The sequence below is a fragment of the Amphiura filiformis genome, chromosome 6 (assembly GCF_039555335.1).
Source record: "Amphiura filiformis chromosome 6, Afil_fr2py, whole genome shotgun sequence".
Lineage (NCBI taxonomy): Eukaryota > Metazoa > Echinodermata > Ophiuroidea > Amphilepidida > Amphiuridae > Amphiura > Amphiura filiformis.
This window is the reverse complement of record NC_092633.1, coordinates 45,234,065-45,302,639: the sequence shown is the minus strand read 5'-3', so window position 1 is coordinate 45,302,639 and position 68,575 is coordinate 45,234,065. Positions and strand designations below refer to the sequence as shown.

Genomic DNA, 68,575 nt, shown 5'->3' with positions numbered 1-68,575 from the left:
GCGCAGGGTGTGCTTGTACAAGAGTCTGCATGCTGTGTGATTTAATTTCAATGCTTTGAGGTGAATGTTTTGTATGAGTTGCAACACAGTGAATATTTCTAATTGAAAACACATTTGTGGATATACATTCTTGCAATTCACAAAATTGAACATTAAAGTAAAGCGAGTAACTGAAATGAGACGTTTGTCGCTAAAATCTATGGTCAATAGAAGTGGTTAAAATCTTTTTCATTTCATTGTAATCAGCAACGCAGAAATTATCATATCTGCAGGATTCGTAATTTAGTTTTTATGGTATTATTACAATTGATTGGATAAGATTGTCAGCTGCATTGAAAGAAACACAGTGCAAAATGATTTTGTGCGATAAACTATTCATTTTCCATAATCGCGTAATTTGTCAATTTTTCATGAACTTGATTTACTACAAGATAAGAACGAGCCATTTCACAATACAAGGTAAGCTTTATACGTTTTGACGGCAATCGTTTTCAACCAAAAGTCAGACAAATATAATTTGCTTTCAACATGTGTGACTATATACAAGGTTCTCTCAATGTTTGATTTAAAAGAACAACCCCCTTAGGGAGTCATTGTGGAACTGTTCCCTTTCGTTTGCATGAAATATTTGATGTGCACCGTCGCAACTGTCTATCGTTCAGCTTCCTGATAATGAAGCTGTCTTCCCGTACCAGGATTTCCAAATTAACTCAAGGCATGAAGCAAGTTTGATTTCTCTTTGGTAACAGTGAATAATTTAATCGCGAATGCTATAGCACAAAATGTACCGTACAATGTGACTGTGGTTTGATTTATGTAATAGCATGACTCGATTTATGTAATAGCATGACTGAAGTGTGATTGGGCATGGATTAATTTTAAGGTGATGCTGACCTCATTTATATAGATTTATTAAATCGTTATGTCTTATAAAAGTTACTGCGAAAAGTAAATACAAAGCTGTGGGATGGATCTGTGAATAGCCATAACGCAAAACCGCGAGGATATGACGTGACGTACTGTTATGGTTCGACAAAACTATTCACTTCCCGATTGCTATATAATATTGGAGCTGCTCAGTGAATGAAGTGGGTAAGTGCAATAGCTGCCATGTGTATACGTATATAGTGAGTACTGTGTGTAAATTGCCAAATGTTCACAGGGCAGCTATTGCACTTACCCACTTCTGGCACTGAGCATTCGATTTGCTGTTTCAAATAGAAACAAAAACCATCCTCTTGTATGGCAGCGGGTAACATATTATTGTAAGTTTGCGTGAATAAATTGAAATCCTAATTGGACCCGGTAGCAGAACAAGTGGCTGTAAATTGAAGGGCAAATAGGCACACCAAAGTATCAATATAAAAAGAAACAAACGAACATAAAAAACCATAACAAACAAACGTAAAAATAAATAAACAACATAATTTGTTTAATTGTTTAAACGGTCGCTCCATGTGGAGACACACTTGGGTCCTGATGGGACCAGGCTCAAACAAAAGTTGAAATGCAGCTTTGGCATGGACGCGTACAGCATTAGTTCGTTCCTTAATATTTAATCAAACTGGGCAGTTTAATTATTTAACTTTTAAATCAGCTAAATAGAGATTTACTGAAAGAGATGCTCGGTCATTATATTGAATACCATCAAACATTCTGGAATAACGTGTACGTGATTGCACATTAGGACCACAGTGAGTGAATAATGCATGATCACAGCTTCCATGAATAGGTTAGACAGGACCCATTAACAAGGTTGAAAATCAATTCAACGTCTATTTTAAACTATACAACTTTCAACATAGACCAATACAAACTCTTCAGCTACACAAATAATGGTCGTAATTGAAAAAATACAAAATGTTGAAAGAAAATGAAATAGAAATAAAGATAAACTCAAACACAAACAAAATTTACAGGTATTAGCAGAGGCATGCATACAGACTTATATAAGGTACTAGTAATACTATGCATAGAGTATTGACAATCACACCGTCAACTCTCCTTGTTTGTCACCTGTGTCGTTTGAATACCTGAAGGGGATAAGATGATAAGTATTCCTATAATAGCAAAAGGCGGTTTATAGGTAACCCAATACGTGTACATTACGTATACTGTGTTTGCAGCAGATGCTTCTGATAGAAAGTTTAGTGGCAACAGTTTGAGTCAATGATACCGACAGACTGGATGTACCAAATAAAGTATTGTCTATATTGAATACGCTTTCCGGGCCTATGGTGTGCTTGTACAAGAGTCTGCATGCTGTATGCCGGTGATTTAATTAAATGCTTTGAGATGAATGCATTGCAAAACACGGTGGATGATTCTAACTGTAAACACATATGCTGACATACATTCTTGCAATTCACATAAAGTTAAAAGCGAGTAACTGAAATGAGACGTTTGTCGCTCAAATCTATGGTCAACAGAAATGGTTAAAATCTTTTTCATTTCATTGTAATCAGCAACGTAGAAATTATCATTTCAGAAGGAACCATAATTAGTTTTGATGGCATTTTAGCAAAATATCACAATTGATTGGATAAGATTGTCAGCTGTATTGAAAGAAGCACAAATGCAAAATGATTTTATGCGATAAACTACTCATTTTACATAATCGCGTAAAGACACAATTTTTCATGAACTTGATTTACTACAAGATAAGAAAAAAGTTCATTTTTATACTTAAATACTAGCCACTTCACAATACAAGGTAAGCTTTACGTTTTAACTTTGACGGCAATCATTTTCAACCAAAAGTCAGACAAATATAATTTGCTTTAAACATGTGTGACTATATACAAGGTTCTCTCACTGTTTGATTTAAAAGAACAATCCCCTTATGCTGGTTTCATATTACCCTGCCGCTTGCCGCTGAGCGGCTAGGCGCACGCGTATTGCAGACAAACGGACACAATCAAGGCTTGTCATTGGTTGAAACGCCCTGCCGCTTGCCGCAGCGGCAAGCGGCAGGAAAGTATGCTGGAGGCTTTAGGGAGTCATTTTGGAACTGTTCCCTTTCGTTTGCATGAAATATTTGATGTGCACCGTAACAGCTGTCTATCGTTCAGCTTCCTGATAATGAAACAGTCTTCCCGTACCAGGATTTCCAAATTAACTCAAGGTATGAAGCAAGTTCGATTTCTCTTTGGTAAAAGTGAATAATTTAAGCGCGAATGCTAGCACAAAATGTACTATACAATGTGACTGTGGTTTGATTTATGTAATAGCATGACTCGATTTATGTAATAGCATGACTGAAGTGTGATTGGGCATGGATTAATTTTAAGGTGATGCCGACCTCATCTATATAGATTTATTACAGAGGATGTTTAAAGACATTCCCACAACCCAATGGGGTTTCTGACCTTGTATGTCTGGCTTTTGTACACATGTGGTACAGTTGACCATACCTTGCATTGGGATTTTGTGCAAATATCTGGTGTTTTCATCCTATTATTTAACATTCAAAACATCGAGACTTAGGAATAAAATTCATGCAGTGGGAAAATATGAATGTTTTCTGTAAGAAAATCAAATATCGGTCATAAGTCTCAACTATTAACTCGTTGGCTGCAGTTTTAAAATTGCCATTTTGTGTGTGTGGCAATGGGGACTTTGCCTTTAAAATTAGGTTATATTGATCAAATTTATCATAGTGCATTGTAGGAATGCCTTTAAGCCTCCTCTGGATTTATTACATCGTTAATGCAGTGTCTTATAAAAATAACTGCGAAAAGTAACCTTTTTGGAAAGCTGTGCGACGGATCTGTGAACAACCATAACGCAAAACCGCGAGGATATGACGTGGCGTGCTGTTATGATTCGAGAAAACTATGAACAAAGTGGGTAAGTGCAATAACTGCCATGTGTATACGTGTGGGTACTGTGTGTAAGTTGCCAAATGTTCACAGGGCAGCTATTGCACTTACCCACGTAAAGTGGCTGTAAATTAAAGGGCAAATATGCCAACCAAAGTATAAATATAAAAAGAAACAAAGGAACATAAAAAACATAACAAACAAACGTAAAAACAAATAAACAACATAATTTGTGTAATTGTTTAACGGTCGCTCCATGTGGAGACACACTTGGGTCCTGATGGGACCAGGCTTAAACAAAAGTTGAAATACAGCTTTGGCCTGGACGCGTGCAGGATTAGTTCGTTCCTTAATATTTAATCAAACTGGACAGTTTATTTATTTAACTTTTAAATCAGCAATATAGAGATTTACCGAAAGAGATGCTCTGTCATTATATTGAATACTATCAAACATTCTGGAATAACTTGTACGTGATTGCACATTAGGACCATAGTGAGTGAATAATGCATGATCACAGCTTCCATGAATAGGTTAGACAGGACCCATTGACAAGGTTGAAAATCAATTCAACGTCTATTTTAAACTATACAACTTTCAACATAGACCAATACAAACTCTTCAGCTACACAAATAATGGTCGTAATTGAAAAAATACAAAATGTTTAAAGAAAATGAAATAGAAATAAAGTTAAACTCAAACACAAACAAAAATTACAAGTATGAGCAGAGGCATGCATACAGACTTAGATAAGGTACTAGTAATACTATGCATAGAGTATTGACAATCACACCGTTAACGCTCCTTGTTTGTCACCTGTGTCGTTTGAATACCCGAAGGGGATAAGATGATAAGTATTCCTATAATAGCAAAAGGCGGTTTACAGGTAACCCAATACTTGTACATTACGTATACTGTGTTTGCAGCAGATGATTTTGATAGAAAGTTAGTGGCAACAGTTTGAGTCAATGATACCGACATATTACTGGATGTTCCAAATAAAGTATTGTCTATATTGCTGCCATTATAGAAATCCGGGTATAGAATACCGTACGCTTTCCGGGCCTATGGTGTGCTTGTACAAGAGTCTGCATGCTGTATATAATGCCGGTGATTTAATTAAATGCTTTGAGATGAATGCATTGCAAAACACGGTGAATGTTTCTAACTGTAAACACATATGCTGACATACATTCTTGCAATTCACATAAAGTTAAAAGCGAGTAACTGAAATGAGACGTTTGTCGCTAAAATCTATGGTCAACAGAAGTGGTTAAAATCTTTTTCATTTCATTGTAATCAGCAACGTAGAAATGATCATTTCAGCAGGAATTAGTTTTGATGGCATTTTAGCAAAATATTACAATTGATTGGATAAGATTGTCAGCTGTATTGAAAGAAACACAAATGCAAAATGATTTTGGGCGATAAAATTAAAAATAATAATTTTCCATAATCGCGTAAAGACACAATTTTTCAATTTTTCATGAACTACAAGATAAGAAAAAAGTTCATTTTTAATTTTATACTTAAATACTAGCCACTTCACAATACAAGGTAAGCTTTACTATTACGTTTTAACTTTGACTGCAATTATTTTCAACCAAAAGTCAGACAAATATAATTTGCTTTCAACATGTGTGAATAGATGCAAGGTTCTCTCAATGTTTGATTTAAAAGAACAACCCCCTTAGGGAGCGATCGTTATTTATGGCAGGGAGGAATGGGTAAATTTAGGGGGGAACACGAAATTTTGTTGTGGTCTTGAGGGGGGAACCTGAAATTTTTATTTGAACCAGGAGGGGGAGTGTTAAATTTTAAATGGAGAAAATTGGGAAAACAAGGGGGAACGCGAAAATTTTGAGCGGACGCGAGGGCGCAACGCGAAATTTTGTGTCGATATTTTTGCCAAAACACCCATTCCCCCCTGCCGTAAATAACGATCGGTCCCTTAGGGAGCACGGTCATTGTGGAACTGTTCCCTTTCGTTTGCATGAAATATTTGATGTGCACCGTCGCAGCTGTCTATCGTTCAGCTTCCTGATAATGAAGCAGTCTTCCCGTAGCAGGATTTCCAAATTAACTCAAGGCTGGTGGCTCAGCATAGTATTTTATTAACAGAAGGTTTTCTCCAAATTCGTTTCCTAATGCTTTCAACATAGACCAATACAAACTCTTCAGCTCCACAAATAATGGTCGTAATTGAAAATGTTTAAAGAATATGAAATAGAAATAAAGTTAAACTCAAACACAAACAAAAATTACAAGTATGAGCAGAGGCATGCATACAGACGTAGATAAGGTACTAGTAATACTATGCATAGAGTATTGACAATCACACCGCCAACTCTCCTTGTTTGTCACCTGTGTCGTTTGAATACCTGAAGGGGGTAAGATGATAAGTATTCCTATAATAGCAAAAGGCGGTTTATAGGTAACCCAATACTTGTACATTACGTATACTGTGTTAGCAGCAGATGCTTCTGATAGAAAGTTTAGTGGCAACAGTTTGAGTCAATGATACCGACAGACTGGATGTTCCAAATAAAGTATTGTCTATCCCTTATGTATAGAATACGCTTTCCGGGCGTATGGTGTACTTGTACAAGAGTCTGCATGCTGTATGCCGGTGATTTAATTAAATGCTTTGAGATGAATGCATTGCAAAACACGGTGAATGTTTCTAATTGTAAACACATATGCTGACATACATTCTTGCGATTCACATAAAGTTAAAGCGAGTAACTGAAATGAGACGTTTGTCGCTAAAATCTATGGTCAACAGAAGTGGTTAAAATCTTTTTCATTTCATTGTAATCAGCAACGTAGAAATGATCATTTCAGCATGGACCATAATTAGTTTTGATGGCATTTTAGCAAAATATTACAATTGATTGGATAAGACTGTCAGCTGTATTGAAAGAAACACACATTTTCCATAATCGCGTAAAGACACAATAATTGTTCAATTTTCCATGAACTTAATTTATTACAGGATAAGAAAAAAGTTCATTTTTGTGCTTAAATACGAGCCATTTCACAATACAAGGTAAGCTTTATACGTTTTAACTTTGACGGCAATCGTTTTCAACCAAAAGTCAGACAAATATAATTTGCTTTCAACATGTGTGACTATATGGAAGGTTCTCTCAATGTTTGATTTAAAAGAACAATCCCCTTAGGGAGTCATTGTGGAACTGTTCCCTTTCGTTTACATGAAATATTTGATGTGCCCCGTCGCAGCTGTCTATCGTACAGCTTCCTGATAATGAAGCAGTCTTCCCGTACCAGGATTTCCAAATTAACTCAAGGCATGAAGCAAGTTCGATTTCTCTTTGGTAACAGTGAATAATTTAATCGCGAATGCTGCCACAAAATGTACTATACAATGTGATTGTGGTTTGATTTATGTAATAGCATGACTCGATTTATGTAATAGCATGACTGAAGTGTGATTGGGCATGGATTAATTTTAAGGTGATGCTGACCTTTTATTAAATCGTTAATGCAGTGTCTTATAAAAGTAATTGCGAAAAGTAAATACAACTTTTTTGGAAAGCTGTAGGATGGATCTGTGAACAGCTATAACGCAAAACCGCGAGGATATGATGTGGCGTGCTGTTATGGTTTGACAAAACTATTCACTTCCCGATTGCTATATAATATTGGAGCATTTTGTTTTATTTGTTTGTTTTATTTCTTCTTTTGCCTGGGTTACTCATTCAGTGGATGTTTTAAGGTATCCTCTGTTCTTCCATGAGGCCCAGGGGTCACATAAAAATAAACATTAAAATACATCAAAATAATGAAACAAAATATTTAAATACATAGGATACATAAATATATAAGCATACACAATCATAAATTTAAAATGGGGAAACTAACCCATATTTTACATATTATAAAATACATAATTATAAAATACATAACCAACACAGCGCATCAAATTTAACAACAAATTGTTTTTATCAAATATAGAATTCAGAATTCATAATTTTTCAAGAAAGAAATTTAAGATTTCAGATTTCCATTATACTTGCCAAAATACAGCATAAAAGACATGTTTTGGAAACTAAATAATTTACACGGTTTCAGATTTGTGACACAATAGAATTTACATAACAAGAAAATTTAGTATTTGAATTAAATAAACATATTTCTCAAATTATAAAACAATCGAAGATTTTAACACACTAAAATTGATACAGTAAGAAATTTTATCAGCATTTCAATTATATATACACATTTGAAAACTAAAAATTTTGATTGCAACATTGGCCAAATACAAGCCTAAGGCCATGTTCACAAAAATTTTTAAAAAGGTTTGCTACTTAATTACAATGGTCATTATTATTACACACTTAAATACCTGTTTTTGAAAATGGAAGTATTGGTTGGTATTGGATATTTCAGATCAGATTTCAGATTATTCCATGCTTTGGCCCCCCTGAACAGGAAAGAACGTCTTCCAGCTTCAGTTCTGGGTTTAAAATTGAGAGCTATATTACCGTGAGAGCTACCTCTTGTATTATGGCCATGATTGTCTCTAATAAGAGTAAAAACATCATTTAGGCCTTCAGGAACAAGCCCGGCTAGGCATTTAAAGACAGTGATACATAAGTTATCATGTCTACGATCACTTAGGAGCTTCCAGCCAAGCCTGTCCCTAATAAATGAAGAAGGTGTGCGAACAGGGACCCTGAGTATAGCTCTCCCAGCCCGATTCTGAAGACGTTCTATCCTGTTCTGGAGAGTATAAAAGCATATTTCGACTGCTCAGTGAACGAAGTGGGTAAGTGCTATATCTGCCATGTGTAAACGTATATAAATAAGTACTATGTGTAAATTGCCAGATGTTCACAGGGCAGCTATTGTACTTACCCACTTTTAGCACTGAGCAGTCGATTTGCTGTTTCAAATAGAAAGAAAAAATACCCGCTTGTCTGACAGCGGATAACACTATTATTGTAAGTTTGCGTGAATAAATTGAAATCCTAATTGGACCGGTAGCAGGACAAGTGGCTGTAAATTAAAGGGCAAATAGGCCAACCAAAGTATAAATATAAAGAAAAACAAAGGATTATAAAAAAAAACCCACAACAAACAAACGTAAAAACAAATAAACAACATAATTTGTTTAATTGTTTAAACGGTCGCTCCATGTGGAGACACACTTGGGTCCTGATGCGACCAGGCTTAAACAAAAGCTGAAATACAGCTTTGGCCTGGACACGTGCAGCATCAATGCCTTAATCAAACTAGACAGTATATTTTATTAGTATATTTTAACCATTAAAGGAGCTATACATGTAGAGGTATTCGAAAGAGATGCCCTGTCCATGCTCTGTCATACGGGGTCATATTGATCATCATGATCATGTCATGAAGCTAATAGTACTTTTATAATCATATATCATACATTCTTGAGTAACGTGTACGTGATTGCACATTACGACCACAGTGAACAGCAATTTGCACTGAATAATCATGATAATGCATGATCACTGCATCCATAAATAGGTTAGAAAGAACGCGCTAACTATTTACTTGTTCAGGGGACACGTTAACCAAATTGAGAATCAATTCAACGTCTAATTTAAAACTATATACACCTTTTAACATAAACCCTTAAACTCTTCACTTCCACATATTGTCGTAGTTGAAAAATAAAACAGGTATAGAGAAAATTAAATGTACATGTAGTTAAACTAAGTCATGTAAGTAACGCACACACATACAAAAAATGCAAATATGAGGCAAAGGCATGCATAAACTGACCACGATATTAAAAAGGTACATAGATTCTGGATAGCCACATCATCAACACTCCTTGTTTGTCACCTGTGTCGTTTGAATACCTGAAGGGGATAAGATGATAAGTATTCCTATCATAGCAAAAGGCGGTTTATAGGTAACCCAATACTTGTACATTACGTATACTGTGTTTGCAGCAGATGATTCTGATAGAAAATTTAGTGGCAACAATTTGAGTGAATAATACCGACAGACTGGAATCATAGTCAATGTTTCATTCTAACAATAAAAGTATTTGACTATTATTGCTGCTATTCTAGAGCACGCTTTCCGGGCGCAGGGTGTGCTTGTACAAGAGTCTGCATGCTGTGTGATTTAATTTCAATGCTTTCAGGTGAATGTATTGTATGAGTTGCAACGCAGAGAATGTTTCTAATGCGTCTGTCACACTACACCGAATAGGTCTTCCGTACAAGAAACGGATGGTATTTTAGTAAATCCGTTGTTGTTCGTCAATGATCGTTTTATGTTCTTTTTATGTCCTGCTATCATCCGCCAAATGCGTTTCGTGTTAGGTGATGTTCGTTAAGTCCGTCGGCAAGTTTTGTGCATGCACAAAACTTGAAACGGAGTGTACCGAATACACATGTTCGGTATTTATCCGATGTGTGTTCGTATGGTGCTGCATATTGCCGGAGTTTGTTCGCTCTCCTTTCGTTCATGTTCGTTCTTTGTTCGTTGCACTCGGCCCGTGTTCGTTGCAAATACGTTCCTGTGAGGCCTTTACCACCGGATAGCATATTTTTGCATTCGGTGATGTACGTTGACCCAGACCGTGTTAGTGTCACACTACACCGGATCGGTCTTCCGTATAAGAAACGGATGGTATTTTAGCAAATCCGTTAGTGTTCGTCAATGTTCGTTTTATGTTTTCATATGTCCTGCTATTATCCGCCAAATGCGTTTCGTGTTAGGTGGTGTTTGTTTAGTCCGTCGACAACACGTTTCAAGTTTTGTGCATGCACAAAACTTGAAACGGAGTGTGCCGAATAGTACACATGTTCGGAAGTTGTCCGATGTGTGTTCGTACTGTTCTGTATATATACCCTGAGTTTGTTCGTTATTCTTTCGTTTATATACCGCGGGTGTTTGCAAGGTTTCGCAGGCGCTTGTGGCGGATGTAGGCCTATGGCGAACATGTGCATCGATCATGGGGGGGGGGACTTTCTGAAGGGTGTGTGACGCAATATCATATTTCCCCCAGTACTTTAGTGACTGACAAGTAGAAAAAAGGGGAAAGGAGAGAAAAAGAAAAGAAAGTGAGAAAAATTGAAGAGAGAAGAGAAGAGAAAAGTTAAATTGCACGTAATTTAGTAGGCCTATGCATGTAAGTAGTATTGAGGAGGGCACTTTCTGAAGGGTAGAGGACGCAATATCAAATTCAAACCAGTTTTAGTGATTGACAAAAAAGAAAAAAGAAGAGAAAACATGGAAAAGGTTAAATTGTACGTTATTGAGTAGGCCCAGGATAGTAGCCTATATAGTAAGCCTAAGTATAGGCATGTGATTATTATAGGCAGTGCTTAAATGTGGTTCCTTGGCCCAAAAGCCTGTGAAAATTACTGCCGGCCCGTCGATATGTAGGGCCCGTGACATTTTGTCACCCACCAAAGTCAGTATTTAAGACGGACTTAGGTCTATTACTGACTTTAACATATCAATCCATGCATGCTTTACCTGAAATTACGAGTCTGAAGTCTTATATCTAAGTGTCAGCGGATCAGTGTAACATTTTAAATTTTGCAAATTTAGCTCGGGCCTTTCTTTGTTTTTTGTTTAAGGCAATAATAGTGTAAAAATGATGCACCAAAAACAATTTTCCAAATTTTCCATTTTTAAAACTAATTTTTTACACAATAGGCCTAGGTCTAATAATGTAAATAGGCCCTACAGTCCCCATGCAAATGGCTTCAATTGGACCTTCATTTTGAAAAATGGACAAGTCTTCCTTTTTACTTCTGCTATGGACATCCACGTGTTATTTTTAAACAACTGTTTATATTATACAATAATGGTGAACACTTTTTAATGGCTTCAATTAGGCTTTCGTTTCACCAATTTGCGGTTGTTTCAAACTAAAATAGTACCCAATAATAGTGCTAAAATTGATCCAAAAATGACAAATGGCTTCAATTGGGCCTTCATTGTCCAAAGGTTTCTCACCTCTATTGCCCCCGGACGCTGGTTGCCCTGATATATCAGATTTGTAGCCCTTTTGTACTTATTAGCCAATATTTGACCATTTTCGTCACAGTTTTCCCCCTTAAAAGTTGTCTTTCCCCACTTTGTTCACCCTCTGAAAAAGTGCTTGCTACGTCACTGCCTCTAAGGGGTCAAAAACCCTCTCAAACACCCTCTCCTCTCCCACTTTTTTCTGATAGGGTGGACGTCCCTGTTGGTGCCGGTCATTTGTCGGACGTTGAACGATTGAATATAAAACGCCTGCAGGATTATTAGCGGCCACAACGCATAGAGAGACGAACGGGAATCGGACCCCCAAATCCGGACATTTGTCGGACGTTGACCCCCAAATCCGGTCATTTGTCGGACGTTGAACGATCGAATATAAGACGCCTGCAGGATTATTAGCGGCCACAACGCATAGAGAAACGAACGGGAATCGGACCCCAAATCCGGTCATTTGTCGGACGTTGAACGATCGGATATAAGACGCCTGCAGGATTATTAGCGGCCACAACGCATAGAGAGACGAACGGGAATCGGACCCAAAATCCCACCGAATCTTCTGCCGGACTGGTGATTTTTCCACCGAATAAAATATTTTTGTATTCGGTGATGTACGTTGATCCAGTCCGTCGTAGTGTGACAGACCTATAATTGAAAACACATTTGTGGATATACATTCTTGCAATTCACACAATTGAACATGAAAGTAAAGCGAGTAACTGAAATGAGACGTTTGTCGCTAAAATCTATGGTCAACAGAAGTGGTTAAAATCTTTTTCATTTCATTGTAATCAGCAACGTAGAAATGATCATATCTGCAGGATTCGTAATTTAGTTTTGATGGTATTTTAGCAAAATATTACAATTGGATAAGATTGTCAGCTGTATTGAAAGAAACACAAATGCAAAATGATTTTGTGCGATAAACTACTCACTTTCCATAATCGCGTAAAGACACAATTTTTCAATTTTTCATGAACTAGATTTACTACAAGATAAGAACGAGCCATTTCACAATACAAGGTAAGCTTTATACGTTTTAACTTTGACGGCAATCGTTTTCAACCAAAAGTCGGACAAATATAATTTGCTTTCAACATGTGTGACTATATGCAAGGTTCTCTCAATGTTTGATTTAAAAGAACAATCCCCTTGTCATTGTGGAACTGTTTCCTTTCGTTTGCATGAAATATTTGATGTGCACCGTCGCAACTGTCTATCGTACAGCTTCCTGATAATGAAGCTGTCTTCCCGTACCAGGATTTCCAAATTAACTCAAGGCATGAAGCAAGTTCGATTTCTCTTTGGTAAAAGTGAATAATTTAATCGCGAATGCTATAGCACAAAATGTACCGTACAATGTGACTGTGGTTTGATTTATGTAATAGCATGACTCGATATATGTAATAGCATGACTGAAGTGTGATTGGGCATGGATTAATTTTAAGGTGATGCTGACCTCATTTATATAGATTTATTAAATCGTTATGTCTTATAAAAGTTACTGCGAAAAGTAAATACAAAGCTGTGGGATGGATCTGTGAATAGCCATAACGCAAAACCGCGAGGATATGACGTGACGTACTGTTATGGTTCGACAAAACTATTCACTTCCCGATTGCTATATAATATTGGAGCTGCTCAGTGAATGAAGTGGGTAAGTACAATAGCTGCCATATGTATACGTATATAGTGAGTAATGTGTGTAAATTGCCAGATGTTCACAGGGCAGCTATTGCACTTACCCACTTCTGGCACTGAGCATTCGATTTGCTGTTTCAAATAGAAACAAAAACCATCCTCTTGTCTGGCAGCGGGTAACATATTATTGTAAGTTTGCGTGAATAAATTGAAATCCTTGTGGCTGTAAATTGAAGGGCAAATAGGCACACCAAAGTATAAATATAAAAAGAAACAAACGAACATAAAAAACCATAACAAACAAACGTAAAAATAAATAAACAACATAATTTGTTTAATTGTTTAAACGGTCGCTCCATTTGGAGACACACTTGGGTCCTGATGGGACCAGGTTCAAACAAAAGTTGAAATACAGCTTTGGCCTGGACGATTGCCGCATTAGTTCGTTCCTTAATATTTAATCAAACTGGACAGTTTATTTATTTAACTTTTAAATCAGCTAAATAGAGATTTACCGAAAGAGATGCTCTGTCATTATATTGAATACTATCAAACATTCTGGAATAACGTGTACGTGATTGCACATTAGGACCACAGTGAGTGAATAATGCATGATCACTGCTTCCATGCATAGGTTAGACAGGACCCATTAACAAGGTTGAAAATCAATTCAACGTCTATTTTAAACTATACAACTTTCAACATAGACCAATACAAACTCTTCAGCTCCACAAATAATGGTCGTAATTGAAAAAAATACAAACTGTTTAAAGAAAATGAAATAGAAATAAAGATAAACTCAAACACAAACAAAATTTACAGGTATTAGCAGAGGCATGCATACAGACTTAGATAAGGTACTAGTAATACTATGCATAGAGTATTGACAATCACACCGTCAACTCTCCTTGTTTGTCACCTGTGTCGTTTGAATACCCGAAGGGGATAAGATGATAAGTATTGCTATAATAGCAAAAGGCGGTTTATAGGTAACCCAATACTTGTACATTACGTATACTGTGTTTGCAGCAGATGCTTCTGATAGAAAGTTTAGTGGCAACAGTTTGAGTCAATGATACCGACAGACTGGATGTTCCAAATAAAGTATTGTCTATATTGCTGCCATTATAGAATACGCTTTCCGGGCGTATGGTGTGCTAGTGTACAAGAGTCTGCATGCTGTATGCCGGTGATTTAATTAAATGCTTTGAGATGAATGCATTGCAAAACACGGTGAATGTTTCTAATTGTAAACACATATGCTGACATACATTCTTGCAATTTAACATAAAGTTAAAGCGAGTAACTGAAATGAGACGTTTGTCGCTAAAATCTATGGTCAACAGAAGTGGTTAAAATCTTTTAAATTTCATTGTAATCAGCAACGTAGAAATGATCATATCTGCAGGAACCATGATTTAGTTTTGATGGCATTTTGGCAACATATTACAATTGATTGGATAAAATTGTCAGCTGTATTGAAAGAAACACAAATGCAAAATGATTTTGTGCGATAAACTACTCATTTTCCATAATCTCGTAAAGACACAAATTGTCAATTTTTCATGAACTTGATTTACTACAAGATAAGAACGAGCCATTTCACAATACAAGGTATTTTTGTATACGTTTTAACTTTGACTGCAATCATTTTCAACCAAAAGTCAGACAAATATAATTTGCTTTCAACATGTGTGACTATATGTAAGGTTCTCTCAATGTTTGATATAAAAAACAATCCCCTTAGGGAGTCATTGTGGAACTGTTCCTTTCGTTTGCATGAAATATTTGATGTGCACCGTCACCGCTGTCTATCGTTCAGCTTCCTGATAATGAAGCAGTCTTCCCGTACCAGGATTTCCAAGTTAACTCAAGGCATGAAGCAAGTTCGATTTCTCTTTGGTATTAAACAGTGAATAATTTAATCGCGAATGCTGGCATAAAATGTAGTATACAATGTGACTGTGGTTTGATTTATGTAATAGCATGACTCGATTTATGTAATAGCATGACTGAAGTGTGATTGGGCATGGATTAATTTTAATGTGATGCTGACCTCATCTATATAGATTTATTAAATCGTTAATGCAGTGTCTTATAAAAATAACTGCGAAAAGTAACCTTTTTGGAAAGCTGTGCGATGGATCTGTGAACAACCATAACGCAAAACCGCAAGGATATGACGTGGCGTGCTGTTATGGTTCGAGAAAACAATTCACTTCCCGATTGCTATATAATAGTGGAGAAGTGCAATAGCTGCCATGTGTATACGTATAAAAATGAGTAATGAGTACCTTTATGGCTATAGAGCAAATGATAGACAAAGTTACTGCAGCAGTTGAAAGAACCGAAACGACTATTGGAATATTTCTGGACTTATCAAAAGCCTTTGATACAATCGATCATAACATACTCTTACATAAATTAGAACACTATGGCTTTCGTGGTATTGGGTAGAATGGTTCAGATATTATCTAAGTAAATTAACAGAAAACAATACGTTTATTATAATTCTTATGAATCAGAATCACACGATATTATATGCGGTGTTCCACAAGGATCCATACTGGGGCCACTTCTATTTATACTTAATGTCAATGATATAACTAGTGCATCTAAAGTACTCGAATTCGTCCTTTTTGCAGACGATACCACCATTTTATACTCCCATAAAAACGTAGAACGCCAGACAAACCTTGTTAATGAAGAGTTAAATGAAGTAAGCAATTTGTTTAAAGCTAATAAATTGTCAATTAATGCTACCAAAACAAAGTACATGATACTTGGCACACCCAAAATGACATCGATGAATCAAGACCTGCAAATCACACTTGATCACACGACTTTAGAAAGAGTACATCAAACTAAATTGCTTGGTGTACTAATAGACGAATGTCTCACTTGGAAATGTCACATAGATTGCGTATCTAGAACAATTTCAAGAAATGTTGGTGTCATGAATAAATTGAAACATTTTGTTCCAAGTCGTATTTTATTTACACTTTATTGTACGTTAATATTGCCTTATTTAAATTATGGAGTACTTTTATGGGGAAATACATGTAAAACTTACTTAAATAAAATTGTAACAATTCAAAAATGGGCTATTAGAACGGTGGCAAACGTTCACTATAGAGACCACACAGCGCCATTGTTTGCTAATTATAACATATTCAAAGTTGAAGATATGTACACATTGGAATTAGGTACATTCATGTACAGGCATTCTATAAATGAGCTGCCCTGTTCATTTGATAATTATTTTACCAAACGTTCTGACATACATAACTACAAGACACGATATGTAAATGACCTAAATCTAACCAAAAATAAGAAAGTCTTTTCTGATCATGCCATACGTACAAGAGGTCCCATTCTTTGGAATTCTTTAGATAAAAATCTGAAAGCTTCAAAATCTGTTAAACATTTCCGCAATCAATTCAAAACAAAACTGATCTCTATATATAATTAATCTTTTCCGTGAGCACCCCCCCTTCCCTTGTCTTTTGGTTATGTTATGTGATGTTGATTTATTTTGTTAATTTCATTTGATTTCAGGAAAGGCTAACTTTCAGACCTTTTTGGTCTTCCAGCCTTTTCCTCCATATGTACCGTGTTTATATATTATTTTTTATGTAATGTCTTTGATTTTTATGGAAATAAAATATGAATGAATGAATGTATGTAAATTGGCAAATGTGCACAGGGCAGCTATTGCACTTACCCACTTTTAGCACTGAGCAGTCGATTTGCTGTTTCAAATAGAAAGAAAAAATATCCGCTTGTCTGACAGCGGGTAACACTATTATTGTAAGTTTGCGTGAATAAATTGAAATCCTAATTGGACCGGTAGCAGGACAAGTGGCTGTAAATTAAAGGGCAAATAGGCCAACCAAAGTATAAATATAAAGAAAAACAAAGGATTATAAAAAAAAACACAACAAACAAACGTAAAAACAAATAAACAACATAATGTGTGTAATTGTTTAAACGGTCGCTCCATGTGGAGACACACTTGGGTCCTGACAGTTTAATTATTTAACTTTTAAATCAGCTAAATAGAGATTTACCGAAAGAGATGCTCTGTCATTATATTGAATACTATCAAACATTCTGGAATAATGTGTACGTGATTGCACATTAGGACCACAGTGAGTGAATAATGCATGATCACTGCTTCCATGCATAGGTTAGACAGGACCCATTAACAAGGTTGAAAATCAATTCAACGTCTATTTTAAACTATACAACTTTCAACATAGACCAATACAAACTCTTCAGCTCCACAAATAATGGTCGTAATTGAAAAAAATACAAACTGTTTAAAGAAAATGAAATAGAAATAAAGATAAACTCAAACACAAACAAAAAAATTACAAGTATGAGCAGAGGCATGCATACAGACTTAGATAAGGTACTAGTAATACTATGCATAGAGTATTGACAATCACACCGTCAACTCTCCTTGTTTGTCACCTGTGTCGTTTGAATACCTGAAGGGGATAAGATGATAAGTATTCCTATAATAGCAAAAGGCGGTTTATAGGTAACCCAATACTTGTATATTACGTATACTGTGTTTGCAGCAGATGCTTCTGATAGAAAGTTTAGTGGCAACAGTTTGAGTCAATGATACCGACAGACTGGATGTTCCAAATAAAGTATTGTCTATATTGCTGCCATTATAGAATACGCTTTCCGGGCGTATGGTGTACTTGTACAAGAGTCTGCATGCTGTATGCCGGTGATTTAATTAAATGCTTTGGGATGAATGCATTGCAAAACACGGTGAATGTTTCTAATTGTAAACACATATGCTGACATACATTCTTGCAATTCACATAAAGTTAAAGCGAGTAACTGAAATGAGACGTTGTAATCAGCAACGTAGAAATTTCTTGTTCTTACTTCCTTTTCCATGTAAAATATATCGTTCCCATCTGCAATATAACTTGTGGGGAAAACTGTTAATTGATCCGATCGGAAATCTTACCATTTTATATATGCCAAGAAAAACCAAACTGGCACGTCTGTCCTGCTCTGGCTGAATACGGTCAATGGGGTACCACACCCCTCCACTGTGTCCAAAAAACCCGCGCTACTTATTAGCATAATCAATACGCAAATGAGCCTTAGCATCAATAGGAAAATCTCATTTCAGCAGGAACCATAATTAGTTTTGATGGCATTTTAGCAAAATATTACAATTGATTGGATAAGATTGAAAGACTGTATTGAAAGAAACACAAATGCAAAATGATTTTGTGCGATGATAAACTACTCATTTTATATAATCGCGTAAAGACACAATTCGTCAATTTTCATGAAGGTGATTTTACTACAAGATTACAAGATAACAAAAGAAAGTTCATTTTTATACTTTAAGGGGTGGGGTATGAACGTTTGGACAGTATTTATTGTGTGACATTAGAGCACATCAGACATATCGAATTGCATTCTGAATACGAAGAATGTCCTTCTGATATCAAATAATTTTGATTTTTGAAATTCGCAATGTACAGGGTGTAACAATAAAATTTGTACAATTGCATTTTGACTTCTCAGGAAAACACGGCACAAATGTTACATGCAATAGAATCAGTAATATCTTTACGTTTAGTTGGTTTCTCTACTAGCTTGGCTTCAAAAGTTATGTCCGATTAATTAAATCGTCCAGAAAACGTGTTGGGCCACTTTTGCCATGTTAGCGTATATCAAGTTTGAACCGCGTAGATTGTGCTTATCATGATTAAACATCAAAGAACTGACAAAAAAAGAATTATAAGTGGAGTTTCTTCATATAATTAACATGAACTTAATAATAATATGATATTTCGTTCAAATCTATGAATGAAGTCATGATATTTCTTTCAAATTATCTTATAAATAAAGTAATTTCTCATATCCCTGAAATATCATTGGTAAAACTGAGAACAGTTTTGCACCCATAAGTACAAAACAATAAAATTTGAAATTAAGTTCAGCTGGGCTTCTAGCTGTTCTGGGGCGACCACTATTGTCAGCATTTCTATCAACAAATTTTACATACTTCTCATAGTTATATGTAATTGTATGCCTTGATGGGAGACTAGAGTTTGGAAAATGAGCTATAAACAATCTTATGGTTTCTGCTTGACTCCATGTGCTACCTAATGTAACAACCATAAAAATGCACTCTTCCAACGTAAATTGGGGTTGAAGTTGTTGAGCTGCAGCTACGATTTCTAGTAAATGAGGTTGTTATGTCAGTGCTTAGTTGTGACTTTCAAAAACTCAAGGAGATGTAATCCTTTCTACCACTTCGAATATACCCCCATTGTTTAAAACGACCTATCATAAGAGCACCGTCCAACTGGTCCATGGTTCAACTCTATTCAGTCACTTTTAGACGAAAAGTGACAAAAGTGGCCCAAGCGGTTTTAAGACTAGGTTACATAATTGGCTATATCTACACTTGTATACCTACGATTTTATTGGAACAAAGCTTATCTGGTGGCTAAAGAAATTATCTTGATAGACATATAAATATCAAACCAAAAATAAGCAGCATACTTGTATCATTCTATTTTCAAAATTGTACAAATTTTATTGTTACACCCTGTAATACACATTTTATGGCAAATGATTAAAAATTGATATTTTTGATATTTAACAGTACTCGAAGTTAACTTTGTAAATCTGATGAAAGTGTATGTAGGTGGGATGAAAAGCCGACGATCAATTGACAATTTTGACCTTTTGTATTGAAGATATGGATTTTTTTCCCCAAACACCAAAAACAATTAGGTCTTTTTGGGAAAAAAATCCATATCTTCAATATGAAAGATCAACATTTTCAATTGATCGTCGGCTTTTCCCCCCAGCTACATACACTTTAAGAATATAACATTAGATTTATAAAAATTTACTTCGAGAACTGTTTTATATCAAAAATGTGAAAAATATCAAATTTTAATAATTAGTCATAAAATTTGTTTTATATCGTGAATTTCAAAAAATGAAAATTATTTGAAATCAGAAAGACATTCTTCGTATTCAGAATGCAATTCGATATGTCTGATGTGCTCTCATGTCCCACAAAATACTGTCGAAACGCTCAAAACGCTCATTCCAGATCCCTTAATACGAGCCATTTCACAATACAAGGTAAGCTTTACGTTTTAACTTAACGGCAATCGTTTTCAACCAAAAGTCAGACAACATTTGCTTTCAACATGTGTGACTATATGCATGGTTCTCTCAATGTTTGATTTAAAAGAACAATCCCCTTAGGGTGTCATTGTGGAACTGTTTCCTTTCGTTTGCATGAAATATTTGATATGCACCGTCGCAGCTGTCTATCGTACAGCTTCCTGATAATGAAGCAGTCTTCCCGTACAAGGATTTCCAAATTAACTCAAGGCATGAAGCAAGTTCGATTTCTCTTTGGTAAAAGTGAATAATTTAATCGCAAATGCTGCCACAAAATGTAGTATACAATGTGACTGTGGTTTGATTTATGTAATAGCATGACTCGATTTATGTAATAGCATGACTGAAGTGTGATTGGGCATGGATTAATTTTAAGGTGATACTGACCTCATCATCATTGACTTGTTAAATCGTTAATGCAGTGTCTTATAAAACTGCGAAAAGTAAAGACAACTTCTCTTTTTGGTAAAGTCACCCTGCAATGGATTTGTGAACAGCTACAACGAAAGACCGTGATGATATGATGTGGCATGCATACTGAAGGTACAGTCTGGATAGTCACACCGTCAACTCTCCTTGTTTGTCACCTGTGTCGTTTGAATACCTGAAGGGGATAAGATGATAAGTATTCCTATAATAGCAAAAGGCGGTTTATAGGTAACCCAATACTTGTACATTACGTATACTGTGTTTGCAGCAGATGCTTCTGATAGAAAGTTTAGTGGCAACAGTTTGAGTCAATAATACCGACAGATTGAAATCATAGTCAATGTTATTCCGTTTTAACAAAGAAAGTATCATCTATTGTGATTTGCCCTGAGTAATTTAATTTAATTATTTAGCTTTGTTTACAAGCTGAAAGTATTTCACGAGATGAGAAACCCCTTGCACTTGCAAGAGTTGGTGTGGAAAGTCATTTTGGAATTCCCCCCAAATTATTGTAAACAAAGTCAGATCTATGTTTGGAACTTGGAAATCCCCAGTTCAGTGTATTGCACCATCAGGAAACCCCCCAAGTGATGTACATAATGTGAAAGGTTAATGCGTATAATTAATCTTGGGAAATCTCAAGATTGCAGCAATCTGTTGTGAAGATGTGAATGAAGTAATGGTTTATTAATAGATGATGGGTTTTGCATGAGTATACTGGTGGTATAAAAGCTGGAGGCTTGAGTTTGGACTTTACAGAATGTCCGGCAAGGCCTGCAGAGCTGGCATACCGGGTAGTATTTGCTCGCGGGCAACTCAACCCAAACCTCCACGTGGTGTCGGATGGGTAACGCAAACTTGGGATCTGGGGAACAGGCTTGGATGCGAGGAAGTCAAGCTAGCGGAGGATCATGTAAAGTTTTGACCCCGTTCTAGCCCTTCTTCGGCTGACTCAGCCTGGTGTGGCTCTGAAGAGATACCGTTTGGTTTTTTACCACGTCTACAAAGAAATAAATTTGGATTCATTGTACGAGCATATACAGCAAGGGCAAGGGTGAATTTGGGTAAAAGGTGATTTTGGCCTTGGTCAGCACGACTCGTAACACTATATTGCTGCCAGTGTAGAGTACGCTTTCCATGCGCAGGATGTACTTGTACAAGAGTCTTCATGCTGTATGCCGGTGATGCTTTGAGATGAATGTATTGCAAAACTCACTGAATGTTTCTAATTGTAAACACATAATGCTGACATACGTACTAGTACATTCTTGAAATATTCACAAAATTGAACATAAAGGTCAAACGAGCAATTTCAATGAGACGTTTGTCGCTATGGTCAACAGAACTGGTCAAAATCTTTATCATATCATTTCATTCACCGTCACCTTTTCAACCATAAACCCGATTAGTGAAGATTAAACCGAAATATGCAGTACTAAAACCATTATAGTAATCGATTACCCAATGCAAATTTCTTACCACGTGATAATATTAATCCAATGAGCGATCGAATTGTCCGCTACGGTCGACTAATCCAATCGATAATGACGCTATTGACATGTACGGGCGGAGCTCCACTGACTGAGTTTTGGGGTATTTTTCACTGGTTTGCTATCATTTACTTATCAAGGCGGTCCCCCGTTATTATAAGGACTATGCTAATAATTTAAAGATTGACATGTAGAAAATAAACCATACTTGATTGACAGAAAGTACTAAATTTGTACCTATTACGGTTTCGTGGCACCCCTGTTGCAAATGCGACAAAGTCAGGGCGGCTCGGTGAAGCAAAATGTGCATTGGATTAACACGGGAGTTTGGATAAGATGTAGATTTCCTTTCTCATACAAATGTATGGTCCCCCGTTATTAAAGCTTATACCGGGTTAAAAATTCAGATATTTTGAAAAGAATAAATAATTGAAACATAGAGCAAGTACTATAATAAAATCATAGCTTTTATACTTTTTGATATATGACGCTAACTAGTTCATCTCCTATATCTACAACACAGCGCTACCAGTACGGGTCAATTGCCTATTGTGAGTGCCCCTGTGTTGTGTGCTTATACATGTAGTTAATAATAACTGCATGATGATCTGCAAGTTAACTTTTAAGATGTATTTCAGTAAATTTTCAGTGTTCATGAGCTACTCAAGTCATATCTGGATCATTCTCCTTTCTCCTTTCCATTTCGGATAAGAATGGACCACCTATATTATAAAGTATGTTTAAATAAATCAAACACAATATATTTAGATGAATTGTGGCAACACTGTACTTTTATTTGAAGTTTATGGACTGAAGAACTGAATGTTTACGAACTTTCCTCTCCCTGGTTCTCTATCACTTTGTGGCAGCGATTCTTCCACCCCCGTTCTCCCTCGAGAAGATTTGGAAGAATCGTACGCGTATCATTCGTATGACCTCCCAATTTCACATAATCCCATGCATCCTTGATTGTTTTTACCAGCATGTTCTTGTTTGTGGCTAGTGGGGGACAGTAGACTTTCTCTTCCATTATGGACCACACATTTTCAACTGGACTGAGGCCAGGGCTGTTTAATGGCCAAATATCCATGTCCCAGTATGAGGGAAATATGGTACTATTTTCCCTTTAAATCAAAGATGCAACCCAGGCTGCAACCGGAAGTTATTTGTTCACACTGCATAAAATGGTCTGAAAATGAAAAAATATTGCTCCAATTTCACAGAGAAAGTTTCTACATGGAGGCTGAAATGTTGTCTTGAAAATTCATTGACACTCAGTGACTCAGATGTTTAGTGCTAATGATAACTACATGAGGGCAACATAACTGATCATATCTGCCTAGTCCATACTTATCCGAATCACCCTATATACTGCGCAAAAAAGTATCAGCACACTTAAAACAAAAGCAATATCTTAAACACACTAAGTATAATCATGGACTGTAGAAACTACAGTCCATGGTCTAATTTACCAAATGAATAGTCAATATGATGACAAATTTAGCACGATGTAACGTTATACCTTCGGAGGTCACTCACATGGTACGGGTATGTGTGGCGGTCAATGGTCCCTTTCATAGGCCCTCCGGCAGTTCCTTAAGATCCAAATTTGCATCATACCCCAGTTCATTGAGCCTCAAACTCTGAAAATTTGAGTTCTTGAGCTCAAATTTAGAAGAAAAAAAAATGAATTTTTGGCTTCAAAATTATTAATTTGGCACAATTTTAGTTCATTATATACCCCACAAAAATGTTGATCCGGCACTCCGAATAAATAACAGAACATTTGAAAAGTGACAAAGTATAATATATAAGATGGGTGGGCAGTGGAGACTAATACGACTTATTTTGAAAAAAGGTGCCCTCAAAAGTTCTCAAACATAAGCGGTAAATTTTGTGTTTTTTTTTTTTTTTTTTGGGGGGCTGTTGTGAAACATTTGTATACTGATCCCGATACTTGAAAAAACAGTAAAAAAGTAGGTATAGAAAAAGCCACCACCCGAAAGTTTGCGCACATCCCCCAGGAATAATAGACAAAGGGATAGGCATCCTAGACTGCTGCCCTCTGTTGAAATATGTATCCTAGGTCTAGACAATAGGCGGATTAGCGGCCATTTTGTCTTCGACATGATTTTATTCACGTGTCCTTATACTTTAGAACACAAATATATAAGTTAACAGGTTTACAATATTAAAATTATATTTTGAATATACAATATATTCTGCAGTAAATCGATCAAATGACGGTGATTGTTCAGGTATTATATGCTTGATAAAATTAAACTGTCTGACCAGCTAGTATTCTCCTCCGCCGTCAGTGTGATTCCAGACACTCCACGTACCGTGTTGCGAAGGTGGAGGAGACTAAAGCTGTATTGACGAACACGCATGCGTTAAAAAATATGTAGCCTAGGTCGAACAATAGCGTGACGTAGTTTCCGGCATTGTTCCTATGCACTTTCACCCTCCTGACATCCCCGTACAATTTTTTTTTTTAAACCAGTGGCGGCACCAAGGGGGGGCACGGGGACAAATGCCCCCCCAGTCAGAACTCTTGCCCCCTGTTAGGTATGCTCATAAAATTTTGAAGTTCAATATTTTTAGCTGAAAGTTCTTTCATTTGAAAGAGAATCAAATTACCTAAACAATAAGGGGTCAATCATGTTTCTAGTGCATATACTTTTGAAGTTACAGACAAATATAGTGTCACCAAATTGCCCAAAATTTTGTGTGTGAGATTGTGACAGCAGGCACATGTACAATGCACACTACTGTATGTGACCCCAGATGACCTCCTATTCTTTACTGTAAGAAAGCTGTTTTGGATGGTCTTGATTTACACACAAATTGCTTTTGCGCTTTAACGAGTGTCCACTTGGTGGAACATAGATTACACTATGTGATAGCTTATGAATCCATTATTATGCTAGTACCAACATAAGTCAACATCACTTAGGTTTTGGTTGTCAAAATTAATTTTTAGTAATTTTTTCCATTGAGCCCCACAGTAAAGCCATTTTTGGACAGTACAGGCACATTCCACTTCCCTATGGACGAATAGCGCCACCTACAGTGTGTGATGTGAGCCTGGCTACCCCTGTGGCCCCAGGTCCAAAATTGCGAACTTTATTTCCACTTTTTGCAGCAATTTTGTGCAAATTTTATTGATTTTGCCCGCCCCCCCTGAAATTCACTTTGCCCCCCAATGGCCCCCCCCCGAAAAAAAATGCCTGGCGCCGCCACTGTCGAAGACCCCCCCCCCTCGAAATAATTGAACCGATTAACTTGTGTCTGGTTACTATTCCTTTTTAAAAGAATTTTATTTTGCTTTTCCAGTTTTGTAGCGCCCTCTAGAGTTCAACTGGGAAAACAAAAATAATTTTTTCAAAATGGCGTATTACCATCTGAAAATTAGATAGTCCGTTTCCTCGCAATTATTCTTCATATTTGGCAGATAATTACATTATATACTAAGTTTGCCCTTGTCATAATCAAACATGGTTGTTCAGGAACCGGTTCAGGTAGGTGGGAGATTGTTGCACATTTAGCAATTGTGTTTATATCATTTTTACAAAACTAAATTTATCGCCGGATGTCCATTTTTGTCGGTCTGCGGAATTCAACGTACCATGTACAATGAAGTGAAGTCAACCGTTGTTTACAATATTATGGGAAGCAGAGTGCACCAAATGTGTGTTTTAAGACCTTTAACATTTTTTTTTCGCAAGCAACAAATCTTTCAATTCGCGCGAGCGCCCTTGACAGCTACCAGTCAGCGGTCGAATTCGACGGTATCGCATCGCAAAATGCGATGCAATTTCCATCAACTGGAATATGCACTTTTCCAAAATGCATAGCTAAAAGTGCTATACATAAATTTGAGCTAAATTCCACGTCGTATTTACCTCAAAAGTTCCCTAACGCATCGTGATTTGCGAGCCGAATTCCACATCGCATTTAAAAATTCCCCCAAAATCAAAAACATCACGCAGTTGGCATTTGCACATTCTCGTTACATCTGAGATATCATATCATGTGCATGCGTGCAGTGCACCCAAGTAATTCGAGCTTTGTACTAAGTCAGTAAGTGGTCATCATGGTCATTGAAAGGATTTAAAAGTTGCTCGAGAAGTCTGGCCAAGAATTTGCTCACAGATATAGCTTCAGTCACATGATTGAAGGCTAGAGACCCATTGCATTGCATTCAAAATCTAGTCGGATTCGCTAAGTAAAGCATTTCGAAACACTGTGTAAAGCAATGGAAGTTCAGAAGTAAACATAGCCGATCACGACAGGCAATCGCATCACAAATGTAGTGCTAGACTAGTAACTAGGAAGATCGAACCCTAGTAGGCTAGTAATATGATAATCATTTGGTCGTTATAAAATGAGCTTGTTCTCTCGTCCTAGATATCTGGCCTATGTGATACACACATCCGAAAGTTGCACACATTTCCTAAATTAGCAATTATTATACAATGCTGTTGGTACATGTAGATGTTTTTCACTATTCCATTTTCTTCTGTTGCTTACTTAACGATTGATATCGTTGGTTTTGAAAAATAATCGGTACCGGTATAAAGGTGTTTACTATCCAACTTCTGTGGAGCGAAAAACCTAAGTCCTAATGAAGAACCGGATGTAAGTGCAAGGGTCAAACTTTATTTCGTAAATCCATGTGGACACTTTGACTGTAATACTGTATTGTATTGTACTGTAATTTTATAAAGATAGGAACAAATTTACCTTACATGTAATGTTTACAGTTTAACTTGATCAATTAGTAATTTTCCCGCAAAGTTAAATATGGAGAGGATGTCTACAGACTGTATGCCCAAATAAAGCATTCACAAAAAATACCCCCCCCCCCTAGAACTACAAAACAATTCTTTGCATAACGTGACATACATTTCGTTGATTTGGTAAATGTAAAAACCTGTGAATAAAGGAATCATTTTTCTACCCTCCCATTTTCAAATCAACCAAATGAATGTCAAGTTATGCAAAGAAATGTTATGTAACTCCTAAATTGATTTTATCATTTTTGAAACACCGGCTCAATAAAACCTAGAAATACCTACATGTAGTACATGTCAATGAATCATTGTTTTATACTGTGCAGATGATTGCATGGGTGACTGGGTAATCGCATGCATATAAATTAAAGAAAACAAAAACACCATTAAATCAATCAAAACATTGACATTGTGAGTGTGTACTTACATTAAATGTACAATGTAAGGGATGCGGAAAAGTGCAACTTTTTCTGAAAGCAATTAGGGAAATGATTCCTTTATTCACATGTTTTTAAATTTTCCAAATCAACGAAATGTTTGTCAAGTTATGCAAAGAAATGTTTTGTAATTTTAGGGGGAATTATTTTTGTGAACCCTTTCAGGGTTATAGCTAGCCCAAGTTGAGTGCTGGCTAATTTAACTATCCAATTAGAGGGCTGGCTCTGGGCACAATCTTTTTTTTTAGTGCTGGTCGGTGCCGGTTACCCCCGACCGGCGTGGCTATAACCCTGAACCCTTTATAATGTACATCTTCAATGCTTGACTTATGACACATCAAACTGATTTTGTTGTATTTTCAGGCGGCTATTTGGCAGTGCCTAAACTATTACGCATATAATGACGCTACATTCTTAGCAGAGAGGTTGTTTGCAGAAGGTAAGAAATATTGAAATTCAGACTTGGGATGAAGACCAACTAAAAGGTGATAAGATGAATGATGATTCTCACAAAATAATCTTCAAGTAATTTGTTATCACCCCAAAAAAATAATAAAAAATTTCTTAATCTGATATATTGGCCTAATCCATTTTAAATCTACCCCTGTGGGAGATTTTGGAAATATCTACCACATGGGGAGTATGAATTTCAAATATAATGAACACATTAAGCAGCTCCATTTCATGCACCCTCTGAGAAGTGAGTTTCAAATGGAGCTGCTAATGTGTTCATTCCATTTGAAATCCCCCCCCCCCCTATGGAAGATATTTCCAACATCTCCCACAGGCATGACAGGGGTAGTGTGGATTTTAAATGGGATAGTCCTATGTCGTTAATTAGGGTTGGGTTATTCAGTGTATTTTCTGGAACGTTACAAGTAATGGTTAACAAATGTCATTTTGTTCTATCTTTATTTTCTCGCACAGTGGGATCAGATGAGGCTTTATTTTTACTGGCTACCTGTTATTACAGGTCAGGGAAGCCCAATATGGCGTACTCGCTGTTTCAGTCCAAGGGCTGTCCCACCGCACAGTGTCGATATCTTATGGCAAGGTGCTGCCTCGAATTGGATAGGTAAGTCTTTAAGGTAATTTTGGAGATCTGTTGAGGACTTAAAAAGTCACTTGCAGGCTTTGCCGTTTGAGGAGAGCTAGAGCGATTACTCCCCATCACTCCCCTCAAATAAAGCTGAGGAGAGCTTTTTATTGCTCGCCTACCTTTGGTGTAACAATAATAACCACATACAGTACACTAAAAATGCTCTCCTAGTGCTCTCCTGTAGCACTCACGGAGAGCGATTAAAAGCTCCCCTGCAAATTTCAAACGGCAAAGCCTGACTTGTTTCATAAATTGGGACCATTGCCTTTGCAGAAATATCTACAAAGATATGAAGAAATGAAGAAAACCTGAAGGTTATATTTAAAATTGTTGAGATTGTGTCAGTGGCGTGGCGTCATATAGGCACAGGGGAGGGGGTATCACGTGCCCCAATCGATTGCAAAAATTAGAAAATCCCATAGGAAAATTGCCGAAAAATGGCTTGTGCCCCCCCAGTCAGACCCGGTGCCCCCAATCATGGTCAGTGCCCCCCAATGTGATGACACACGCTACGCCACTGGATTGTGTTCCATATATTTGATTTGCATGACACTCCTTATGCCCAGGCATAAAGAATTCAGATTAGTCACACTCACGCAGGGCCGGATTTACCATTGGGCCAGATGGGCCCGGGCCCAGGGCCCCCAAATTTAGGGGGCCCCAAAAATTGCCTTTTGCGGCAGTTTAGCCCAAAAAACACCATGTTTTGGGCCAAAATGGGGTAAAAAATTGTAAAATTGGCCTGTTATATAGTAAAATTCAGCTTCAATTTAGGCTAAAATATTCTAAAACTTTAATTTTTAAAATAAGACCAGATTTTCATAAAAATAACATTTCCCAGCTTAAATCTCGCTACTTCTTGAAGAAAATTATGATTTATTATCTCATGTTATGTAATTTTTTAACAAATTTGATCAATATTGAGTAGTGTATATTTATACTTTGACTGTCCAATACATATATCATAGATATTTAAAATAAACGAGTATGTCATAGGCTCCTTCTGACCAAATTTGGGCAAATTTTGTTGTGTAATGACAAATTTATGGCCACTTTAATGTAATTTTGTGGTAAAAAGGAAATTGACATGAAAAGGTTTACTCAACAATTTTAATAATCAATGAATGCCTCTGATATTGCACAGCTTTGAAGGTCATAATATGGGTAATGTTCACAAATAATATCAGCCAGTTTGAAAACACAGGTCAAATTCAAGATTCTGATGTTTGTGCAATTTTGGATGTGACTGATGTCAATGTGAACGGAAACCACACACTGTAAAGCAGAGTATGTTTTAGAAAATAATGATTCAAAGAGTTTTCACACACTCAGTGAATTAAATGGGATATATTGAAACATATCAACCTGTGTTAGTGTTCATTTTAAAACATTGTTTACAATTTATAGAAGTGGATGTGACATTTTCAATTGTGAACGGAATGTTTCATTATGATAAACAGTTTGCTTGTCAAAAATATAAGCTTTGGGCACTTCTAACACATATATTTTGTGAGATTCTATTGAATTGAGCAATGCTAAAACGTTTTTTCCTGACCCTTTATATTTTTGACAAGCAAAATGTTTATAATTTACTGAAATGTTCCGTTCACAATTGAAAATGTCACATCCGCTTCTGTAAATTGTATACAAAACTGTCCTCTAAAGACAAAGACAAAGCTATGAAATAATCATATGTGACATGTACAAAATAATAAACCTATTTTAGAAAGTCAAATATCATGTTGTTTAAGTATTTTGGCCTAAAAACTACTAATTTTGAGGATGTGACATGTGAACGGAAATTGAAGCTTTTGAATCTCCTGTCACAATTAAAGAAGGCATACTGAATTAAAGATTTGTTGTGCCTTTTGATCCCCCACAAACCTGTAATGAAATAACTTCAAACTGGCATCCTAGTCCCATTCCTGTCTTAGTTCTTTGAAGAAACTATTTTGGATGTGACAGGTACCATGGATGTGACACATGTGAACGGAAACTTTGAAATGACATCTGCAAGCTAAGTTGATGAAGGAGTTTTCATTAAATGGTGTCATTAGATAGCTCATAGCAGGAGATTTTTAAAATCAAGGAGAAAAATTCTGCCACATTTTGTTAATAAATTATACTATTTGGAAAATTAATCGGATGTGACAAAATTGTGAACGGAATTTGTTGGCAAAAATTCAAAATATCGCTGTATCTACATATTAAGGTTATACTAAACTTTGTAATGATCGATCCAGAATGAGACTGCATGTAGCCCCCTTTAAAATTATCTATTTCTGGAAATAAATATCGTGAGAGAAAAAGCATAAACTACGTCTAAAAGCTGAAAGTGTAAGGGTTATTATTATGCTTGAATTTTCCACTTGGCTCAAAAAAGAAATGTACTTTTCAAACATTTCAATTTTTTTTTCAATATCCGAGCATCAAGATTTTTTGGGAACAAGGCCATAATTTCTCAGTGGAAGTGGCGATTTTGTTGGGAACTACGACGACATTACAAACAAGTCAATAAAAGAATGTGCATATTCATTCTTGATATTGCTTGTCTCGATTTGTTTTAGTAAGCTTACATGTTGGCGAATTTGAAGTAAAATGGCCTCCACTTGTATGTCGCTTTGTAACCAGTAATAATAATTCCGTGCACGATTTCATAGACAAAATTCTGACCTACATTATTTCTATAAACCCTCTTCTATATGCAGGTGCTATTTAAATTTTTATTTCGATAGCAGAAAATTGAGATATTTGCTATTTTTCCGACTAAGCTGCTGTCAAATTGTCTAGTTTAGCGATAAAAAAGATACAGCGAAATCAATATTTTTTAGAACCATTTCACCTCGTTTGACTTGTGCTTTGAAGTACAAACTTCAAAATTGATATAGTGATTCTATATTTCAAGCTGCGTCATACTGTGTTTTTCTTACCTCTGATTGTCGCTGCTCAAGGCCAAAATTCAAATTTTTTGGACAAAAGTGGCACTCTCATTTTTTTTTACACACGCTGTTTACGTGCACGACATGTACGACGGGCTCTATTTGTGGTGTTGCCGCTGGTGTTGCCGAGTTTGGATTTTAAAATATTTAGGTATTTTCTAGCTTAAAATCTAGCGCCAATGAACCTGGTGCATGGGAGGGGAAAATGTGGGGGGTAGTTAGGGCGCTTGAAAAAAATGTGCACATTTTCATGCTTGCTGCGCTTGCACCAGGTAGATATTTAGAAATCCATTTAAGGTATGGGTATGGAAATTGGGGATCCCAAAAATTGGCATATAGGCCTAGGCATATGCAAAGGGGTGGGGGCATTTTGGCAGGCCAAGGGGAGGGGGCCACAAAAATTTGGCAGTCCAGGGGTGCGGATGCGATTTTGGCTGGCGAGACGGGAGGCAAGCGATTTTTAGCGAGTCGCTTGGAAATTTTGGCTTATAGGCCTAATTAGTAGGCTAATACCGGTACTGATTGCATAGCCTCTCGCGAAATTAATTTTTTGGCAAGCCGGGGCGGGGAGGAATAAATTTTGGCAAGTCGAAAGGGAGGAAGAATGACTTTACCTAGCACACATTAAAGGGGCATTTCGTGATCCACAGCCTCATACAACCCCATAGGCCTACGTCCTTTCTCACAAGTTAAGATTTTTATACCACTCATCCCGCTCTGGCCACATGTTTAGGCATTTTCACGCAGATCAATTCGTTAAGCAATGGAAAATATTGCCAAATTTGAATTTCGCTTTTAAAAGCCTACTCCCCATTAAAAAAAAAACCCACTAATTTTGGGGGATTAAAAAAATATAATTTTCAAGAAGTGAGCAGCTTAATAAATGCCAGTGGTAAAATTATTAGGCCTACGATATTTTATTTGACTGTGATCCGTTTTAATAGGCTATACACTGTATATACCTTTAAAATTTCTAAAATTGGTGGAATTGAACAAGCTCTAAATTTCTCATCGTCCAGCATAACCAAGGGCAACTGGGGTGGGGTGGGAAAGCCCCTAGCTATGGCCATACCCGTAGTGGCGGAACCAGAATTTTTTCAAGGCATGGGGGAAGTGAATTTGAGCCGGACGGGGCACAAGTTGGAAATCATTGCACTAAATTGCCGCAAAAAGTGGAAAATTACATAATTGTGGGGATTTTGCCTAAAAACTGAGTGGGAAAGAAAAATATTGGGGAAATACTGCCCCCCTAGCGCGCCACTGCATATCCATCCATGATGCTAGAATGACGGAAGTTCTGGCGCTGAAATTCAATTTCAATATCACGAGTTTTTATCAGGGATTTTACCAAGGGAAGGCGATAGGTGTAGGATTTTGCTGATATATACCAGGCAACCCGAGAAAGGAACAGAGGTGTGGCTAAATAAGGGAGTGTTCATTATAAATATTTTCCATTTTCATACTTTCGACGCCGAGAGCATAATTATTTGAAGCGTGAGGCCTACATCGTGTCAGTCACATCACATGGTCACATATTTTCTGTTGAAAGAGAAACGCACATGTCTCTGATTAGCTCGGGATTTGGCAACTGCTTGGCGCCAAGCGTGCTGGCCTGTTGTTGTCGAGTGGAAATGGGAAATTTATGAATGAACTTCCGCAACTTTGCAACATCATCACGCAGCGGCATAGCTGGGATTTTTTCCAGGAGGGGCAAGACTGTAGGCCCTATGGGGCGGGGCCCAAATCCACCAAATTTTCCCACTGGGGGCGGGGCCCAAATAGACAATTTTGCCAGGCTTATTGATAAATAATATATGGTAGGCCTATTGAGCTGTATTGCATATCGTTTGGATTCCCCATCTCTCTGCCCCTCCTCTCACCCTCTCTTTTTTTCCTCTTCCCCCCCCCCCTCTTTCCCCCTTTCTTTCCTTGCACTAGGGGCGGGGGGCCCAAATAGGCAATTTTGCAATTGCCCCCGGCAGCTACGCTACAGTCATCACGGTAGACATACGCGGTAGCCTACAACTACAAGAAAGGTTTACAGACAAATATAGGCCTAGTAGGCCTATCAAAATGTTATATTTTTATATTTTCTGGTGGACTCATGGAGAATATCATGTCATGGAGGTCCCGGCGCTGGGTTGGGGGGGTCTCAAGGCATTTTGGTATGCCTACCCATGCTTACTTCCGGGAGCGTTAGCAGGCCCGACCATTTTTTTTATAAAAACACCTCGGGCGGGTCTCTTCAAAACATTTGTACCAAGGATCAAAGTCACCCACATTTGGCCTAATTTGGCGCTTTTTAAGGGCACTTTTGCCAAAATGCGCCCAAAAGTTGGTCTTCGCTGTAAACCCACACATCATAGTCGTTGAAAAGGTAGGCCTACCCCAAAACTGTGGCACATCCACGAACCCGAGGGAGAGACCTCCATGGGTAAAAACACACCTCTAAGCGGGACCAGATTTATAATTTAAAATAGGCCTACATTTTGGAAGCCAGTCATCACGACAAAAGCGGGCCATGGTAGTGTTAATGGTATTAACACTTTGATTTTAGGCTTACTAATGATGAGTGTAGGCCTATAAATTGCAAATTTGCACACACCCCGGGGAAACCTTCTCAAGTTGGGTAAGGATGCGATTTTAAACCAAATTTGAATAAAACAGACCCAAAATTGTATCAACTTTTGGACTGAAAAAAGTCGCAAATTTTTACTTTTTCGAGAAAATTATTGAAAAATACCCTTCTTAAACCTAATTTTCATGACACTGAGGGTCAAAAAAATCATGGCTAAAAATACAACAGAGTCTAAACTAAATGGCTGAAAATGCACCCCAAATCTGCCGCACATCCCCACGACACATTTCACCTTATAGATTTTGAAAATTGTCGCAATAAAATAGGCCCGAACTTATCCCAAATTATCCGCCCCGAAAAAATATTTTTTGCAGGTGAGGTTGGAGTCTTATTATTTTATTCTCAGAGAGGATAGGGGTTGATATTTTTAGCAGGGTACAGTTTGTCTTGTTTTTGTTTTGTTTTTTGACGTTGAAGTTCCAGATTCTTTTTTTCATATATTATTATTCATTTATTATTTATACCCTGTACGTGGGGAAAAAGACACACGACAGCTACAGAGAAGCCACGAAAAAACTCCTGTGAAGTGCATGAAAATGCCCGAAAATGTGCCAACCAAACACCCGAACAGGAAGATAAAATAAAAAAACAAAACCAAAAACCCAGGACATTTCCCGAAATAAGTTCCAAATTCTTTGTCCCCCACTAAAATATATTATGAACACTCCCTTATGAAGTCTGCCCTCTTCCGGCTATTCTGGTAGTAGGCGTTGACAATTACCTATATTTTTGAAGCATGTTTGAACCCGATTTGTTCTCTATTCACATTTTTAACGCTGCAAGTAACATTTCAAGACCTCTATTTGTGACAGGTATTTAATTATCTTGCTAGAGATGTGCCTAAAGTTGAAATTCAATATTTCGGATCGCAAGATCGAGAGATATAAAGTTGCTGAATATCAGTTTAACACCATGGATCATATGGGCGTCTTATATGAACGATTATGATAGCTAAGCAAAAATGGCTGGGATACAGGTTGTATAAATACTACATGAATATTCATGAACTATACAGATTCCATTCTTCTCTAATAATAAAGATGTCAATCACTCTCCTTGACGACAGTTGCTTGGCGCTTGTAAACAAATCGAATAATAGTGCTTGACAAGAGCTAAAAAAATAGGCTAAAAACACATTTTCGCACATTTTTTTCCGGATTTTTTTATTTCACATGATAAGTAGACATATTTTCTTACGTATAAGGTAATAATATATGTAAAGCCCTTCAACACTTTGTTTAACCTTAAGAGCAACAAGTGTAATTTGTTCAACAAATAGTAACAAGACTCTGAACTTTACTAAAACACACTAGTTTGCCATTCATGTAAAATATTAGTCGATCTATTCCACATTGAATAAGGTACATAGATGTGAGCGGAAAATGTCACTTCGAATTCAGAAATTTAAATGGTTCTCATGCTAGTTTAGCTGACAACTAATACTTTGTTCATGTATGGCTGTATAGTGCAACTTGTTCACTACATAAAAACAACAAAAGCAGCTGGTAGGCTCAACATAGTTAAAAGTGGCAGCATTGGAAAATAAATGTCTGTTTCAGGTTGCTAGTGAAATGTGGTTTTTGACCACTTCTGACCCCTAATGCGCCCTGAAAGATAAAACTAGAAAGGCCGATTAAGCTAATGGAGGTAGGCCATACAGAGACAATGAAAAATCACCAACAGTAAATTCTGTAACCCCATTATTTTTTACACACCAGGCCAGATATGTTGAAAATCAAAAAGTGGCGCCTAACCGTGAAATGGGCCTTATACGTATGGACTAAATTATAGCGTAACACGTCATTGCGTTCAGTATAATGGTTTATTATGTAAAAAAAGAGACTGTTTTAAACAGTGTTAAAAGCTGCATCTGAGTCCATAGGAGTCGGCTCTCAAACAATACAGTAGGCCAGGTCTATTCATGTGTTTGTTAAAGAAAACCTGACTGCTATGGACTCAGGTGCAACTTTTAAAACTGCCTCTTTTCTTACACAATTAACCATTGTGACTGAACGCAATGACGTGTGACGCTATAAATTGGTCCACATGTATTGTGTACGGTACAACAAATAGGGCGATACAGATCTTTTTACATTCTTACATTTCGTAAAATATTTTTTGACTTATTCTAAAAAGTATTATCTAGTGTTTGGTTTTAACCTACAATTTTATTTCCAAACTAAGATCACTATGTGTATGTTGTTGCAGGTTGTCTGAAGGTGAAGCAGCATTAGCTGGCAGTAGTTTCTTAAAACCTCACACAAGTGATGAGATTGCATCCGAATTTGGTGAAGCGGGTCCGTATGCACTGGCATTACTCGCCACAATATGCGGCAACACAGAAAGGAAAACGCGGGCATCGGAAGCATACAAACACAGTCTCAAGTTGAATCCATTTCTCTGGTCGTCTTTCCAAGCTCTGTGCGATACTGGTAAGTGTAGTCTCCCTCTACTGGGAGGATGGCAATTTATTTCTTACATTTACAGCTGGCATTTTCGGGCGGGCTCGCGGGTACCCGCCCGATATTACATTACCCTGGGGCCTGGCAGGAGATATCCTGCCCGGTGCTCGAAATTTAAAAAAAAAATAAATAAATAAGTTTTGATTTTTTTTTTTTTTTTTTTTTTTTGCAATTTTGGTACCCAGGCACAAAATTACCCGAAAATGACACCCCTATTTACAGCCCTAGCTGTTTGCGGGGAGGAGATAAATTTAAGTGACCGCTTATAGGTTCAAATTTCAACCAGCCTAATCACAAAGCTTCCATGGCCAAGAGGTTAAGGCACAGGTCTTGTAAACCTGAGCTCCTGGGTTCAATTCCCATGCGGGATCACTTTTTCTGCTCGTCTTCTTTATTATTTGTGACAGGGAACCTGGTTAATATCTTTTTCAAATGTGGGTAATGTGTGAGTACATACATATTGCTTGTGAATGATTTGGGTGTGTAAACATGTTTGCTGCCAAATGCGGACTAAGCCAGGGATTTTTGGGCGGGCTCGCGGGTACCCGCTCAAGATTGCATTACCAGGGCAGGCTCGGGGGTACCTGCCCGAGAGATTGCATTACCCGGGCAGGAAATACCCTGCCCGGTACCTGAAATAAAAAAAAAAAATTCATGTCATACTCTGTTAATTATTTCAAAATGCATGCAAATTCAATGCATTTTTTTTAGGTCAACCATGAATGATCCTAGCATTTAGGTCTAGGTCCTGGGACACTATAAAATCAAAAAAAAAAAAAAGAAGAATGTTAAATTTTTTTTTTCAATTTTGGGTACACGGTTACCCGCCTGAAAAATGTGCCGGGTACCCGGGCACAACATTACCCCAAATCACACCCCTAATGCGGACACACACAATATTGTTCACCTTCCACCGTGGACATTCCTACAACCGAGGACCGTCCACAGTTTAAAACTGCTGTACATAACTGGATTCATGAATGAAAAATGTACCTAAAAATGAGTACCGAAAATGTTTTTGAAACCACAGGTGAGAAGCCAGATCCGAGTAAAGTTTTCCAGGCAGCATCTGTGCCAAAATGTCCAGTGCCACAGTTGGAGGTGTATCCTATCATAGATACAGAGAATCAGTCTACCATTAACATCATTAGTTCTCCTAGTGATTCAATACCGGACACACCACAGGTAAGTGCAGTAGCAAGCATGAAAGAGAAAATCAGGGAAGCAAAGGAAAAGAAAGGGGCAGGGAACCCGTAGCCAGCATGAAAAGTGCCCTCCGACAAAAAATGTAAAAGAAAATCAGGGAAGCAAAGGAAAAGAAAGCGGCTGGGAACCTGTTTTCCACCAAAATACCCTGATCATGGGCCAAAATAGTGTAAAATACAAATATTTTGTGTGTTACACATTCACATTGTCCCATAAGGCCTTTTTTTGGAGCTCAGAGACCTTACATACAGTCTCTCTGTATATACCTCACCGATAATATAACTTTTTTGTCTTTGCCCTGAAATTTGTTTTCTTCCCCCCCCCCCCTCCCGACTAAGACAGCTGGCTATGCCCCTGGGTTAGTGGGTGTATGTATAAGGCCTAAAAACATTGTATTACACTTTTCTGACTGACCAAAAAATCTGAAAAAATAGGGTTGTGTTTTTTTGGGGATTTTTTTCCATATTTTTTACAAATATTTTTGCCAAAAAATATTTTACAATGTTTCTACAACATGTTAGTGTCTTTTCATATAGAATGTTTTTAAAACATACATTTTAGAAATATTTCCACGTTCTCTTGGATAGTAAAAGAAGCTGTTCACTAATAAGTAATAACCAAACCAGATATTTTTGACTTCTTTAGTAACCACACCATATATTTTGTGATAAGCACATGATATATTTTGATATTTCAGGATAACAACACATCTTTGCTGAGCATCCCAATCTCCGGGATTAAACCTCTATTAACACCCAACTGTGACGTAGACCAGAGTACACCAGATACAGTATTTAATTGTCCTTCACTGCCTCCATCACGTATGATGAAAACTAGGCCCAGAGTAGCTCGCAGTGTGCTTGGTGGAGGAGGCTTGTTTAGTCCTCTCACTCCCAGGTAGGTGGTGGCGTGGTTTTGTCAATATTTAGTTCTTATTCTTAGCTGGCAATAAAAGTCAAATGTTATTAGTTCTGCAATTTGAGGGAAAAAGGGCCAAAAACATGCAATTTTGCGTGATTTTTTTCAACAATGACCCTGTTCACATTAGAAACTTTTCTTCTTTCAAAGATTAAAATTACTTTGTTCAACGAAGCTAAAAAGGTTGTTAAGATGAAGGAATACTTTGTTCGACAAAGCTAATTTTGTAAAGTGATCATGTGACAAGTGACCTTCACCGGCTTAAATACTAGCCGGGTGTTAATAGCTTCATTCGAGCTTCGTTAATTTTCATGAAATGTGTACAGTGCAATGTCTTCGTTCAGCATAATGTGTACGCATGCTTAATTAGTTGATCAAGATTAACTTATCTTCGTCGAATGAAGAAATCTTCTAATGTGAACAGGGTCTATGTCAGCCACAAAATTCAAAGACTTGGCACAAATCTAAGCATTGCTCATAATTTTAATATTTTATGTTAATTTTGATATTTGCTTATATTATAAAATTGATTAGAAAATGTGTTTTCTAAAAATTAGAATGCATAATCTGAAATTAGTCTTAGTTCAAGTCTTTGGCCTTGATTGTCACTGTCATAGCACACAAAAAACACCCTAAAAACACATGTTTTTGGCCCTTATTTCCAAAAATTGTCAAAAGTTTAGAATTCATTTTTATTGCCAGTTAGAACCAACTAAAGGATTAGGATTTAGCTATGTTTCATTTGGTAAAACAAGATAATATTTGTTTAATCCCAAAAAAATAGTGCTGTATTTTTCTGGGGGATGAGGGATACCAGAATACCTCACCTGAGCAACATAAAATGACCACATCTCCGGAACCATAAATCCATTGGTGATGGATTTTTCATCAATTTAAAGCTCTGAAAATGGCACATTATAGTGAACTCGAAAACTGTAATAATGTTGGGTTTGCCTGTCAAATGATTGACAGGTTGGCCAAGGTAGACCTTGTCACAAGATATCCCTGTGGATGTGTCTGGCACCCAAGGGGTCCATGGTTCAAAACGGAACTCAAGGACAAAGCTTCTCTTTTTTCTTTTTTCTTTTTTCTTTCCTTTCTTCTCATCAAAAGGCACCTGGGTTAATGGATGCATATTGAAATTTTCACTAGCATTTTATTTGGTCAAAAGTCATAACAACAACAAATCCTAGACTACCCCGTAGTCCACTTGCCCATTGTGCATACTCTGAATATTGTATTAAGCTTAAAACTCTGATTTAATTAATGTGTGCACAATTGATAGATTTTCACATCTGATCTTTTCAGTCACCCTACTCCCTCTCTTTGTTAGCTTCCCAAGTAGACTACTGACTTTGCCTTGCGGTTAAGATTTTTAACACAGGACTGTATGGAGAGTTAGGCCAATTTCTGGCCTAACTAAAATTGGCCATGATGTAATGCATCTTTAAATGGATCTGCCTTGTGATTGGTCGCCCATATCTCGCTATGGTTTAAATCTTCTGGGCCCGCGCCATTACCATTAACTACACCGTATACAACTGTCTGTGGTATTTGCGGCGCTTTTGTGTTGACTTGATAGTTTTTCTCTCATCAAACATCTAGCGCGTACTTGTGGTTAATGGACTGATAAACAAGTATGCTTGACAGTGTGTTTTTAGAGAGCAAAGTCCAGTGAGTAAAGTTCTGCTTACAATTCAAGGTTCATAGTCGAAATTTCGGGGTTCGCTATCAATAAACTGGTAGATTCCAAAATCAGAATTGTTCAGTATTAAAGTGAGCCATTATAATTATGCAAGATAATGTTGCATTCAATTACTTTTATTGTCACTAATCATCAGATATTCTTAATTCTCTATGACCATTTTACTATTGAATACTTTGATTTTAATAAACATCAGTATAATTTTGAGTTCAACGAAATGGGTTCATCATGACTAATAATAACATATTTTTAATAAAATTCGACTATGGCATAGTCTACAACAAATCCCTAACATCTTCCATTGTTTTCATTGATCAAGTTGTTGTACATTTGTTTCTGCTAGTTTTGGGGTATTACCACTGGATACACCTAGCCCGGGTGACAGTTCTACCAATAGTTTCATTACACCATCGCCAAGTATAGACACGTCAACAGATCACCCTAAAGCACCAAACAAGAGAGTGAGTAAATTATATACTTGGGCTATTCCAGTTGAAATCCACACTACCCCTGTGGAAGATTCTGGAAATATCTCCCACAGGGGGAGCATGTATTTCAAATGTAATTGGTCAAGGTTAATCATTTTGAAACCCATACTCCCCCTGTGTTATGGCTTTACCTATATCTTCCACAACTGGAGTGAATATTTCAAATGGAAGCTACCCAATGGTCTATTTTATTCAAAACTCTCACTCCCCCTGTGGAAGACTTTAGTTAAATCTTCCACAGGGGTAGTGGATTTTAAATGGAGTGGCCCATATCCACCACAAATGAGCCCATAAAAGTCGGAAAATGTGATTTGGAGCTACAGTGCAAAATGTCCAAAAATTTCACATTTTGAGCAAAATTAGATTTTCACAGATTTGAAATAATTCATACTACTCTTATACAGCTGCAAAATTACACAGCTATACAAAAACTAAAATTAAATAAAAATTGAAAATTTATGGAGCTGGTTTCACCAAAATAACTTTTACTTTAAGTGCAGTTTCTCAGTGTTGCACAGTGCTGTTAAGCAAATTTTGAAGAAACATAACTTCATTTCAGGATATTGTACATGGTTGAAGTGTCATTTTGAAGCTTCAGGTATGATCTTTCCAAATCTGTACAAACTTTATGAATGAAGGGCCGACTTCTGGGCTCATTTGTGGTGATTAGTCACAATTAATGAGAAATATCAGCGAACGGTTAATGTCAGTGCAACAGATAGCCCATATGCAATGAAGTTGCTTTCGTAGTTGTAGCATAATGCATGATAAGGATGTTGATGCTCAAATTTTTTTCGAGATTTTGAAGGAGTATTTTGTGATTCTAGCATCCTCTTTTTAAGTTATGTTTGAGTAGATTATTTTTCCCAAAATTTCAGTTGATTCCGATTTTGCACTTGCGAGTTATGCATGATTTAAGGCCCATTCAGTGATCTCAGCATAAGTGTAACAAAATTAAAATTGTTTATAAATTACCTAAAAGTGAAGGATAATTCATTCAAATTGTCATTAGGTATTTTCAAAATGAAAAATTTGGCAAAAAAAACCCCAAAGAAAACGGCAGTATTGATAAAGTTGAAGTTCATAAATTAGAATTGTAAATTCATTTACTAGAGAAATTACAGATTTGTGTACAATGTCTTCTATTGTCTGTTGGCTATTGATAGCACATCTATGACATGGCTACCAGTGGACTAACCCCCTGCTGTAGCTTTTCTGCTTGCAGGAGATGGGCACCGCCCAATGGGCCGAAAGGCTTGGGAAGGATTTAACTTTTAACTTAAACTTATGACAGTAACAGGTTCCAAAACCTGAATTTTGATGATTTTTACGATCCTCCCAATGAGCAAATTACTGAATGGGCCTTTCAGGAAATTACATTGCTTCATAAACCACTGTGCTGTTATTTCCTCTGTTAACAGAACACACACAAATTTGATGGTATTTTTCTTTTTAAAGCGAATGAATCTGCAAGAATGTTTTTCACGCAAACGTTCTGTAGACAGATATTTCCGGTGGTACAAAAATCTCATCTTGTTTTGAAAAAAGTGAGCCTATGGATAACATTATTTAGCCTTTTGCCAACTTTTAAGATGGATGATGAGTGGCATCCACTGTTTGCCACATATTAGTCTTTTTCAAGCATTTTTGACTGCTCCCCCCTCTTATACCATTCAGCAAATTACTTCAGCGGTGTACGTCAGCTCTGTCACACATTGCTACACAGCTTGACCAGCTAATGAGGTGCCGATGTGATGATGACGTGATTCAATTTGCCAATCAGAATCATACTTCCGTATATGCCATAAACTGCACCAAATTGGCAGGCCGCTAAAGTTCGCTGCTGAAAACTATAGGTCATGACCACAGCAGCTGAAGGGAGTATCCCATTATGCTTTGCGGTACCATAATAGAACTGATTGTGCCATAGAAAATGTACACAAAATCCCACACTTCAGTTTTCAATTACTCACTTAAATCAGGGAAGTTTAGACTTTTGTTTGAAAAAATATCACCCATAGAGTATGTATACATTTGCTATGGAGCATGCATATATATATACTGCAATGCATTATGGGATATACCCTTGAGCTTCTGTGGGTCATGACAGTTGAAAAGGAGGCGTGTCAGTGTTTGATCACAAGACCATAAATTTTGAATTGAAATTGTTTCATTTTGCAGATAATAACTAGAAGAACACAAACCACCAAACCAGCAGTATTCAGTCAATCTGGCAACAGTAGCAATACAAAAGAGCCAGTTCCGATGCAGCTACAGCAGACCCCTAGCCCACAAACAAGGTAAATACCTCATTCAGCTCTTACATTTCACGCCAACCTGGCTCTTTGTTGTCAAAAGAATGTTTGGAACTATCCAAGTGGGTGTAGACAGCCGAGTCTCTGCAACCAGTGCTGGTTGGTCTATGTTGGTAGGTAGTTTTGCAAGCATTTGTTGCGCTCATTTTCTCCTGCTTGGCTTTACGTCCAATCTGATTAATTTGATTGTAAACAATGCAGAAATAAACATCAATTGAGCTACAGATGTACAATGCAATAGACCTTTTCAGGAGCCATCGGAAATGTTCGCTAAATAATCACATGGGCGCGAGCGTCTTTACACCCCCGCGTAAATACACAAAAACGCTCCTCAACTGTGTGTATTGACACAATGCATAACTGACATAAGTGCACGCCTAAGAACTGCATATGATGACCCGCTTTTAAAAACTGGGTCATCACTTCGAAAAACTTTGATATGATAAGGTCTATATGTGCCCAAAACCTGTCATCATTTACTCAACAATATATGGGTAGAGTGAAAGACCATCGAAAGTGCAGTAGAATACGAAAGCTGCCTTGTAAAAGTCATTGCTTGCAGAAACCCCCTTATTGTAAATTGTTGATATTCTGTATTACTTTTCTGACAGCCACTAAGCTAGACCAAGATATAATCTGTTGCAAGTTTCCTTTTATGCGTTAACCATCGCATATACAGGAACGACGTCAAGCATGTGCATGTGGAAAATAATACGCACTGGAAGGTTAGCAGATCACTTGATTTCTACAAAAAAAAAGGAAATCTGCAAAATATTATATCACCTTGGGAGTTCTTCATGTGTTATTGGTTATTGAGTCAGTACATTTATTGAAATAATGCCAATGGCAGCTATTACATTCTGCCTACGAATTGCATTTCATGTTTAAGCTTTTCTTAACCATCTCATTTCTTGTCTTTTCTCTCCCTCCAATCAGTGGTCCAGTATTGTTCCCTCCAACTCAAGGTGTTAGAAGAAGCTCAAGGCTATTCAGCCATGCCAATTCAGTCAAAGAAAACGCAACGAAAAAGCCCTCTACCAGAGGAAACAAATTAGGTTCACCACGTGGTCCAAAAGGCAAGACCAAAGGACGTACGGTGAAGAGCGCCACCATCAGCCAGCCGCCTGATTCAGAAGATATTTTTAAGCCGGATAGTCAAAAGAATAACGATCAAAACAAACCTTACCAACAAGCATCTCTGCTACAGCAGCAACAACAACTGTTAAGTTTTCAGAAGGCATCAGCAGGTAGGTGGTAAAAGAGACTGTAATAGACCATTTCATATCAAGATCGGAAACATTTTGTGCTGTTTGTGTTCTTTCACAGGTAATTTCAGAATCACAAATTTAAACGCCCTTGAAAATATTTTTTACTCATAGGCTTTAATCTATAAGGCTTAAAAAAAAGGTTTGTTGACTTGCCCTTATCAACCGGCCCAAAAATCTGAAAAAACATGGTCGCGTTTTTTTGTTGTTGAAATTTGACTGTAGGGAAATGTCATATTTTGGTTTATAAATTATTAAGTGTTTTATTTATGTTAAGGATGCACACAGGATCACTAAAGTGTTACATGGCCAAAATTGAGTTTTCATCACTAATGTTATCTTCAAACCATATTTTATCTTGTCATTAATAGATTTTAAAGAAATCTTAAAATTTGAACCATAAGAAAAGCTATTTTAAAGACCCTTTTTCATTTGCAAAAGCAAATAAATCATTGTTTTCCGCAATAAATCGCGTTCTCGAACGCCGTATTACGGCGCGCATAGCCAGCAAAGACACGCACACATGGTAAACTGGATGGGCGAGGTGATTTCTGATTGAGGCGCTGGAGTCGCCAATCGCGATCTACCGTATTTTATCGTATTGATCTCTTCCAAGGTATGTAAAGCTTGCACCATTGCATTATAAACTGCGGGCCGACAGACCACCACCGTCCCGTCCCAGAATCAGTAGGCCTACTCGATAAATTTAAGCCAAAAAAGTGCTGATATAGTGGTATAAATTATAGTGTTTTTTTATATGAACACAATAGTGAATTTTTTGTTTGTTTTTGTTTTGTTTTTCAAGTTTCATTCTGAACTTGAAAAGATGAAATTTATCTGTAAGAAGTAGTTACCCGTAAGATTTAGCTCTGTAATGATGACGCAATCTGGTAGATACGATAGAAAACGTAGGCCCTAAATATTTTGCTAGTAGGCTAGACTTAGCCCGTATAGTAGGCATACATAAATAGGCTTATTATTTTATGTTTAAAATTTGTTTTATTTCATTCATTCATTCATTCATTCATTCATTCATTCATTCATTCATTTTTCATTGTTATTATTTGATTTACCAAGTTGGTGTAGTTGGACAAGAATATAGGCCTATTATATTAGCTTATATTTTATGCAGTCTCAGCCTTGGTTCGGGAGCCTCGTGGTCGCTCAGTCTCGCTTTTAATTTTGAAGACCATAAAAAATAGGCAAGTAGTTACTACTGGTAGGCCTATATTAGGATACCTAAGGCCCTGAATAATGTTTCAAAGTGTTATTAAAACACGAATAATTTAAGATTCGTTTTCAAACGTTCTCTACTCCTGATTGACCATTAACGCAATGTCAAAAAACGCGTTGACATTTCAATACATCATATCGACCATCTAGGCATAGGCCTACAACTCTATGTCAAAAATGTCGATATTTGAAATCGGCATAGCGAGCACGCGTTTATGAAAGCATTTTCATGAATGTTTTAAGAAAGCATTTTCATGAATGTTTTAATGCTAAATAATAATTTCAAACGAGAAATATAATCGAAAATAAATTCGTGCTTTTTTCATAACCCATTTTAACTAAATTTCCATTAGTAGGCCTATTAGGTCTACCATATACCATGATTGCGATAAAAGCTTTTGGTTTTACAACACTTTTTATGCATGTTTTGGCCGAATGCCTTTTTATTTGCAATGTTTGTCTGGCTTTCAACTTTCACGCTTATAATGTTTTCTGCATACTTTAAAAGGTAAACTGCTTTAAAGCATTTTTCTTTTTTGTTTTCATGCAGTGTTTTAAAACGCTCTTTATAGAATGGTGCCTATATACGATAGGCCTACTGCATAAACCACAATCTAATTTAAAGTCATAAGTGTTCCGTTTTCTACTTTTGAAATTCGGTTTTGTTAGGCTATATAAATTTCCGTGTTTTTCAGTTTTCTTGTGACCTCTCCGTGTTTTGCCCGCTTAACATATATATATAGGCCTACTTTTTGTCCGTTTTACAAGAAATTTATTCAAGACATATTACAACTTTAACCCCACTTTTCTTTTTACACGCTTATTTGATTGAAAACAACAACAGACACACTTTTGTTGTTGTTGTATTTTATTCACTTTTTTATGCGGTACAAAATATTTTACAACTTTATTGTGGCTTTAGGCCTATAATAGGCCTATGACTTTTGTATGCGTGTTTGATATTCCGTAAAAAGTTAAAAATAAAATATGATAACAACAAACAATTACAATAACAAAAAAGCGGAATATTGAGTAGTGCGACACATCAGAATATTTTAAAATTTTACTTGGTATTCCTGTGGTGTAGGCCTAGCTATAACGGGCGTTAAAATGCCTATCTTTGGCGCCGACGGGCCGCTGTGGTGCCTCTCAAGCACCAACTAAAAAGAAAAAAGCAACGAGTAGTAACAACATCATGTTTGCGGTTCAGAAAAGGACAATGAACATAAAAATGCAATATTTGTCAACACCAAAAAAAAAAGAAGAAAAAATAAAAAAATAAAATAAAATCTCCCAAACCGATAAATTAAAAACATTGCATTTTTAAAGCAAAATTATGAAAATTAGTACAAAACAGAAATCGCAATTATCATGATTTATGTCTCAATTTATTCTTCATTTCATAAAACTTTCTGATTATCTGCTAAAATAATTGCTTGTCAGTTATTCTATGCTAATTTTAATATTCTGATGTCCGCACATTTTAATACAGAGCATGATCTTTTTTTTATACGGAACAGGACAAAATTGTGCTAAATAATCATGGTTTCGTTCGCGGCAACACGACCATGCACTGTGCAACTTATTCGCGTAACCTATCTGTCTGTCCGCGCCCTGTCGCTCCTCAAACGCCGACGCGACGCCGCGACCTTGCCGGAAGCTTTGCTGCACCATGGAAACAAGACTGCAGTAAATAAAATGGCTACACCATGTGGATAAAACATCTGCCGAATGTGCATGGATAATTTTGTCTTATATGTATTTTACCTTCTAAATCACCAAAAAATGCCAATCTGCTGCAGTTGGACGCCCTTCTCATTTTCTAACTTGACCAAACGTCACAAGTCACCGGATTATATATTTATGGAATAATCTTCAAAATGGACCTAAAATCCGCTGTATTTGTCTAAATCGCGATTTTCGCAAGTTCACTTTTGACCACTTTTAACCATTTTTGGTCCGCCATAGCGTCTAAATGAAGCATCACTGAGGTAAGTTTTTAAGTCAAACGCTTAGATATGGCCAAAATCTAGATAGTGTTTTTTCGTTTTTTTAAATTAGAGCCTAGAACTTTTTTTATCACCCATGATTCAAAAATTTGAACACGGGTCACACGTTTTACTGATTTTTTGCCTATATTTTAAAAACTAAGCAAAATTTCGAAAAAATAAAAAAACACTTTCTAGATTTATTTGTCTAAATTAAAAAATTCATGTTTTACAGTTTTTGACTTTCAAATAATTTTTTATGGCGGACCAAAATTGTTGGTCAAAAAGCCGTTTTTGTGATTTTCTCGAAAATTGTACTTTTTGACCCAAAACTGACATTTTAAATGGATTTATGAGCTCATTTCCGTTCAAAAATGTATAATTTTATATACTTTACATAAATAGTTTTCGAGTTATGAGGTGAATAATAATGGCTAATTAGTGATCCTGTGTGCCTCCTTAAACTGCAGTATAACTATAAACGCACAAAATAATCAATTTCTTGCAAATTCTGACTTGATTTCTGCATTTGTTTAGTTAATTTTGGCAGTGTAAACATACGCTGTAACTTTAACAGGGAAATGTGGGATGGAAATTGTGTTCAGTCGCGTTTCCTGCATTGATTTGAATCACATTTTCAGTAGTATTTTCAATAAAATACGCACCTGAAGATGTGTACATTTGTAAAGCGCATACTGTCTCTATTTCTCTAAAATTCTCTATGCAAAGTATTAGACGTCACATCGTATTTTGCAGAAATTGCAACAAAATTTTTTTTTCTTTAATATCGACTGACCGATCCAGGTTTTGGGACCTAAAGGGCAAGTCAACTATTTTTTTTAGCCTAACTGTTTGTTAGTTTGTAACCGTGAATATAAGGAACCGCAATACTGCTCTGAACAGTTAAAATCATAAATCATGAAAAATTAATACCGTGAAAATAACATGCTTTACAGTATTTTCTATCAGCGCATGAGCCAGGATTTGAAAGTAGGGCGTCCAACCCAGTCTGGGATTCTGGAAGAGCGCGACCAATGGCCGAAATCCGGCTATTCGCCAAGCCAGGAAGTTAACAAGCTTAAACAAAATGCCACCTATCGAAGGTTGTACTTGTAAAAATGTCATAAAATGCCTTTTTTTATTAGCATTTAGAGGCTCCTAACAGTGGTTTGTAACCTTTTTATAGACATATAGAGGCTCCTAACAGTGGTTTGTAACATTCAACGTGATTGTATAACGTAAAAGGCTTTTTTTAGACGGCCTCACGGACGGCTTTCATTCTCGTGACAGGCCGTCCAAACGACAGCCGGACGGGTGTAGCTAAAGCTTTGTTTTCTATATGAGGTAAATCATTGATAGTCTGTTGATTCTGGGTAAGGTTTCTTGGAAATTGCTGGTATAGGGTGAATCTGCACTTGGAATATAATTTGGTTCACCTCAAGTTCGGTAGTGACGTCAATGCTTTTACGTGGTTGCGCCGCAAACGTGCCAACAAACCGCCTCTGTACGCATGTGTACACTCAGAGCGTTTAACTTTACGCACACGAATCGATACTGCGGCGAGCAAAATACGCACATACGTCACTACCAATCTTAAGCTGAACCAAATTATAGTAAAAGTTAGCCTTAGGAAATTGCATCATGTGAATTGACACTACAACAGGGGCGATTTAGAAATTAAAATCTACATGAACATATGAGCTTTTTTCCTAAAACAGGCTGAAAAGTACATGCACAGCTGTAGCAAAGTTAGATGCACAGATGAAAACCTACATGCATTTGTGCATGTAAAAACCCTTCTAAATCGTGCCGTCTGCTCTCATGATGTCAAGAAACTTTGACACCTAGAATTTCAAAGTTCAAACACAACATGCTGCTGAACCTTAGAGACATATGTTTGCCCATCCAATTCTCTACTAAACTGCACTTGTGATTTTGTTTGTTCTGCAGATGGTTTATTAGCATTACTACGAGAGATAGGCAAAGCTTACTTGGCACTTAGCCAGTATGATTGTCGTAAAGCGATCTCACTCTTCTCCAATCTGCCAACTCACCACTACAATACGGGATGGGTGCTGTGTCAAGTAGGCAGAGCTAGATTTGAACTGGCTGAATATCAACAGGTAAATGAGGCCCAAAAAAATTAATTGTTTGTTTGTCCCACACAGCTTTGAATTTTTTTTTTCATTTTTTTTAATTTGGCATGTTCCTGGACCAAGCTAGAGCTAAAAGTTACAATCATTCATGGTGACTTAAAAACAACATTTTGTTTTTTAATATAAAAGTTATACTTTGTGTTCATGTCATAGTCTTTTAATGATTTCAAAATGGATATAAATCCAATGTATTTTAATGTCATTAATAATAATAGAATATGACATGAACACAAATTATAACTTTGCATATTGAAGACACAAAATGTTTTTTGGGGGGGTTTTATTTTCAACCTTGAAAGATCCTAGCATTAAGCTTGCTCTAGCTAGGTCCAGAGATACTCCAAATCTGAAAAAAAAAATTGGTCAGGCCTTAAACTGAGGAGCGGGCGGTGGGGGACAAACAAACAACTTTTTTTTGGCCTAAATGAGCTTGATGGAGAACATTTTTTTTGACAGGACCATCACTAGGGCTCAACCGATATGGCATTTGTCTACCGATCTGATATTGATTTTATAATATCGGCTGATATCAGATCCGATCAGGGCTCAACCGATATGGCATTTGTCTACCGATCCGATATTGATTTTATTAATATCGGCTGATGTCAGATCCGATCCGACATTGGCGACTTTTGGAGAACCACCGAACCTTTTTTTTCTTCGGATATCCGATCCGATACCGATATTGCAAATATCAGACCGATACGATATCCAATCCGATAATCGGTTGAGCCCTACACATTTTTTCGATGTCCGATCCGATACCGATATGGCAAATATCGGGCCTATATGATATCCAATCCGATAATCGGTTGAGCCCTACACATTACTGCAAAGTTTGGCATCTAAATGGTCAAACTTGTATATATGGCCGTAATTTTTTTTTTTGGTTCTGCCCGTCTTAATTTCTGAGATTTGTCACATATTTTTTTATTTAGATATTTCAAAATTTTTTCAATGCTTTAGGAAAACTTTATACAGATAAATAATAAGTTTATTAGAGAACAAGGATCATTTTCCAAGTTTTTTTTTGTGATACTCTCGGGTTCATTCATATGTGCAATATAATTTTTGTGTTTCTCTTATGTTTTTTTGATGCTTACTTGATTTGGTGTGTGGCGTGTATTATTTGTGGTCACTGTGTTTGGGAGTAAGAGGTGTGCTTAGGTGTCAAGTGGGTGTGTGTGAGTGTGGGGTGATGGGGTGAGTGTGGAGATAAGCTTTTATAATTATGTGCAATATAATTCTGAATATTAATATTATTATATGTTTTTCTTATGCTTATTTCTTGTAATATTGTATTTTAATAACTTTTATGTGCAATAATAGTAAATAATTTTTTGATGTTTAAGATTGTAAAAAGTAAGGCAATTTGGCTATTTGCCACAATGTTATTTTGAATAAATATGAAATGAAATATGAAATGAAATCCTCGGAATCTTGCATTTGAAAAAAAAAAAGAAAAAGGTCCTCCTTGCTTTCCTTGAGCATTGTTGAAAAAGACCAAAATTGACTAACAATGGAAAATTCACATTGAAGAAAAAAAAAGTGAAAAAATAAAACTCCTCCCTCCCGCCCTCCCTGGTCAATTCATGAATCTCCTTCAGATAAGAACCAAAACATAGATGTACATAAAATTGTATCACAGTACAGAGTGCACTATAATAGTCTTTATACCTTTCTCGAGTCAGTAATTTAGATATCGTTTGTTATTGTATATCTAAATGCAATGATGAGAAATTGTATTAAAAGTATACATTTTCAGAATGGAAATGATGAAAGGAATCCAACTAGCATAACAGATTTGAGAAAATATCAAAATATGATTTCAATTTACTGACTCGGGGAAGGTATATGGACTATAATGTATGATTAATATAACCTGTATCTTTTAAAAGTAAAGGAGTCACTCATATGTCACTTATTGGAGTGGCATTTGAAAAATGATGTTGTTTCAATATGGTTTCTTTTTAAAAATATTTGTACAGGCTGAGAGGTTGTTTTCTGAAGTTCGGCGGTTGGAGCCCCACCATATGGCAGGGATGGAGATCTACTCCACGACGCTGTGGCATCTTCACAAGGAAGTGGCTTTGTCAACATTGGCACAAGATCTTACAGCCTTTGATCCCAATTCACCTTATGTGAGTAGAGATTTTGGGTTGAAAATATGAGTTTTGGTTACAATTCATTTCTAGTAATTCTTATGAAATTTCATTAGCATCAACGTTGATGTGTTAATGAAGTACTTTTACGTAAATTAAATGAGCTAGTGTTAATTTGTTACTGCCAAGTAAAGAGACTAGTGTTCATAGGGTTATTATAGCAGCCAAGTTAGCTTAAGGTAGTACTACACTCCTGGCAAATTTTTTGCCTATTTTTGCATTTTTCTCAAAAATTATAGCGCATTGGTGACAAGTAAGATATGTGACGAGTCACAACGAAAGGTACCTCTTGTCGGTTCCTACATATAGCTTATTTTGGTAATGCCGGTCATACATCTTTTAAATAATCCTATTTTTGGATAGGATAATAGTATAGCTAGGATTTCTATAGGATTATTATATAGCTCTAATATTTGCTTTGGATAAACCCTGCTCAAGTGGTGGACAACAAAGCATTGTAATTTGTATAGGTGCACATATTAGCCAACCGTTAACAATGGAAGGACATTCCTGAACCCTCGTTGACTTGGGGATGATTTGAATTGACCGCCAATTTATGATGGTCTGATATTGATTGATTTTGCTCCTTGCAATGTGGAAAAAGAGACAAAAGTAGCAACCGACAAGAAGTACCTTTTTGTGACTCGTCACATATGTATATTATAGGGGCAAGGACTATAACTACTGCACTGGAAATTCAGCAACTCAAGGCAAGTAGTTATTGATTTATTGATCAAATATTGTTTTTCCCTCATTTTTGACTGTAACTCCACAACTGTTGTCTGTGCTGAAATAAAATTTCCAGTGCATTAGTTGTAGTCCTTGCCCCTATAATATACATATCTTTCTTGTCACCAATACGCTAAAATTTTTTAGAACAATGCAAAAATAGGCACAGAATTTGCCAGGGGTGTAGTACCACCTTAATTGATAAGGTGTTCGATTATGGCCCAGATGTTGCGGGTTCAAACAATGGCAGTGGCTTAGTACGCCTCATGGAAAATTGAGTTGGCTTGAAATTCCCTGGACAAGGGTGGAACTTACTGCTAATTGTCTCATTCTAACCCGTATGATCCTGGTTGCGATGGTCATTTGTGGAATGTCTAGGGTGTGCGCCTTGAAGCTGCAAAATCCCTGTTGTTGTAAATTGGTTTATGGAATGATGTGAGCAGTAGTGGTCAGCGAAAACCTGTAAAGTGTGCTGAGGCTTGTGGATCAATGTCCAGGCGTTGTGCCTATGTGTAGCGCACTATAAATCACTGCACTTAATCTAACATGCTCTCTCTCTCTATCATTTTCTCAGTTCATTGATACCCAGTTGTTTGTAGTTTTGTCAAACACTGATTGCTTTATATTAATACCTTTTTGTATCCAGGCATGGTGTGCTTCAGGGAACTGCTTTAGTCTTCAGAAGGAACACGACGTAGCCATCAAATTTTCCAGCGCCGCTGTACAGATAGATCCCAACTTTGCATATGCCTACACATTGTTGGGTCATGAATACGCCACAACTGAAGAATTAGACAAAGCTATGGCATGTTTCCGTAATGCACTTAGGATCAACCAGAGGCATTACAATGCATGGTAAGTTGTTTGCCACCAAACATGGATATAGGCTACACCATACTCTGTACCTGTAAAGGTGGACTTATGCCAAACTGGAGGGAATAGATAAGAAACACTGTAAAAATGTATTTGATGTTTTCAGAGGTGTAAGTCTTCCGAATTTTTTTTTTTTTTTTTTAATTAAATTTTTTATTTGAGGGGTGATACCCTGCAGCCTAATCCCTGGACAAGCCCCCTTGCACTTCCGGAAATTTGGCGAGGTGCTCAGCTTTGGCTTGTATGTTTTTCAGGGAGTGGATTGTTACGTCACTTACACCTCTGTGTTATGTCCCCCATTGCTAAGTGTTATTACCAGTCCACTTGTGTTCTATAGTTAGAATAAAGATAGATTTTGTCTTTTTGCCTATCAATATCAGTAATAATGGATGGGCTGGCCAATATTTTGAGTAGTGGATGTCGGCATCCTACAATAAAAATATTGGCCAGCCCATCCATTATGACACGCTAATGGAACGGCATAAGACAAAATCCTATCTGCAAATTATTTGCATATTTATGAATATTAATGACCTCGTTTGTATTTACACACCTTTGTGGGGGGCCACCTTAATTACTGATCGTGTAATGCTTGTTGTTGTTTTATGTTGTTTGATGGAATATAAAATATCATTTTGGTCGGTACGCATTTTAACTGTGAAGTATTCCACCTAAGTTGTAATTGTATATTACCGATGGATAATCCATTTGTGTGGCATTTGTTTGCAGGTATGGTGTTGGGATGATATACTACAAGCAAGAAAAGTTCTCCTTAGCAGAGATGCATTACAGGAAAGCTTTGGGTATTAATCCACAAAGCTCAGTACTACTATGTCATATTGGTGTTGTAAGTATTGCTAGAATGTTTTTTTCTTCTTTCCTGTGATTTACTCAAAGAAAAAGGGCACAGTGGCTCAGTGGTTACGGCCTTGGTCTCATAATCCAAGAGCTTGCTCGACGTGCATGGGTTTGATTCCCCGTCCCACCACCGTGTTGCGCCTTTGGGCAAGGCGCTTTGCCTCGCTTGCCTCACCCCACCCAGGTGCAATGGGAAGCTGTTAGGGGTAGTCACAGTCGTTGTACTGATGGACCCTGCGCCACTTGTAGGCTGCAAACGTGGTTCCGACATATTCTAATGACGGCGGAATAAATGTAAAGCGCTTTGAGGCTGTTCACGGCATAAAGCGCTATATAAATATCTACATTTATTTATTTTTTATTTATTTAAAAACCATTTTTTATCCTTGACCAAGATTTGAACTTCTTAAGCTTAAATTGTGGTGTCCATTGGACCTCATAATTTGACATTTTGTCAAAATAAGGGTCCAGTGCATTTTATGGGGTACGAACTTCCAAAATGGTTCACACAGCAAGACGATGCATGGGACACTATCATGGTAATTGGTTTTGAATTCGGCGCAAACAGATTATTGTGTGCCTTTGATGCTGCAAATTGTCCAACTTTTCATCTAGTAAACTAGAGGAAAATCCAAAATTGACTACCTTTTGCATTAATAACAAGAGAAAAGCCAAATACAGTGTGTATATATCTCCATCTGAGTAAAAATTCTCACATAGTGGAGATGATTGCCATAGCGGAATGAATTTCCAGTCTGGACCCCGAAGTAAGCATAGTAAAGATCATAAATTTGCCTTTAAAATAGTTTGCCACACTCTTATTAGGTCTATTGCCATTTGGTCTAATACCATTTCGTCTAATTCCCGTTTAGTCTATATTCAATTGGTCTATTACCAGAAAGGCTAATTGCCACTTAGTCTAATAATCATATAGTCTTAATGTCCATTTATTCTAATATTGTTTGGTCTAATAACCGGTATGTCTACTAACCATATAGTCTAATAACCATTTGGACCAAATGGCAAATCCCCTTTTATTAGCCACAAATCGGGATTCAGAATACTCTGTGGTATTGTTCTTAGAGTGTTTATTTGTGACACATTTTCTGAAGTGATTGTGAAAGATTTTGAAATTTTCTCGTGCTTGAAAAACATGTTTCCATATTTTGGGACCAAAAACTAAAATATTACATGTTGTAAATTTAACCTTTCTTGGCCAGCAAAATCGCATCTATGATGCAGAGATGCACTTACACCCCTTGCAACTACTGGTCATCTAACAACATTTCCGATTGGTTGATAACTTGAAATGCTCATTTCAATCGCCAATTATGACTACGTTTTAAACAGTTTATGGTCAAACTTGCATTTGCAGATGATCTTATTAATACCCTCCTTGATTGGTTCAAAATTGGACACAATATTCATTTTGACCAATCGGCAGGTAGTTCTCATGGGATTAAGCATGAAAAAAAAAAAAGCGCAGTGATTTATAGTGCGCTACGCATTGAGCACGACGCCTAGAAGTTGATCCACAAGCCTCGCACACTTTACAGGATTTACATTTTAAGAAACAGATAATATCAATGAAATTTGTAAGTAATTGGTATGGTATTGATTATATTGATTATTGATTGTTTAATTTTTGATGCAGGTACAACATGCACTTCATAAGTCCAACCAAGCACTGGAGACACTGACTAGAGCCATCAGCATGGACCCCAATAATCCCCTATGTAAATTTCACAGAGCCTCAATTCTATTTGCTACAGAGAAGTATCAGGTCAGTATATGTAATGTGTGGAGACGTATGCACTGAACTTGAATGTTTTGTTATAGACTTACTGGCATGAGAATATTTTCAGGCTTTTGCCTGAATTTCAGGCAGTTTTATTACCCAAATTTATGCATTTTTATAATTTTTGGGCCTTTTATTAAGGCCGAATTCGCGCACTTTTTCAGGCAGTTTTCAAAAAAGCTATTCTCATCTTCATGCCTGGACTTATGTCTTATGCAAGCTTCTGCATGGGGGACTACCAGAAAGAAAGCAGTGTCAGTGAAATGTTAGAAGATCATCGGATGGGACCCTCTCACTGTCAGATAGGAGAGAAATTGTTTAGCCTTGTTTTCAGTCATGAGAATTTTCAGTTTAGAAACTGAGTTGGTTTTTTTTATAGTCAAAATTTCCGCAACTTTATTTAATTTCAGCCTGTTTTTGGTACTTTTTGCCCAATTTCACACGCATTTTCAGTTTTTTTAGGAAAGTGCAGTCTCATGCCTGTGTTTTACAAGAAGTCTTCTGCTGCGGGTTTAAGAAGAAACATTGATATATTTCATTCATCAAGAAAGACATAATATAGAACAAGTAGAGCCTGTAATTCCCCCAATCACACACCACAGCAGCCCCATTTATAGAAAGTTTCAAGAAAAACCTCTAGCATGCCAGTCACTATAAAGTTAGAGACATGTGGTTTTCAACACCCTGCTGACTAAAACTTCAGAAGGTTATGATTGTGGTAAAAGAACCAGAGATGTTGAAGAAGAATATTAGATGCGACACTATCTGACCAAATCAGGCCAAATGGGATAATTATAGGGCTATTCCAGTTGAAATCCATACACCCTATAGAAGACATGACTTTAATCTCTCACACAAGGGGTGTAGATGGTAACCCCATTTGAAATTCACACTACCTGTGTGGCAGATTAAGTTGATGGAATTGTCAATTGTGAATTTGAATCCAGGCAAAAATAATCTTTCCCTAAAGAAGTCCTTTTCTGAGAGCTAAGCTTTCAGAACTCTAGCGAGTGCCATCTTTGGCTGTGAAGAGAGTTCCGAAAGCTCAGCCCTCTGAAAAGGACTTCTCCAGTGAAAGATTAAATCTTACTTATGTTTCCCAACGTAGAGTACCAAGTAATTTCAATTCTTTTGCTCTGATTGATGCGAGTGCCTTGTTAATGAGCCACATACGCAGAACTTTGTGTTCCCTTTGTCTGCGCCGACCAATGTTTTGACCTTATCGGCTTGTTGTTATGATTGTCAGATGATTGAGTCGGCCAATCAGAATCACACTTCTGTGTTTGCACTGTGCACGCTCTCAAAAAGTAACCAACTGTCGTTCTTCTCTGCTAGAAACTATATTATAATATAAATAGAACAATGAGTGTGCTAAGATGATATGATATTGTCTATATACAGGAAGCCCTTACTGAGCTGGAAGAGTTGAAGCACATCATCCCCAAGGAGTCCCTTGTATACTTCATCATGGGAAAGGTAATTGCTTGCTTTATTGGTACATTGAGTTATTTGTAACATCCACAGAATTAGAGAAGGAGAACCAGGACTCGACCGCTAGCTTGATACAGGCATGGAGCAAAAATTGGTATATTCGGTTTCTCTCGGAATGCGCTTAAGGCATTCGTTGTCATACAAGCGCAACATAGATGACGGACACACTTGATGTGACCTGCACACGAGTACCAAGACGCTTCAAATGAGATGCAGAATTGTTTTCGTTCGTCTCCGCGCACTGTCGGCAAGGACCTGAATACCCCCCAATTTTCTCCCTATAGCTGATGGCGCAATTGTATGTGGCAGTATAGGGAGTCCCGGTTGTCCTTCTCCAATTCTTTGGTAACATCACAAATAACCAAATAGTAAAGTGCTAGATTGAGTGAAGTGTTTGTCTTGACGAAATTAAAATACTACTCGCTCTATTGCACTGCTAAATATTTTGAGCTTCAATTTAGCGTCAGGTAATCTTATACAATGCCGTATTTGTATAATGTGTATTATAGAAAAGACTACTGTATTCATTCCATTAACCGCCCAGGGCGCTTAACAAAGTCTTTTGGGTGGGCGCTTATTTTTTAGCTCATTATGCATGTGAGGGAAAACCAATATTTGATCAATAAATCAATAACTACTTGCCTTGAGTTGCTGAATTTTCAGTGCAGTAATTGTAGTCCTTGCCCCTATAATATACATATCTTACTTACCACCAATGCGCTATAATTTTAGAGAAAAATGCAAAATTAGGCCAGGGGTGTAGTACCCCCTTAACAATGCTGTTCACTGAACAAATTTAATGCCCACATTTTGCATTTATCAGTAACAAGGTATCAATAAAGAAAGAAAAAAGCTTGGTCACTCACTCTTGCTGTATAGCCAGTACGTCATTGTGTTAATCTGATGTTGTTTCAGGTATACAAGAAGCTTGGTCAGACCCACCTTGCTCTAGCCAATTTCTCATGGGCTCTGGATCTGGATCCTAAAGGTGCCAATAATCAGATCAAAGAAGCTCTTGACAAACGGTATTTGCCTGATGATGATGAACTGGCAACTGTCCCTGTGACTGGTAACCAAAATTTATCAGATACCCCAGGTAAGGAAGACTTCAGTTATTTAATTTAATAATATGTGATGTGTCATGTCAAAAGCAGACACTTTTGGGCAGGATCGTAAATGGAGAAATAGCCAAAAATCTGCCCTGGGTGATTTTTTCACAATTTGGGTTTGTTGCGAATTTGTGATGTTATTAATGTTAAAAATATTGTCTGATAGTTTCAGACCGAATATAACTGGCATCTTGTATTTTTGAGACATTTTTCAAGGTAATTCCTACTCTCAACATTGTCAATAATATTTTTAAAAGCCGATATCTCAATTTCCAATTTTATATTACCATAACTTACGAACTCATTATCTTCGCTTAGGAATGTCCGATTTCATTGGGGAAAATGGCGATATGGAGCAAAGTATCTCTATATTTAAGATATGTAAAAACCTCAAAATTTATAACCTGCCCAAAAGTGTCTGATTTTGACATGACACATCCCATATTATCTTCCATAGTGGTTGAAGGAATTCAAATGGTAAACTGATCGTCCCACTATTTTTTTGGTACTTTAGGTATTTGTGAAAAATCGCACACGCTGAACCGTGATTATATCGTTATCGTATATAGTGTCATGGCTAAGAACCAATAAGATTGCAGGAATCGCACACGCGGAATCGTATTATATTGTGTCGTATATATATCATGGCTAAGAACCAATAAGATTGCAGGAACTTTCTCAAGTGTTGAAGAATTTTTAATGTCACATTCAACTTTTCCGTAAATGTCAAACTTTGAAAATGGCAAGTAAAGTTTAAATCCATGACATTATGTTATTTACAGGTGGTGAGGATAGCAATGTTTCCCAAGGTCTAGCAGCCATAGAAGAAATGCAATTACAAGCCAATGAGAGTGATGAGAGCTTATGATAGCAATCCCACCTGCTTACATCATATATAGAGAACACTCATCTTATATGGTATGATAACGAAGGCAAGGCTATTGTGGCTTGTAATTATAATCCGTTGACGATATACTTTGTTAGTCGCTTGCTCAACAGTAAGCAGACAGAAATCAGGCCTGTGCAGGTATTGTTTCTCCATATGCAGGTAGGCAGTCAGCAGCCCACATGGATAGAGGCCGTCAGCCTTTCGCCATCTTGTGGGTACAAATGATCTGTGTGTTCATGCGTCGGACACTACGCACAGGGCGCAGCTTGCCACGCAGCTGTTAGCGCACGTCAACACGGTGATTTTGCCGCTCTAGGAGATCGAACGACCATCACAGCATGTACCCACAAGATGGCGGCATATGACGTCACGCTGACGTCCTCTATTGGCAGTTGTTTGTACTAGGCTGCAAATTGTGTGGTGGTAGATGGACAGAGAAACTGTGCACATGATAATTATCCAGTGACGGACGGAACAGAGAGTAACGTAGTGCAATATATGGTGTGGTTCTTGAGTCTCATGTGAAATTGTCGGATTTTTCTTCTAAATGACCAAAATGAGCATAAAGTTGACAATATAACTGTAAGAGATATTCCAGATTTGAAATCCTTATTTTATAAGCTTTAAAAGCGTACCAAACCGTTGGTCACTTAGATCGCATACTGTTCTATACGAAAACGGACAAAATTGTTTCACATACAGAGCTATACAACACTGGTTCTAGATTTAGCCTCAAACTTACTTATTTCTAAATGAATTTTTCTCAAAGGGTATTTTAATGAAGAAGACACTTGCAAGTTTTAATTTTGGTGAATTGTACATGCCAATCTTTCAAGTAACATTGTGTAACATGGTATTACAGTTATAGCTCTGTATGTGAAACCATTTTGTTTAAAATGGTATTAAACTTATGGCTCAGTATGTGATATGACCGACGATTAACATGTTAAGATTGCTTCTTGCTCTGGTCTTCAAAAATCAATATTTCCTCCAGAATTTCTTTACTTATCTAATTTTGCATTTTGTCATGTTTATAGTGCCCTGGTGACTTTATGCTTATTTTGTAACAGCAGGTTACAAATGTATCAACTACTCTATCAGCCCAAATACCACCAAAAGTGATCAAGGCCAAGTGTTAATATAATCAACAAATAAAACAATAATTAATGGTGTACTATGTAATCAAATGTTATTTTGTAAATTTTTGAATATTTTTTTTGAGAGGGGCAAATGCATGAGCAGTTAATTTCACAGAATATATAAACTCTACTAAACTATAGCTAAAATAATAGTTTCTCGAGCTAAAATAATAGTTTCTCGATCCTGAGAGCTCAATCGGCACGCAGTGACAATTTGCATCAAGTGTATACCGCCTACCACACACGCTTTGGGTAGCGCTGCATTTCCTGTGCGTGCACAATCAATCGCGCTATCGTGTCATTCCACTAAACTTTTGCAATTAGTGCCAATTACGCAGTGCACGCAGTACGTTCATGCTCTCAGGATCAAGAAATTAATATTTTCGGTATAAAATGATATGTCCTTGTAACTTCAACCCTGATTTTGTACAATAATACCACATGTTATACAGAAGTAGCAAGTTGATGGTAAATGCCAGTATTTTAAAAACAGTAATTTACACTAAGCCTGCATGCATTTGTTTTTTACACATGGACCAAATTATAGTGTCACACATTGCGTTCAGTCACAATGGTTCATTATGTAAAAAAAGGAGACTGTTTTAAACAGTGTTAAAAGTTGCATCTGAGTCCATAAGAGTCAACTCTCAAACAATACAGTGAGTAGGCCAGATCTATTCATGTGTTTGTTAAAGAAAACCTGACTGCTATGGTCTCTGGTGCAACTTCTAAAACGGCCTCTTTTCTTACACAATAATCATTGTGACTGAATGCAATGTGTGACACTATAAATTGGTCCACATGTGTAAGACAAATAGGGCTGATAATACATACCTGTTTACATTTTTACATTTCGTAAAATATTTTTCAACTTACTTTAAAAAGTATTAGGACAACTTATTAAGTTGTGGACCCTTAAAATCACCATGAAAGATGGAAATAGTCATTTTGTCGGTGTCAAGGGGTTGTCGATTCAAGAATGGTCGTAAAATAGATCTCATCGATATTTGGTCAATGGTGGTTTCGGAGCGGTGTCATTTCAGCGAAGCTTGCCAGTTTTCGACAGGCTTTTATGGGATTGGGCTTTGCTAAAAGCCGGGTACCCCTTCGCTAGAATGTGTTACCGAAAGCAGTGAAACTTGGCTGAGTTCAGTGAACTATTTTGACTATCCTCCCTCAGGGACAATTGCGATTTAGACCCGCAGGTTTTTGCGGGTCGGACGATCAAGCTAGACTAATACATAATCGGGCTGTGTTCTTTACATCATCATCTTCTGGAATTACTAAAGAATGAAAAGGTCACTTTCATAAACCAGATAATTGAGATGAGCATCACGTCCGCCTGCCATGAGAATCGATCTTGTATATTACCACTTTGCCAGTACTCGATGCTATTGTTATAATTGGTAATAACTTCTAGTCCAGTTATGAGCAAAAGTCATGCTTCTCTGTCCAGGTCTTTGAATTTCATCGGGTAGCTAAGCTTGTTTCGTCCCGGCAGCTCTAAAACGCAACTCTCCTTAGGGGCTGGCATTTTCTTCGAAGGGGGGGGTCCCAAAAATACAGGGGGGTCATAGAATAGAATCGGAGGGGTTATAATTTTTTTAACACCCAAAATAGGGGGGTTATAGAATTATTAAGGGCTGGTGACTCGAGCGCGCATTCTTTAACTTCACAATCAAAATGTGCGTACAATCTATGCAAAAATTTTACGCGCTCTGCGCGCCTTCTTTACACTAACGGTAAAAACTTTAATGCGCTCCGCGCACTTTCTTTGGAAGGGGGGTCATAAAAATTTTCGACCCAAGATGGGGGGTCGTAAAATTTTTTTGACCACGATAGGGGGGTCATAAAAAAATTGACTCCTGTCACCGACATATTTGGGACCCCCCCTTCCGAAGAAAATGCCAGCCCCTTAACACTATGGGTATTGATTAGATTGAGTTGGGTCTTAGCATTAATAACGGGCAGTGGTGCTGTCAGATTGTGTACTTAGACAATGCCATTTACCTCTATTGTCTCTCTCCAGACGCGATTATTTATGACAAGGACTCGCTCATTTGCGCCTTCACTATTCGCATCAAAGACTAGGCTTAGGTTCTGGGGGAACAGGTATATAAAACAGTTAAATGGGAAAAAGGATTTTTTCCAACAAGTTTGTTCTTTTGTGTAAAATATTTTTATGTTACAATCCGCTTGCTTCAATATTGTAAAGAGGGAGGGCAGCCTATCTGCTGTGTACTAGCAGGACATCAGTCAATGTGAGACATTGAATTAAATGCGAGGATCACAAAGGTTACATGCCTGAGAAAATATAATAATAAAGAAGTAAAGCTCAAGCAAACTGGTACTATAATAAATGAGAGAAAAAGTCGTTGCTGCAATATTGATCAGTGTGACATTTGATTTATATGCTGCTGTACATTAATTATCCTAATTGTGAATGGAGTCCTGAGCATACTGATTATAATTCAAGACAGATATAAAAAGAATTTATCGCGTCTGATGTCATTGTCAATTACAATCCTTGATTGGTTTACACAGGTTAATAGCGCGTAAAAGGAAGACCGATCTATCTGGTGCTGATCGGAGAAAAGGAATAGCAGCAAATGGCTAAAAATTACGTACTTTTACAAGGCAAAAAGCAGCTTTTTTAGGCATTGTTGACATGGTGCCTTCGCGAAAGAAAGTTTCCTGCTATAAATACCTAACTTTTGAGATGGTTTGCATGTTTGAAGGTGCAAAATTATTAAATTAACAATAATGCGTTCAGCAAGTAAACAAACCGTGCTCGAATTTGATTGACAGATGACGTCAGACGCGGTAAAATCTTTTTATCTCTGTCTTTAATTATAGGCTCACAGAGAATGGTGTCTGTGTTTGACTGTCAAAGAGTTGGTGATTAACCAGATTCTTTTCTAATTTGTTTGTCAGATGAAACAACTCAGTTCTTGAATCCCTTATTTAGACCTTACTAGGAATGAATGTCAATGATGTAAATTTGGTACTACTAACTGGTATTGGTATGAGTGTATGCCAGCCCGATTTTGAGATTGATTTCCCTCCATGTGCTGTGGATAAATAAAATGCAAAATGTAATCAAATCAAAGTGACTCAAGTCATTTTGTATTGAAAAGAGCCAAGATATTGTAAAGGAGCAAAAAATAATGATGTGAAAAGCTGTATGGTGACCGAATATATGTACTTCTATAATATATCCCAATATTCTATCAGATTGTCATTTTCAAATAAATCTTTTGATTTATCTCTGATGTTAGTTATATAATCCACTTTTATTGTACATGTACCTTCGATATATTTGTTTTTGTAGATTCATAGAAGTTGGACATTAACATGATTAAGTTGGTTATATGTATGTATGGAGACCGTAGCTGGTTACACTTTGTTCTAAACCAAAGGCTATTTCACATGTCATTGCTCATAGTCAAATTTCACACATACCTCTGCCATGAGAAACTGCAAAAAATAATTCAGGGCTGGAGTAATCATTGTTTTTTCCTCAAACATAGAATCTTTCGAAAATACTTGAGAGGCTTATTCGAATTCTTTGCCTAATGTCAGTTGCATAAAAAGTTGACATACCGTATTTTCTCTTAACACTGAGGGCGTAACATTTTCAGAAGGGGGGAGGCTATATTAGAAATGAATTTTCCAAGAATTTTCAATGAAGAAATCACAAAATACAACTTCTGGTTTGAAATACAACATGGCGCCGTCCACGTGGAGCCACTTATAAACGGTAAATACTATAAAATTAGATCTGTAAGTGTATTTTTATGCAGGAATGACACTTATTTATTTAATTATACAGTAAGCCAAAAAATTAAGGTACCAGTTATATTCACCCCCTGTATATCCTAAACAAAGACAGATATGTCATAATTGAAACCAGAAGCCAACAGCTGAATCTTTTAGCTCGAATTGAAGGCCTCATTTGTTGAAATTGTTCAAGAAATAAAGACACAACAATCCAAAACCCAAGGAAGATTCCAATGTAAAAGTTGCAGTTTGCTGCATTGCATGCCATATTGATTTGCACACAACGCATTCGCTAACAAGAGAACTAGCGCAGTGCTTCCATTGATAAGCACGTTAACACTAGCGTTGTGCTTTCATTGGTTAGAACACAACTTTTGATTTAGTTTTTTCATTCGGTTTTAGATCGCCGTTTCTTTAATTCTCAATCAATTTTAACAACTAAGGTCTTAAATCAGAGCTAATGAGTACAGGTATTGGCTGTTTGTTTTAATTTCGACACATTTGTCTTTATTTAGGATATACAGGGGTAAACACATCTGGTACCTAATTTTTTTGGCTTACTGTATATGAACATTGTAATTAATGTAGCTATAAATTGGATGGAAAAATAAGTTCAAATAGAGGTGGTCTATGCAATTTACCGATCATGAGCCAGTTTAAAGCTTACCATGCTTTCCTGCTATTGCTTGAAAATTTCTGTAAAATTTGTCAGAAATTTATTTTAGGTTTTTTCATCACAAAAGCCATCTGGGTGTTTATTAAAGAGGGGCGTAAGAGAATATATGGTATGTGTTTTCATTAGTAGATAAAATTAACCGTGTTTGAATATGTAACAAATTACAAAATAGGTTTTGATATGTTATAAGTTCACATTTATCATGACAAAGTGTTATCAAGTGTTCATTTACTGAGTTTTGTTATTTTTTTTAATTTCCAAAGCATTATCTGAGCATATTATTGCTAGAATGTTTTATATATATATAATATAAAATCTGTTTTTATTATGTTACTTATATTATGTAAAAAGAGTAAAGGGGATGAGCCTGTGTTCCAGGCCTAAGTGCCCCCTCTCTTTTGAAGAAGTGCACCAGACAACTCCATATAATCGGTCTGATTGACACATGTGTTTTGTTAATTAGCGACACACGCTGGTCTTTGCTTCTTTGATGTGTAATCGACCAATCAGATTACCGGGCTGTTATGATTGTGAGACAATTACAATTGAATTAGCCAATCAGAGCCCCACTTATGTGTTTACACTGTGTGTGCTCTCAAAATGTAAAGCAAGTGCAAGTCAAAAACAGTTTTAACACTTGTGGTTTGGACCATGCTTGTCGTCTGGGACATTTACTAGTTCTGAATTCTGTATTATTTTTAAATTTGTGTGTCATAGTAAACAATACAGTGCTCGACTTAATTAGTGTCCAATTTTGGCCCCCTTTTCAGACAAGTTACATTGTGTTTAATTAATCCTCCCTTTTTAGCATTGTGAGCACTAATTAGGTTGAATACGTCGTATTGAGAATTTGAATTGGGCACAGTTCAGTTCACATGTGATCTCAGGATCACCTTATTTATGTTCTTCCATGTTTGTATTTTAGCCATCTTCAACATGATATAAATTATTAATAAATGACAATCGCAAGTGTGGCATTGCAGCGAGTGAGTGGTCGAATATTCTTTCTTGCAAAGGGTATTCGAAAGGTCAACTTTAATTAGCTACCCATCTATCCACCAGTAATTTGCCCAATCAAGTTTGCTCTTTGGAGAAACAAACTTGTGTTTTTCAGCAGATGTTAAATTCCAACTCTAAAATCAGCCACTTACATTCACTTAGTACACCAACATTTTTCCATTTGAATAGAGTGGGTTTTGAATCACTGGAATACATGTATCCATTAATGGTTCTTGATGTAGATGTATCCATTATTGTAGAATAGTAACTATTTATAGTTGTATATATCAGACCTCTTTTTAACAGAATTGTGTGGTGCAAAGTTGTGAAAGGGTATAAAACCATTTGAAATCCACACACCCCCTGTGCAAGACATGACCTTAAACTTTCACACATACAAAATGGAGTCGACAATTATTTGGTTACTTAATTTAAAATACATACTCCCTGTGTGAAAGATTAAGGTCAAGTCTTCCATAGGTGGTATATGGATTAAAAATGGAACAGCTGGTTGTTGTGAACACATAATTCTTGATCATGAGAGGACGTATCTACTGCATTCAGTGCGTCAAGCGCTATATCGTGGAACATCACAATCGCAATATACTCTTGACCTAGCAATGGCTGTATTGGTCAGTTCTCAAACGGTCATGTTTACTCCGTACCATATGGTTGTACATGTACGCTCAACACAAATATCTGTAGCGAGTGGCTCAAGTGATCAAGATTTATATATTTTCATGAGTAACCAAGCGTGGGTAGTGAGTGACCAAGGCATGAGGCTGCGATCACATAGAAGTATACGGTATACGATTAACGCTCATTCGATCAGGCTGAGTTCTATGAGTATACTATGTGAACTCAGCCTGATCGAATGAGCGTTAATCGTATAGCGAATACCGAATACTTCTATGTGATCGCAGCCTATGGGATTTTGCACTGATTGGTAACATTTGCATGTGTAGTCAGAATGATAGGATGTGGATGACTGCTATTTGTCAGTATATATGTGGTGATAATCATGATATAAAAGCAACATTTATAACTTCACTGCACTAAATGTATGATATATCTGATGCTACTCCAGGTTTGAGGAACCCCAAGTGTAATATACACACTGCCATCACTTTGCGTAACTTGTGTGTCATCACAGGACTATTGATGCTGTGGATGTAATGATTTTATACATAATGTGAATACAAAATAGATATACCATGTTTATGTAAGCTGGCTAAAAACTTGATATTATTAATAAAACATACAATGTGAAAATTAGTCATTTTGTGGTCAATTATTCCATTTGATTAGTGAAGGGATATATATAGTAATTTTGCCCGCAAAATAGATATTTTGACATTCTTAATGCAGTTGTGATTTGTGGGTGTGGGTTTGTAGATGGTTTTGTGGATGTGGATGGTTTTGTGGGTGTGGTTTATGTGAGTGGTTTTGTGGATGTGGGTGGTTTTGTGGGTGTGGATTTGTAGGTGGTTTTGTGGGGTGGATTTGTGGGTGGGGGTGGTTTTGTGGGTGGGTTTTGTGGATGGTTTTGTGGGTGTGGATGGTTTTGTGGGTGTGGATTTGTGGATGGTTTTGCGGGTGTGGTTTTGTGGATGGTTTTGTGGATGTGGATGGTTGGATGGTTTTGTGGATGTGGGTGGTTTTGTGGATGTGGGTGGTTTTGTGGATGTGGGTGGTTTTGTGGGTGTGGATTTGTAGGTGGTTTTGTGGGTGTGGTTTTATGGGTCTGGGTGGTTTTGTGGATGTGGGTGGTTTTGTGGATGGTTTTGTGGGTGTGTGGATGGTTTTGTGGGTGTGGTTTTGTGGATGGTTTTGTGGGGTGTGGTTTTGTGGAT

The 68,575-nt window shown here is 37.0% G+C and overlaps 1 protein-coding gene across 1 annotated transcript; it reads left to right on the top strand.

Annotated features, from left to right (window-relative positions):
• The first annotated feature begins 25,967 nt into the window (after positions 1-25,967).
• On the top strand, positions 25,968-60,195 carry LOC140155484 (cell division cycle protein 27 homolog). Its single transcript, XM_072178349.1, has 17 exons — positions 25,968-26,095; positions 28,171-28,246; positions 28,735-28,882; positions 36,692-36,915; positions 37,976-38,130; positions 38,849-39,048; positions 41,118-41,235; positions 43,444-43,562; positions 44,514-44,824; positions 50,014-50,186; positions 52,208-52,360; positions 53,757-53,965; positions 54,713-54,830; positions 56,496-56,624; positions 58,041-58,115; positions 59,046-59,226; positions 60,022-60,195. Exons 1-17 carry the CDS (start codon positions 26,072-26,074, stop codon positions 60,105-60,107), a joined length of 2,499 nt encoding a protein of 832 aa, XP_072034450.1. The 5' UTR covers positions 25,968-26,071; the 3' UTR covers positions 60,108-60,195.
• Positions 60,196-68,575: the final 8,380 nt, after the last annotated feature.

What these genes read in the sequence shown, in the direction of transcription:
- LOC140155484 (XM_072178349.1), top strand. Translation starts at nt 26,072, where the DNA reads ATGGTTGTTCAGGAACCGGTTCAG. An exon ending in AGAGAGGTTGTTTGCAGAAG is followed by an intron (nt 28,247 to 28,734) that starts GTAAGAAATATT and finishes TTTCTCGCACAG; the next exon opens with TGGGATCAGATGAGGCTTTA. An exon ending in TTGCTACAGAGAAGTATCAG is followed by an intron (nt 56,625 to 58,040) that starts GTCAGTATATGT and finishes GTCTATATACAG; the next exon opens with GAAGCCCTTACTGAGCTGGA.